At 38.5% G+C, this 72089-nt stretch overlaps 1 protein-coding gene across 2 annotated transcripts; it reads left to right on the top strand.

Moving 5' to 3' along the window:
- Positions 1 to 13396: 13396 nt before the first annotated feature.
- ITGB8 (integrin subunit beta 8) lies at positions 13397 to 60238 on the top strand. Of its 2 annotated transcripts, XM_061997168.1 has the most exons (14): positions 13397 to 13557; positions 27231 to 27316; positions 30056 to 30230; positions 32587 to 32833; positions 35420 to 35585; positions 39147 to 39305; positions 43174 to 43269; positions 43364 to 43453; positions 46048 to 46182; positions 49148 to 49553; positions 51902 to 52127; positions 53582 to 53685; positions 54783 to 54946; positions 55040 to 60238. In XM_061997168.1, exons 1-14 carry the CDS (start codon positions 13428 to 13430, stop codon positions 55160 to 55162), a joined length of 2307 nt encoding a protein of 768 aa, XP_061853152.1. In that variant the 5' UTR covers positions 13397 to 13427; the 3' UTR covers positions 55163 to 60238. The 2 variants fall into 2 exon arrangements, with proteins under 2 accessions (XP_061853152.1, XP_061853154.1); XM_061997170.1 differs by lacking the exon at positions 39147 to 39305.
- The last annotated feature ends 11851 nt before the right edge of the window (positions 60239 to 72089 follow it).

Below are 72089 nucleotides of genomic sequence, written 5' to 3'. Positions count from 1 at the left end.
TCAAAGCTTAGACACAAACCAGTAACAGGTTCTGCACAGAGGCAGATGTATTAGTCTTCATCCAGGTGTGTATTAAAACAGTTGTAAGTCCTCTGGAGAGACCCTTGCTTGTACCTGAAGATTCAGATCTACTAGAAATGGGGCTTACGCTTGTCCCCACTCATTCACACAAAACAGAGAATAGGAAAAGAAGAGGGAAACTAGAGGGAAAAAACCAGTCTTCTTCCCTTCAATAAATTGTCCAGGAGACTTGTAGAGGCATTACTGCACCAGAGAGGCAAGAGGACTGGACCCTATTACCCTTCTGTGATGAGCCACGAGGCAAAGGAGGTGCATGTATTTCCAACCTCCTCCCAGGTACAGACACACATTATCATTCATGGTATGAATATAGTGCAAAAGAACTATATTGAATGCCATTTTTATAACAAATTTATCAGTAGGAGTAAGATGTTAGGCTTTAGGGTGTGCTTTTAGAGTACTTTGAAGGAGGCAGAGAGCGACAGAAGAGCAGTAGACCACAGAGAGGCCTCCCAGGTGCATTCTTGTATATCCAAACATATCCAGTTTTTTAATAATTGTTTCACCTGTGTTAAATTTTTTCTGCATTTTGGTTGTTTGGGGTTTTTTTTTTGATAGATTAGAAATTCATTCTTCATTGTATCCTCTTTGTCACCCCAGAGACAACTGATCTAGGCATTCAAACTGTAGCCCTTGGCTGCCACCTAAAGGTTTCATATACTTCTTCAGAGAGATACCATCAGACAACATTCCTGTGTTTGGAATGGAAAAATGCTTCCCTACTATTGTTACAGGCAACCTCTACAGTTGCTATAACTGAAAGAGATTATATTGTTGGGGAAAAAAAAAAAGAAACCAAAAAACAAAGCAAGAAAACAAACCACATTAGTTCAATAGTGCTCCAGGAGGTATGATTTCTTCTCTATGCATGTATTTTGGATCTGAAAATCAATCTCAAAAATAGGTTAGGGGAAAAAAAAATGCATTACTTGGTTTTGGTAAAAGAAGAAAGCTAGAACAACGAAACAATATAAAAGAAATCATAAACTACAGAGTGATAGGTGATTCAAGAGCAAAAGGGAGTGATGTGTCCAGCCAGCATTTGTATAATGCAAAGGGGGGGGGCAACAGAGAAGTGGTTGAGGTCTTATTACACTTTCCACAGAACACGGATGGCTCTTTCACGGCACTCTTTAGAAACACAGGCTACTTGAAAATAGTAGGAGCTCAGATGGAAACCCCAGACAGTCTTCTTTTTGTAACATGCAGAATTCTGCCTCAACTTTCTCTTTAGCTAAAATTATATATAATTTCCATCAATTAACTTTAAATTATTTTTATTCATAGTGTCTGTACTAAGTGGGCAATATTGACTTGTTGCACCAATGTTTTGAACCTATTATTAAAAAAATTCATTTTCAGGTAAGTATCAATTTTGCAAAAGAAAATTATGCTGAGGAATATTTTTCTAACATTTATGTATCTATAATTCATATTATTATACAGTGACTATTGCGTTATGCTCCTTATATAAGTGCAATCTCAACAAAACTTTTTAGTAGGCTATAAAATACAGAGTGGGGATCTGAATAAGGAGAAAGAGGGCTCTGAAGGAATGTGGTCACATTGTATAAATGTAAAACTACCAGAGAACAAATCTGTAGTTTGAAATAAGAGTAATATTAATATATATTATTTTTATCATTTTTATGACAGCTCCATCCTGTATGTTATATACTGGAGTACAATGAGAATACTACAATAGGCTCAAAAAATTCTGAACAATAAAGAACAGTATTTCTGATTAATTTAGTTTTGAACTTTAATCCTTATTTACATAAACAACCAACTCCATTTTTACTCCACACAGGATCTGTTGTGTTTTAAGTTTATCCTCTCCTCCTATAGAAATGACACCTCTCATGTTCCTTTAGAGAAGTGGACTGACCAACTGACAATGATGCACTAAAAAATAAACTAAGAGTCTACAGAGAACTAGTGGTTTCCACCCACACATGAGAAGTAGCTTAGTGACAGAATCATTTTGGCCCCCATCGTAAAAATGAAAACCCACAAGTAATCAGTAAATTCATAACTGCGTTTTCAAGCTGCGATCATAGTGTATTTACAGTATTCCCTGGGAGACAGTTAACAGCTAAGAGGAAAAGATCTGATGATTCACTTCTATCCTTTTGAGAGGTCTATGCATCTATATCTTTAGAGGAATGGACAGTTGTATTTGAGATTGTTACCTTGATCATATCTATTAAGATCATAACCTTCCATGGCAGTTATTATTGTGATGATTTGTGTAGAGGTAAGGTATATGTCACGTATTTGTACGTGAGCACTTGCTTACGGTTCCAGCTGTTCTTTTACTTCAGTTTTGTACCTGTATTTTTCTGTTGAGCATCATGAAATTTTAGTTTGATTTCACATAATATAATCTTTTCTTGTTTCAGAGTCAGTCAGGACACATGTCCTGCAAATTAATATTTTGTGTTCTATTTTCTTCCAAGGCCAAGTCACACATTTTTGTTAATTACTTATAGAAGTGTGGAATCTTGGAAGATTTATAGAATTTAAATCAAGAAAGAATTATAATATTTTGTGACCTCTTGTGTTTTATAGGCTACACAACTTCACTTAACAATCTCTCCATTGACCTTAAAATTTCTGTTTGATCTGGGAGTCTGTCTCTTAACATGCTGAGTCTTGAATTAAAGACCAAGTGTGATGGAAAACAGTGCCAAAGAAGAAGCCTAATTACAAATACTTTTCTTCAAGCAGAGTTAGGCTTACTAGATTATTTTTCAACCTCTATTTCCCCTTACCATGTCATGTCCCCTGGGGATTATTTGCTGGAAAAGTATCACATTAACTGTATTCTAAAGGAATAAATTACTAGCCTGTCTGTAACCTAAATACATAAAATATTTTCCATTTGAGATAAATAGATAAGGCCTGACAAATTCTAAGGTAGCTGTGTGCTCTGATGCCAACAGCACATATTAGTATATGCTATTGATAACTGAGGACATTAATTTTTTAAGAGTTTACACTGGCTCTCGAAATAGTTAACAATTCAGTTACTCACAGACTGTCTCAACACGGACTAGAATTGCTTGTCCCTAACAAAACGGTATCTGTCCCTTCATAAACAATGAATCCAATAGTCCCTTTCATCCCTCAGCCTGACTTCAGTTAACAATTGGTACCAGGTGCTTTAGCAAAGGTAGAAACCATCTTTCAAGAACTATATCACTATATGGATGCTGGAGAAATTTTTCTGCAGCCTTGGGGCAGTGGTTGGTTCTTATGCTGAAGCATGAAAGCTTACCTCCATTATGCACTTTTATTCTGGCTAGCATAAAGGCACACAACATTCATATAAATATCTTATCTAGTTTTAAATCTTGCAAAGTTCCCATCTGGAGCCAACGAATTCCACAAGTAATTATGAATTATTTTAAAAGAACCTTAGCTTTATCATAGTGTGAAATAAAAACAGTAAAACCAATAACCACAGCTGTACTAGATCCTGAGATTGGACAAGACTTACCGATATGAACAAAAAATATTCAGAAGTAGGAATGCCTTTTAGAACTTGTGTGGGGTGCTGCCCAAAGTGCATACTCCTTGCCAAAGTGATAACAATCTAAGGATAAGCAGGTTGTGAGAGGTGAGAAGACATATATACAGACACATATTTGAATCAGTTACAAAAGTTAGTAAGTAATCAGGGTTTTTATCATTTCTAAATAATTCTTTCTCAATTTCACTATTATTTTAGATATCATGTTAGCAGGGAGTCTTCAGCTGCAATCTAGTGAGAGAGGGGAAGGAGTATGCAGATAAATACCTCACAGAGAGCATCCTGGCTGTAATATGTACAATGTATTTCAAGACTGAAGACAAGACCAGATGAAATCCTATCAGAGAGGCTCAAAACCTTTGGTAATTTTGGAAAAGCACACCCTCCCTGTCTCTGTTCCCCACCTCTCCCACTTGCCCCCTCTGCCACGCACACACAGTTTGCCTGTGGGATTTTTCCACTCACTGGCCACTGCTCAATGCACCAGATTAAGCAGCTTAGCTATGGACAGGAGAAATGATTTGCAGTCATCAATGACCCAGTTACAACCTTCTGCATTGTAACTATAGAAAACTTTTGAGCCTGATCTATAGAGGCTATACTGTGCTAAAAAATGAACTTAAATTTCTGTTAAACAATCATAGTGCTGTTTCTAAACAACAACTTAACTTTCCCTTTCAAACTCTTAACACTTAATTTCCTCAGTAGTTTCTCAGGAGGAACTTTAACATTTCAGAAGCCCCAAGAAATATTTCCTACTATTTTTCCAATATAGTCTACCTTTTTCTTTCTACCAGTTCCTTGTAAAAAATTACACAGGAAACCTCTGGGAAATACAAATGAGCTAATAGTGAGAGGGGTTTACCTGGGAATTTTCTCTGAAAACTTTCACAAATGTTGTCAAGCCTGCTGTATTATTATGGAATGTTTCATCTCTTCCTTCGGTAATGTCATAAATTCTAGGGACAGAAAAGAGGTCAAATCATCATAGACAGAGGATGAGGGAGAAACTGCAGTGTTGCTTGAGATAGCTGCTGTGGCAGCAGCAATCATGACCTTGAGACTCCATTAGGGAAGTGAGAGAAGCAGAGAGACGGTAGACAGGGTAAGTGAGAGGCCTGTAAAGTATCTGAGGATCCATTCAAAGTAATTGGGGAAAAAAGCCAAAGCAAATAGGAAATGAAAGAGTAAAAAAACTATTATTATTATTATTATTATTAAAACTATTTTAATGCAAGTGAGGAGAGAGGCAGAATGGGAGTAACAGTTTTCAATGTAAAAAAAAAAAAAAGAGGAAAACCTAAATTTTGAGGAAGAAAAAGAAAAAAGCTGAAGTGTAACTCAGATGGCACCTAAATTGACTCTCAGCAGTATGTGGAGATTACATACCTTTTTCAAGGACAAGAGAGAAAGGTAAGAGACTGGCAACATGAACAGAAGGAAATGGGTGGAGGTAACAGGAAAAAAATCGACATGGAGTGCCAGTGTACTGTAGATAGATTCATCTTGCAATAAGACACACCAAAAAAAAAATCTGATGTGTTTGACTGTTGCTGAACTTCACAATGGCTGTTGCTCCTCTGAAGAAAATAAAATGCCATTTGTTTATGTCACAAACTGCCCTTTGAAATATTTATTTTCAGAGTTCAGCAGCCTCAGTGTCTATGGATCTACATCTACATCTATTAAGAAACTTGTGCTTCACTTATCCTTTATGGAGCTGGAAAACCATATAGTTAGCACCAAAATTGTAATGAGTGGTTTTGGATGGACCACAGTCCTTCATGAATATATAAGTAATTAAAACTGTATGTTCTTCATTCTCTGTTACTCATTGAAGGAAAACAGGAAAATAGCAAAGATCAGATCTGATCTTCAGTCCTTCAGGCAAAAGTCACACTGAAATAAGGTTAATGAAATAACTTACCCAGATTGCTGCTCTTCTATCCTATTCCTTCCAGAAATCAAGCCACAGTGCCTGTAAATCTGTGATGTAGTTTCAGGAAAATATTAACGACAGCATTTAGAAAAACTCCAGGTTAAATGTTATAAAGACAGGCCACAGGGGAGCTCTTCTGTCTGAATTCAGAAAGGCTCTCAAAGCACACCACAAGTTTATTTATCAAAAGGAACAAAAACACTTCTATCTGAAATACCAGTTCCATCACATTAAAAAACCATAGTGGAAGTGCCGAAAATCTTAGTGTAACAGTGTTCTTTAAAACTCTGCATGTGACAACAATTAAAATGTTCTTCTTTCAGAATACATCTGTTCAACTGCTGGGATTTTTTACTGTAAATACTTCCAGAAAGAGACTATTAGAGCATTTCAATAAACAACCCTAAGCTTTAACCACTTGTTACAGTACATTTTTTTACGCTTTTGAACATCATAGTTGGACTTTATAGATTATTTTTTTTCTGCTTGCTTATTTCTGGAAAAAACATGCTACTCTTTCCTAAACAGAGGACAAGTGCACCTTCACTGAGGCCCTCCTCAATGTTAATTTACAGATCAGCTGTCTGTACTACAGATGTCCTATGAAATTAGTGCCTGTATAGAGCTTAAAACATTGGTTCTGACCTAGCAAACCCTAAACAGATCAATACTTTCTCCCCACAGAAGCCACTCCTGTCTCTGTCTCAACTGCATGTTGACCATTTCAGTTGAGAATCCATCTGCATTGCAACTGTTTTTCTTGAAACGCTGTAAAATATGTCGTTTATTGTCTTAACACACAGTTCTTCAGAGGGGCTTCTGGCAAGCACTGCAGCACATAAGATCAAGACCTGGGATTTCTAGAAGACTACAAACTCTGTTTTTAATATATAAATTTTAGAATTCAATAGGTTATATAAAAAACAAAGATAACTGCTGGGGTTTTGCGGAAAACCACAGGGGACGGAATATTGCTGGTACTTAGACCAGAAAAAATCAAAACATCTTAAAGTTATCCATACAAATAAATGATGAATAATAACCACAGACACATTATACACAAGTCACCAGGCTGAATGTATAGAAAATAGGTGTTATTGCACCTGTCTCTGCATGACATTGACCAAATTGTTACCATCAACAAGGTAAATGCAGAAAGATAATGCTTCAGATATTCATAGAATCACAGAATGGGAGGGATTCGAAAAGACCTTTAGAGATCATCTAGTTCAACTCCCTTGCAGAAGCAGGTTCACCTAGATCAGGTTGCATAGGAACCTGTTCAGGTGGGTTTTGAAGACCTCCAGAGAAGGAGGCTCCACACCCTCCCTGGGCAGCCTGTGCCAGGGCTCCCTCATTCTCACAGAAAAATAGTTTTTCCTTATGTTTAAATGGAACTTTCTGTGTTCCAGCTTGTTTCCATTACCCCTTGTCTTGTCACTAGATACAACAGTAAAAAGTGATGCCTCAGCTTCCTCACATACACCATTTAGATATTTATAAATATTGATCAGACTCCCTTGCAGTATTCTCTTACTCAGACTAAACAGCTCCAGTTCCCATAGTCTTTCCTCATAAGGAAGATGCTCCAGTCCCCTGATCATCTTGGTGGCCCTGGTCTTGATTCTATCCAGAAGTTCCCTGTCCCTCTTGAGCTGGGGAGCCCGGAAGCGGACACAGGACTACAGATGAAGCCTCACCAGGGCAGAGGAGAGGAGGACCACAACCTCTCTTGACCTGCTGGCCACACTCTTCTTGATGCATTCCAGGATGCCATTGGCCTTCTTGGCCATGAGGGCACATTGCTGGCTCATATTTAGTTTATTATCGATCAGGACTCCCAGGTCTCTCTCTGCAGAGCTGCTCTTCAGCAGGTCAATCCCCAGCCTGTACCGGTGCATGGGGTTGTTTCTTCCCAGATGCAGGACTCTGCACTTGTCCTTGTTGAACCTCAGGAGGTTCCTCTCTGTCCAATTCTCAAGCCAGTTGAGATCCCATTGAATGGCAGCACAGCCTTCTGGGGAATCAGCCAGTCCTCCCAGTTTGGTGTCATCAGCCAACTTGCTGAGGGTACACTCTGTCCCCTCATCCAAGTCATCGATGAAGATGTTGAACAAGACTGGCCCCAGAACCGATCCCTGTGGAAATCCACTGGTCACAGGCCTCCAAATCGATTCTGTGCCATTGATCACCACCCTCTGGGCTCTGTCATTCAGCCATCTCTCAATCCATCTCACTGTTCACTCATCCAAGCCACACTGCTTCAACTTTCTGATGAGGATGTTATGGGAGACAGTGTCAAAAGCCTTGTTGAAGTCAAGGTAGATGACATCCACTGCTCTCCCCTCATCTAGCCAGCCAGTTATGCACTCATAGAAGGCTATCAGGTTGGTCAAACTGGCTCTCCCCTTGGTGAATCCATGTTGACTTCCTCTGAAAACCATCTTCTCCTTCATATGTTTAGTGACTGCATTCAGGTTGCAGTCACAGTTCCATCATCTTTCCAGGAATGGAACTGAAGCTGACCAGCCTGTAGTTTTCTTGGTCATCCTTCTTGCTCTTTTTTAAGGCTGGAGTGACATCGGCCTTTCTCCAGTCCTCAGGTACCTCGCCTGTCCTCCAAAAATGACATAAAGCAGCTTAGCAACAAGATCAGCCAGCCCCCTCAGCACTCTTGGATGGATCCCATCATGTCCCATTGATTTATGAGCCTTAAGCTTGGCCAACAAGTCTTTAAACTCTTCCACCAAGGGCAAGTCCTTTCTTGTCCAGACCATTCTACTATCCTTGCTGGACTGGCCATCCCAAGGGCTGGCCTTGGCTGTAAAGACTGAAGCAAAGAAGGCATTCAGTAGTTCTGCCTTCTCTGCATCCTCGGTCACGAGAGCACCCTCTGTGTTCAGCAACAGGCCCACATTCTCCCTAATCTTCCTTTTGCTGCTGTTGTATCTGAAAAAACTCTTCTTACTTTCCTGGACAGGTTTAATTCTAAAAGGACTCTAGCCTTCCTGGTTGCACTCCTGCATGCTCTGGCAATGTTCCTATACTCTTCCCAAGTATCAGATTGTGTTATTGCCAGATTGTTTCACACAGACCTACTGAAGCCACTGAAGTTGGAAACCCAAGGAAGATGATTTGTAAGCCCACATGAAATGCTCATGTGAAATCAACTGAAACCTTCATGAAAAGCTCTAAATAGAGTATTGGCCATTTTGGGTTATTGCTTTTCATTAAAATCATAGAATTGTAGAATCACAGAATGGTAGGATTGGAAGGGACCTTCAGAGATCATCTACTCCAATCCCTCAGCAGAAGCAGGTCCACCTAGACCAGGTCGCATAGGACCATCAGGTCGAATAGTGTCCTTGCAGGTCTTGAAGATCTTCAAGGAAGGGGACTCCACACTCTCTGTGGGCAGCCTGTGCCAGTGTTCCCTCATCCTCACAGTGAAAATGCACCATTTTCTTTGTGCCATGTGCTCCAGGAAGTTTAGTAGTGTAGACTGGTAACTAAGGTAGGCATCAATGAAAAAAAAAAGAGAAAAATAGTATTTTGGGGAGTAAATGTTCTACTTTGAAAACTGTCATTACCAATTTTCACAGTGACAACTGAGTCTAGAAATGAGAAACATTGTGCATGGTTTTAATAGCTCATCTAGAAATGCATGACAACTTTGTAAAAATAACAAAAATACATTTTGTTAGAAATTTTGTGTATTGTTTAGGGCAATCAGAACTTTACACAGGTTTTTACTAGACACAAAAAACAGCATAGGTGGATTGATAATAGTCTGCACTGCTGTGGGACAGGTCTAAGACTTTGGCAATCTGTTTCTTGGGAATAGCTATTGAATTTGAATGGTTCCATCATTTTAAACTGATGGGTTATGAAAGATTTGCAAAATATACCGAGTTCTTTATATAAAACAGATGTAGTTTTGATTCAAATTTTATGGGGAAAAAAAAAAGAATCTGAGCTATAGAAAATGCAGTTAGATCTGACAGACAAACATATGATCCTTTTATTTAGTTATACAGCAAAGAAACATAATTTGCTTTTCAGTGGGACCAAGTGAAGCCACCAAATCCAAAACAATTGCTATACTCCAATAAGATTTTAAAATTATTAAAATAGGGAAGTTGGAAGAAACTGCATATAGTTTAAGTATACCAAAATGCTATCTATGGGGACTTTAACAATGTCTAAGATGCTACAATAATTTAAGAAATCATGTGACAGGCTAATGCATTTTTCAGTTTTATAAAGTTTTTATATTAGAAGTTGTAAAAACACCATTACTCTTCCCTTTGAAATCTTACTTTGGATTCTCCCCAATGAAATTGCTCATCAAAGATGGTTGGAAATATTCCACCAAAACAGGAAGGTGGGTTTTGTAAGAAATACTTTGGGGTTTTTGACCAGCTCTAGTTAACATTCACTGCAACATTTTCAAAACTATTTCCTGAAAGGAGAGGTTATCTGCCACCATTCCGATAGATAACTATATTTTGTTTTCAATAAAGCAAATGTAAATGCTGGAAAGAAAGCACAGTTATAACACTTCAAGAAATTTGGTGTACATGTAATACAAGAATGGAGAACTACACACTTCCCATCATAAAAATTCAAAGAATAACTTAGGTTGAAAAAAAACCCAGAGGCCCAAGCAGCCCTCTGCTCAAAACAGGTCCAATTAGATCAGGCTGCTCAGGGACTTGTTCAGCTGAGTTTCAAATAGCTCCAAAGACTGAGATCTCACAACTGCACTACTTTAAGCATTCATGGCCCTGTAGATAGGACAATGGGTTGACACTTTAGTTCCAGTAGTCTTGAGCTCCTCCTTAGAAGTCTCTTATGTGAATTCAGATGGATCAGTTCCTCCATTTGTAAAACTGTATTTATCATTCAAATTTCCTGAAAACTGTTCATTGAGATGTAGCTTTTATTATTGCTGTACAAACGCTGCCTAAATAACAAGTCTTTGGCTTCCACCATGGAAGAAATCAAGCTAAAGAAATAGGAAGAAGCTGCATAAACTATTGGTATACTTTGAACAGTTACAGTGGCCTCAACTATTGGCAACTTCAGTTCTTGGTTTCATTGTTACTGCTGATGCTGGTGACTTAACTGTTCAGGGTACATAGTTCTCATCCAATACCAGTATCCTTTTCCTCACTGTTTAAATTAATGAATAGTGTGTGTTCATTTTGATAACCTTATTATCAGATATTATATTCAGAATTATCCTTTATTTTTGCTTTCACATTAGACTGTAGGTATTATCTTTCTGCCCAGAATGCCCAGTCTTTGGACATTGTTCTCACAAGGAGTAGTACATGCAAGGATTCCATTTAATATTTCTATGAACAGTCTATTCATGAGCTAATTCATGCTTTTAAGAATGATATTTTCTTGATGATGCTGATGACAATTTAAATTCTGATCTGATAAATTCACACAGAATATATCTATATGGAGTACTAGTTGTATTCTTCCTCTCATCAATGCCATCTGGGCTCTGCAGGCAAAAATCCCAAAGTAGAGAGGTCTCAGTTTCAGCAACTTCTGCTTCTGCAGGGATTTTGTTTAAAGACACTTCCTTTACATCTCTTATGTCTTATCCTGGACTCAGAAACATTTGAGTCACAATGAACTTGCAACATTGTGACCCAGAAGTTAGGCATTACAGTGTCAAACAGGAATAAATTGAGTTTAGTTCACCTGTCACAAGTGCATCTCATTTCAAAGAGTAGCACCCAACTGAGCCCTCATGGGACACCACTCACCACTTGCATAGTTAGAAATAACAACCTCTGTAATCACAGAGCTTTTAGGTCAACAATGCCATGATATTTGAAGTAATGCAGATGCTACTCTTTTATGTTGCTATCGCTGCATATGGCTTTCTCACAACCCATATCTGCTCTTGGGCTGTGGCCACTCAGGAATAACAAATGTCTGAAACAGGATTTTTGCAAGATAAAGCAGAAAAATGGTAGAGTGCTTCAAAACTCTGAAGGTGGGGATTTGAGGACTGCTCCATTGCCATCAGTAACCTTGAACAAACTCAGTGTGCATTCAGCTTCTGACCTCTGACGTACAGATGATAAACATCCTTATCTCAGTGCTGTGAGGCTTAGTACAGGGTGTGAAAATGCTTCAGCAGTCTTTCACTCATGAAGACTGTGAAACAGCACAGTATTTATACTGGTTGCATTCGCATGACTTTTTAACATCACACGCTGCACAGGCAGGACTTGGACGCCGTGACGAGACACTGTTTTGGGATTCTGCACCTACTGACATCTGTTTGGTAGTAACAGAAACGAACGGATGACAGCGATAGCTATCGCTGGCGCTGCACGCAGCCCAGAGGCCCCGGGCCGAAAGCCGGCACTCCTAACCCCGCGGTGGGCGAAGGCCCGGCCACTGCTGTGTGACAGGACGAGGTGCCCAGGTGCCGGGAAAACGGCACCCGCCGCCTCCTCCAGTAGCGGAGCCTTCGGGGGGAAAACAACGCAATAAGGACGGGAGCAGCGCGGGGCCGAGCCGTGCGGGCGGGCAGGAGAACGCACCTAGGCCCGGCGGGGCTTTCCTGGCCCGCACGGCGAGGTACTTTCCGCCCAGCCCAGGGCACGTAACCTTTGCGTTACTCCCACTTCGCTCGGGGGTGGAAACTCCGAGCAGAAATTACTCGGGGCGGGCGTGAGGAGCGATAAAGGAGAGGAGGTATTTTTAGGTAATGTTAAGTAATCGGAGGCGGCGAGCAGTGAGGGGGTGCGCTGTGGGACGGCAGTTTGTCGGCCCGCAGGAGCAGCAGCGCGGCTGAGACGGCCCGGAGTGGAGGGGAGACGGGTCGGGACACGGGTTTTAATAAGGTTGGGGTCAGCGAGGAGGCAGGGGAGGGTCGCACCAGCGCACCCGGTGTCGGCGGCTGGTTCACACATAGAGGGGGCCACAGCAGCCGGCAGGGCAAGAGACAGCGACAGGGCCGTTTTCCGCCGCGTGGGGAGGCGAGGGGGAGCGGCGCAGCGTCGTGGCGCGTCGGCGGCCGCGCTGGGCACCGGCTAGAACAATAATGGGCGCCGCGAGCCGCCGCCGAACAAAGAAGCGCGGGCGCGTGCAGTGACTTCACCGCCGGGCCCGGCCCCGGCCCCGCCCCCGCCCCCGGAACCTGCCCCGCTGCCGTCTCCTAGCAACCAGGGGGACCCTCGGAGCCGGAGCGCACCGACCGCGGCGGGGTCCGACGGCTCGGCTTGAGCGGCAGTCGCGGCACCACCGGCCACGGTCCCGTGCTCCCACGCCCCGCCCGGCCCCGCGGCGCGGTGCGCAGAAGCTGCCCCGGCGGCGGCGGCGGCTCGGGACGGCAGCGGGCAGCGCCCACCTGGCGGCGCGGCGCCCCCGCGGGAGTGCGCGGCAGGGGCGGGCGGCTGGAGGCAGCTGGGTGGGGGGCGGGGACAGCCGCCGGGCCATTGCTTCCCCGAGAGAGGTGCGGAGCTGCCGGAGCTCCCCGCGCGGTGCCAGGTGCCTCCCCGCGGCCGGGCAGGGCGGGCGGCGCGGCGCCCCTTGCGCGCCGTGCTGGAGGCGGATGGAGGCAGGCGCTCTCCGCGCTCTGCCGGGGCCGCATCGCTGCCGCTGCCGCCGCAGGGCCGCCCCTCCCGGAGCGCGGGGGCGCGGCGGGCGCTGCCCCTGAGATGCGGCGGCCCGCGCCCGCCCCGCCGCGCACCCTACCTGTGCCGGGCTTGCCGCCGCCCCTCCCCCGGCCCCGCCGCCGTCGCCGCCGCCGCCCCCGCGGGGGCCGGGACTGAAGGCGCCGCGGCGCCGAAACGCGGCCCCGAGGAGAGGGCAAGGGAGCGGTGCCGGCCGCGGCGCATGATGTGGGTGCCGCTGCTGGCGTGCCTTACCGCGGGGATTGTCACCGTGCCCAAGTGCCAGCGCGGCCCCGGACCCCTCCTGGGGGCGGCCCGGCTTCTGGCGGCCGTGCCGGGACTCTGCCAGCGCCGTAAGTTGCCGAGCCCCTCGGGCTGCTCGCCGTGCTCCGTGGCTGGTTGGGGCCGGGGTTGGTTTTGGCGCGGGGGCCGTGCGTGCGCGGAGGGCATGCTCAGCAGCTGCCCTCGGGGCGCAGCCCCGGACATCTCGGCTGGCAGTCGGCGGCTACCTCCGGGGAGAGCCTGGACGGGTCACTGCCTCAAGAATGCTAATGAGAGCCCATGATTTACTCGCCCGTCCTGGGAACGTCCAGCCTTTACGGAGTCAAGGCAGCTCCCCGGTAGCGTGGGGAACCCACAGGGCGTGTGTCGCTCCAGGGTGCTGTGGGTACTGAAGTGCCCGGTCACCCTCTGCAAGCCTCCTGGGAGCGGCACACAGACAGCTCCGGGGCATCACGAACTGCGGATGAAAATACTTGTTTTTACAACGTTTATATGGCATTTAGTGACAGGATTTAAACTCGATAGAGTTACAGGGAAATTATCTTCCCTTTGCCTTGAGGTAATGTATATGCTGACAGTTCCCTGGTAGTTATGGAACGGATGGTGGCAAAGGCTCTGGTAAATGTGATTGACCCCTCAAATTCTGGAAGGGCTTCCCAAACCCCTTGGCATGAGTTTTGCTGTGTGCAGACTGAGAAATGTCTGTGCAACTGTACTTTACATCCTACAGCAGTTCCCAGACAGAGCTAACAGGTTAGTCAAGTATTTCACAAAGAATCTTCTTTAACTAGTAGTCAGAAAAGCAGATCAAATTTTCAATCACCTTTTCTGTTTTTCTTCCCCCTTCTGGAATAAATATTCCAAGTTTAAGCCTGGAGTTAATTTTAAATGTTAACGTGTAACCTCTTAAAAGTAAATTTTACAATGGGAACAATGTATTTTAAGTTCCTTAGTGCATATGTGACAAATTCATGCCTAGTTGAGTTGGATTTGCCCACTACTACTATAAGTGATGGATGAATTCATTGACTTTCATAACATAATTTATTTTGCTTTTTTGGCTTCATATTTTGAATTAAAAACCAAACTAAATGTCAATAGGAAGAATAAAATACAATATTATTAAATTTCTTAAGAAACATGACAACTTGTATTTAGTATCCCAGATTCATTCTTATGCAGTGTAATTTAATTGAAAGGCTAATTGAAACTTTATGGCAAGGATAGCTCTGTGCCTCAGTGCAGTATTGTGCCTGCTCATGACTGTAACTTCTGTGTACATTCTAGTGCAAATAATGCATCGGAACAGAATGCGACAGGGAAAGACTGCATGGGGCTTTTGTGCCAAAAGATGCTTTCTCGCTTTGTTGTGCTTCATGGGTTATGTGTTTATTGTGACAATAGCTCCCACATTGGGCAGACTGTAGCTCAGACCTTGTTTTTTCCTCTTCATTTGAAACCTCTACTAATTTGTGAAAGCTGAAAGTCACACTGAATTCTTTCCTTCATACATAATCACTTTACAGGCTAGAACCACAGTTGAAGCAAGAAGAGTGTTTTGATTTGTTTTTCTGTGAATGAACACATGAAATTTTTCGTTGTTATTGTGTGCTCTTTACTTTTGGTTGTGATAGCTCTATCAGCCAGCGCAGCACCACCTGGATTATTTGAACTTTTGCAGGCAGCTCTGAGGGAGACTGGCCAGCTGCTCCATGTACAGCTACTTGGCAGCCCAGCTTTATTGAAGCAGCCACTCCTCTTTGCTTCTGCCTTGACAGTGCTGTGCTTGAGCATCATGCTGTTCCCATGCCATGAGCAAGTTCAGTTTATATGTGTGCAGAGTTGTCTGAACCTGCATATCTGTAGAATATCCAGATCTAAAAGAAACTGCCATTAATATGAAATGTACCTGAAACTCAAGTTTATTAATTCTTTTTGGAGCATTTGTGACTTTTCTAATTGAAAGATGGGCAGTTTTATACTACCTGAGTTGTTAGTTCTGCAAACTACAGTTTCAATTGTGAGTTACTGCTTGGAGATAAGTAAAGGTAGAATTTGACCCCAGCATTGGAGTTATGAGGAGCATAAAAGGAAATCTCACAACACTGTAAAGTTGCAAGTCTCAAATTAAAGGTTCTGTAAGCTCAGATAAAAAGGTTAGTGTTGATGCTTTCTACAAAGGGTCACTTGTTCAGTAAGTCGCACCAAAGGAAATTTGCAGTTCACTAAGCCAACTGAAACAAATATCTGACATAAGAATGGAACAAGGTCCATAGCATTTTCTACAGATCCCAAAATTGTGTTTGAACACTGAAACCTGACAGACTCCTAAAGATGTAAACCAGTGAACTGAATAAAAACTGAATTCTCCAGTAAAAGCATGTGTATGCATTGTGTTAACCAGTTAAGTGCTCACTTTAGTGGAGAGAGTTTCCTTGCGTTGTTCAGAAACTTAAGCTGTTGAAACTTTTTTATGTGCTGTGTAAGCACATGGAATATATGAAGGACATAAATACTGAAGAATGGCAGATTGGTCAAGGATAACAGGGAACATTGATTCAAATTTCACCAGTGCCTCAAAAACCATTTTAATGTGTTTTAAAATTTGAAAACTAAGGTATTCGGTGCTTTCAGAACTACTTACATAGTCATTCCCGTATGAAGCTCAAGTAAACAGAGTTTTCTTCTTATGTGCACACAGGGATGGCATGGCCTAAAAAACTTTATCCCTAATTTAAGAGTTGGAGAACAATCACACAACAATTCTGATACATAGCAATGGATGACAAATTTTTTGGCCCTTTAAAAGTTGATACTTTCAGTCTTCTTTAGGGTATCATTCAGAAAGACCAGTTACATATTTTAGGAAAGCAGAGGATCTGTGATCATGGCAGGGGCAACTATTAATTGGTTTATTTCAATAGCATGACTTTGGCTGTCAAATAGATTCATTAATGTTCCCTCATCTGGATCTTTGGTGTTTTGCCCATCTTGTCACATCAGATTCTCAAGGGAGTTCTCTCTAATTGAAAAGTTTCATAGATCATTACTGTGTTACTTCTCAAAGGAATAGGAAAAGTCATTCAAACCACTCATGGAAGAACTGTTCTTGAAGAGAGTGGTCAGGAAATGTCCCTGCACACACACACACACAAGTCTGAAATAAATGATAGCTTGAACTAGTGCCTATTTGTTGATTTCTCTGCTGTGCTGACCCACTTCCTTCAGGGGCTCAGTGCAAGAAGATGTGTTGTATGGGGTACTCAGCACTGAGAGAGTTCTGCTTTTCCTAAGGCTTAAAACAATCCAAAAACCTGTTTTTAATTTCCTGAGTCTGCATGGGTGATCTGCTCCCTAGGGGTATTGTACCATCTTTGGAAAGCCAACCTGGGTGTTTGAGAAAGCTGTAGTTGCAGTTCTGAGGAGCAGTAAGGGGGAAGTTTGCTCATCTGCACATTGCCCAAGAAGCATAATGTGCCAATGGCATGCATAAATTTACTTTGCAAATTGTACATTTCTCATAGTCTGTTTCAATTTCATGTCTCTCCAAGCATTTTATGTGGTAGATTTTTTTTTAGTTTATGTTTTTTTGAAAGTTGAATGATAGTGATGGTCATATGTACAGGATTTACAATACAGATACTTGAGGTGGGCTGAGACTAGGAAAAAAAGAGAAGATGGGCAGTTCACTAACTAGAAGAGCAATAACCGTACTCTTGGTGCTCTGAGAAGGTTGCTCCTATGTCATTTAGGACATGCTGATAGAAGTTTTGACAGCAGCCTGAAGATTGTATGCAGCAGGAATACTCTGTATTTTGACAGCAGCCTGAAGATTGTATGCAGCAGGAATACTCTGTATAACAGTTTGAAGAAGCAGTAGCTTCTTTTCTGGTCCTTAAACTTTCAAGGACTAGAACTGCAACTGACAGTTGACATGGGCCGCTGATATTAATCAAGACTTTTTCAGATAGTTAGATTTATCATAATTATTTTGGGAAGTAAGTCCTTAGTTAGAAGCTAGGGATCTCACTTCTTCAGAATAGACTTGACATAAGAAATACTAGCCTTATTGTAAAAACACTACAGACATGATTTATTTTATCATTATCATCAGTGTGCATTTTTAAAACTGCATATAGCAAAACCACATTTTTCAGGATCAGGATAAGTGTGTCTTAGGCAGTGATATGGATTTAATGAGTTCTGTCAGGGTAAGAAGGACAAGTGAAATGGCTTTGTGTACTGAGCTTTAAAGTTTGCTCAGTGTTCTTAAAATACATTAATGACACTATAATCATATATTCTGTTTTCAAGAGTCATATATGTGAACTATCCTGTGGTTTTACTGTAACTAGTAGTACAGATGTCCTAGTACAAATCTGGCTTGTCAAGTTGAACATATTAAAAACAGAATTGGAAAACAGCACCTGTTCCTGGGTGTTAATAAACTTTTTGTGGTTTTTAAATCAATTTCTTAAGGCCTTGGTGTTTCTCTTTCTATGTACATCCTTGTCAGCAAAATCTGTCTTCAAAGCTCCTATGTGTCCATTACTAATTGCTAACTTCTTTCTAACCTGTGGAAAGATGTAATACTTCTTTCTGATCTGCATAAATAGACATAATTTATGATGGACAAAGTAGGATATGGTCTTTTATTCTTCAGTAGGCACTTAAACTTTATTAAAAGATTTTTTTTTTTTTTTTTTTACTTTGGCAGTTTACATAAATGGACTTGAGCTATTTAGCTTAGCTTTTGGGAAGGAAATAGGGCTCCAATGAATTAGTTCACTGTCCACTGCAATGCAACCTTTATTCAAGAAGAAAAGTAAGCTTCTAGCCAGCCATTCAAGATTCTCCCTTGTTCTGATGGCAGAACAAGAATAACCCCTTGAGCAAAATGTTTCAGGATGATCGGAATTTACAGCATTAGAAAGCTGCCAAAAAGGCAACTTCTGGCTGAGACTATATTTGCCTAAATTAAAAAGTTTGCAAAGCTCATAATTGACTTTTTTCTTCATACATTTCTATGCTTCCCATGACTTCATTGTCATATGCCTGCGGTGATTTCTGCCTGCTGTTACCCACAGTGGCTGCAATGAGTCTGAAGTACTTATTAAAAGATAATAAGACAGATTTTAACAATAATTATTAGGGGAGGAAATTTCTGTGGCTTCAGGCAGGTGAAAAGATGTTTCTGGATGCTGGATCTTTATTTTTCTTCAGACTCCTTCTCTGCCCACTGACTTGGGAGTTGTTAGCAGCAGTATTTCACTGGGTTCATATCTTGAAAGTGGAAGTATTTTTGGTATTTTACTATTGTTATAGCTGTGTTATGAATACAACTGCATGATGTATGGTGGCATCACAAAAGTAGGCCAAGTCTGATTAAACCAATAACTGCCCTTTCCAAAATAAATTCCGTTCCTTCTCGATGTTCAGGAGAATTATTGCATTTGTTCTACTGTACTTAAGAGTACAATTTATTTGCATTTCTCTTCTGCAAGGTGACAGAGGTTAGTACTGTGCTGAGGACAACTTGCTTTTCTCAGATGGACGCTTCTTGCTGGAAAGCTGAACTAAGATGCCATCTTGTAGAAATAGGGCTTCCAGGAAATAAGAAAAATTGAGACAACTTACACTCTGGCATGAATGATGTGGAATTACCTAGATAAAGCTAATAACATCAGCAAACATGCTCTTTCCATCTATACAAAACTGTTGAATTGCATTTTGCTGTCAAAAACGTAGCATTACTTCACAGCATTAAATAAACCACTACCTGTTTAAAAGTCTTGAGTTCGCGTGTTCAAAGATCGTTCCTTCCAGAGCATTTAAACTGTGCCTGCAGAGGATACACATATGTGAATACCTATTTGCAGAAGCTTGCATTTAAATAGTATGCGTGCACAGGTAGTTACAGTTAGTATGTGAGGAGTCTGCATATTTTATAGCTTGCAGCCATGTTTTGTGTAATCTTCACTCCAAATTATAAAAACCTATCAGGCTTATATAAACCTAAAATGGAGATTGGCCAGTGTCTGTTTCTAGTCAGGTATGGTTGGATTTTTGGTTTGTGAACAATGTATGTGTCTCCTATTTGAGAAACTTAGTTTCTTAGTATTCTCTTAGATCTTTGTGTTTATTTAATTTTTATTCAGCAAAAGCATTATATTTTAACTTACCTTTGAAGGACTTTGAATTCAACTGTTAATCATCAAACAGGATATAAAGATTATTTTGTGCTGTGTTATCACACAAAGTGTGACATCTAACTGTTTTTGCATTCAACGAGTATAAAAGTAACAAAAATAATTTAAAAGAAAATCAAAAAAAGATTTTACCACATTCCACTTGTCTCAGGGCAAGTAACTGTGTTTGCAGATTGAAAACCCGAATGAAAAGCAGATTACTGAAATGATAAATACCAAACGCTTTGTATTCCAGAAGGCAATACATTTTTTATATCATCCTGCTGAATAAAAGTTCCTCCCAAGGTTGTGCATTTTGTACTACAAGTCCTTAAGTCCTCTCTGATACCAGTCTTAGCTTTTATTTAATATTCTTGAGGTTTTTTCATTGTGAGTGCAAACTATGTATTATGTGTTTAACATTTCCTAATATGTCTTCCTAATGTATACATCTGCACAATTTTCATTCAGGGCTTTTGGGTTGTTTTGGGAAGCGCTTCTGTGGAAGTACAATCTGATTATCATTTTGTGTTCACAATTGACAGACTTGTTCTGTTAGTTTTTCAGCTTTGAGATTTACAGCCTGAAATGCAGAATAGGTTTGTTCCAATTCACAATGTATGCAGGTAAAGTAAGCAAATTGAGCTGTTTGCATTGCTATGGACTAAGAACCTGTGGGTCAGGTGGTCTGTGGTGACTTTCCGTGGGAAGAAATAGCTCTGAGCTGTTGTCCATCTTCTGCTCTGCTTCTGGGTTTGTGAATGAAGGTGCAGTGCCAGGAAAAGGTAGTGTTTTTACAGGGCAGAAAGCAACAATTTGGTGAAGACTAGATATGCAATAAGCTGGTAGATTAGGGAAGTGACTTAGGTTTGAGGGCCTGGTTTGAGGAAGGTGGACCTACAGAAGGTGGTGGAATAAACAGCTAGGGCTTGTCTTTTATTCAAGGTTGAATAACTTCTAGCAATGCTTACTATTACACAAGAATTACATTAGCAGTGAAATACAGCAGTAGCCATTCCAGGCTTCGCTTGAGCAGCATGACTGTATCCAAGCCAACCAACTCCAAGGGAGCTTCTAGGAGCTGGAAATTGCTAAAGTAGAATGATTCCTATGCCCATATTCCATTCTAGGAAACAAGGGAATTGACACAGCTCCACACATCCTGAAGTTCCCTTTAAATCAAGGGATTTAATAAAAAAAGGTTTAAGCTCTCTGGTTCCATATGCTTTGAATTTGTATTGGTGCAAAAGCTGTACCAACAGGACAATTAAACCTGTGCCATAAAAGCTAATGGCTGTGGGAAATTATTCTATTCTAATGATATAATCACAGTAAATTGTCCTGTATGTTTTTATTTGCAAGAGACTGAATTGGTTGATTTCTGAAGCCCAGTAGTCTTTCACTCATTCTTTGCAAGTATGAATTGCATCAACAAAATTTAACTGTCTCCCATAGAAGGAGGAAGTTTCATAGAAAGAGGAGGCTGCAAGTAAAGTTGACAGAGAAACAAAAATTGTGTTGTGAAAAATTTCAAGGTTGCATTGCTTGTTTTCATTCTGTATTGCAGCTTGAGAACAAAGTCAGTCTGGAGTAGTCAATAGATCTGTCACAGTCAAGGTCATGTTTGAGACTGTGGTTTGAATGCTGTGTTTGTGAGTCCTGACTGCTATACCAGTAGCTATTTTGGGTAGTACCTTTTCCAAAATGCTGCTATATGTATGCCTATGACAAAATAAAAAGATCCTCTAAATCAACACATGAAAAAAATTTGTTCATATGCATCTATGAGCCTTCTGTTAAGTTTTCCTCTTGAATGATGTGCAACATTCATCTAAATGATGGACCTTTTCAGAGAGGTGTGGCTAAGACAGACACATGTATTCCCAGAGAGGTGTCAGGAGTCCCTCCTTGAAGCCTGCTATCTCTGTCATTTCTCAATTATTGAAGTGTCCTTACACTGCTTGGGAACTCCATCTCCGTATGCCATTACGCAGCAGACGTGATACATTGTCTGACCTCCAGCATCCACTACAACTGTCCTTTTCTTCCAGAGCTTTCCTAATTCTGTGTCAATAGAAGATCTCCCCCTTTTCCTCTTCCCCATTTGCCTTCGCCTTGCTTGGCTGATATCTAGCAGTTCTCTTAAGTCATGTCACGCAGAGTTTGCACAATGTGCAAAGGACTATCTTGGTTGTTTTGCTGGACAGTTTTCAAAGGCATGAATTCTCATAAAATCGAAGAATCACAGAATCATTTAGGTTGGGAAAGACCTTTAAGATCACCAAGTCCAACCATTAACCTAGCACTCTCATATCCACTACTAAACCACGTCCCTAAGCACTACATCTACGTGTCTTTTAACGTTCCTTCAGGGATGGTGACAGTGAGGCAAACTGCTGCATTACATTGCATTTTGATGGCCTTTAGTATCATTCATGTCACTGTCAGTAATGTCCCTTATATTCACAGGCTACTGTGTGCATATGCTCATTTGGAAACCCCCAAAGTCTCAAGAGGATGTTGGCAGAGTTGGGAATGGGAGCTTATATCAGTCATCAAGACTTGGTTGCTAGTGATACTTTTCACTTTGTTTATCCCAATATGCATGTGTACTTTTTATATATGCCTTATATCTTTTATCTTCTCTATAACCACATTATGCTTTATCTCTTTCAGTATACTCCGTTTTTCTTTTTAGGAACACTTTAACATTTGACTTTGTAAATATTTCTTTTTAATAATTATTTTTACTCAGTTGCCATGTTTACATAAGTTTTTTTCTCAGGTTCAGGATTTAACAATACCAGTCATGGTTTTGCACCTTTCTTTTACATGTCATTTTTCTTAGCAAACACATGTCTCTCTTACTTGCTGAGCTTCAGTTTACTGCTATTTCTCTTGGTGGTAAAGGATATTTTAAAATCAGCATGCAGTTTAGCCTTTGTCTGAATAGTGAAACTAAAGCGGGCAACTATTAATAGAGAAGTGAAACCAATTAACAAATCCAATATGTAATAGAAAAAAAAGGAAAGAGAGGAAAAGCTGTCTGTTATTTTTTTCCTCAAGTAATCCTAGGAATTTATTATAAGGCATAATAGGTGTACAGTTTTCAAGTTGAAATCTCCTTTTCTGGGCAGGGGTGAGAACCTCTTAAAGCTGATTCTGAGGTGCACCTTGTAACCCTTTTGATAAAAATGACAAAGTGCATCTTTAAAAGCATGGCATTGTACACAAAGGGTCAAGAGACTTATTGCTTGTTTGGAAAAGGGGGAGGCAAGGATGACAGGACCGTAATTCCAGGATTAGGTTTTAGGATTGGCAGTTAAAGTACAGGCACTCATTTTTAACTTGTAATCTGAGCAAGTAAGCATCAGAGACAATAATCATGGGGAAAAATCCATCTCTAACATTTTTACAATGCTTTTCATTGTATCTGCACATTCAGCCAAAGTGAATTGAGCTGTTACTGCCTGTGACCTCTGCAGGAGTCATGTGTAGCTCCTGAAGGGACACAAAAAGGTGAAGATAGCTGCAATACACTGCATAAAAGCTGCAACTTTCAAGTAATGTTACACAGAAGTTGTTGGAGGCCACATTATCTGTGGAAATGAACAGCCTTGGGTGATTGCTGCTCTAGAACAAGACTGGTTACAGAATTTAAGGAGGAAAGTTCTGTAGAGGCTAGATAAGTTCATATATTCTTGCCTTAAGTAGTGTTCAACAATCTGAGGACCATGATCAGGGAACATAAGCTGCTAGTTATATTTTGGCTTTCTCATTTAAGAAAGCAAATGGTACACCCTCCTAAAACAGCACAAACATGTACCAACAGTGGAGTTGTTATAAATCTGAATTCTTGGCTGTACTTGAACAAAGTGCTGTCTGTTTAACATCTTCTCTCAAATGCCAGTGTACATTATTGTTATTCCATCTCTGAGATAAATACCGTGATCATGGTGAAGTTATTTTCATAATAGGGAGGCCAGATATGATTATAGCATAAATTATATTTGTCTTGCCTTGATCCTTCTCGTTGCTGAGAGTTTAGGCTTGCCATACTTGTAATCACTGAAAATAGCTGCAGTTGTTGGAGCATGGTTATGTTTTGTGAAGCAGGATGGAAAAGTGCAGTTTAACCTGCTGCACTCACTTTTTATTATGTGCATATGCCTGTTCAGTTCCCGGCACAAAATTTGGCCCTTGTTGAAAATACCTTTTGGCATACATCAGTTAGAACTAAGCCAGTAGAAACTTGCCCTTAGCTTTGGCTGAACAGTAACTCAGTCTTGTCTGGACTCTGTTTTTGGTGAAGTGGCAGGAAAAATCTCAGTTCTTTTTTTCAGCCAACTCATTACAAAATGTTTCTTGCTTTAGCATATGACTTCTAGAAGAAACTGAGAGGTTTATACTAAATCAGTTATGGCTTTAGAGTAGGCTTATAACTAAATAATAAATATTTGGTGAATGAAAGCATGTACATAAATGTTACTGCAGTAAGGGGCTATGTACTTGGGAACTACAGTAGTGGCATAGCCAGAATATGTCTCAGTCATTAATAAGCCTTCTTCAAGTTTCTCTTTAGTCAAAAAAAATCGTCTTTTTGAGCCAATGGTACCAAGGTTGTCAATTGCCAATCCATGACTTCATGTTGTGAAAATGGGGCTCTTGAAACTGGACAGTTATCAGCAAGAAGATATGCATCCAGGAACACTGTATATCTCATTTGTTAAAGCATTTGGTCTGCCACGATCACACTGAAAACACAAAGTGCATTTTAAGATCTTTTCTTGTGCCTTAGCAGTTTAGAAAGACACACTCTTCCCCCCCACCTCTCCACCATTATTTTACCACATAAGTTGTATTAATAAACGAAATCAAGCATCAGTAGGTTCAGTACCTAAACTAACCATACCAAAAAAAAAAGAAAAAGGACAATTAATTTTCAGTCAGTTTTTTGGTGCATCTGGAAATATGGTACAGTTGTTCCAGACATAGGTACGTGCTATTGGGGGGTTTTTTTTCAGTGCACATTACAGCAAGGCATTAATTTTTTATTACATGGTCAATGGCATTTAGTTTTGGGAAATGTGTGTTATGCAGGTAGGATTATGCATTTTAAGAAGGGAGACTCAGAAATTACTGCAGGAAATTAATTAGGCCAAATCTATAGTTTGATTTACTTTGATTTAATGATTATGATGACCAGGAATTAGTTTGGTTTATTCCTTATCTGTGTAATTAGATACACAGGTCTCTTGTTTCTTCCTGTCAGCTATTTATTTTTACCAGAACATCTCTGTCTCTTATGGTAGATGTTACATGACTGGTAACTTCAAAGTTCAGCTCCTCCTTGATTTGTCCCATGGTGATATTAACACAGTTATGTTGCACATCAGGAATTCTTATCTTTCCTTGTCCTTTGACACTTTTACTGAATCCATCACTTTACTCTCTTTTTGCTTGTAATGCCTTTCATCTCTGCTGTCTTTGGTATCCAGCTGAATATAGGAGTGATGTTTCTGTGCCAAAATAAATTACTTCCTTTACTCCTTCAACAACTTTTCATTGTGTGTCTTTCTGCTTTATCAATACTGTCTAGAAAGGCATCTGTGGCAAGCTCTATAACCCTGTGCATGTTGGCACCTACCTAGAATCCTCATACTCTCCTGCAGTTGTTGGTAGCTTTTACTGTGGCCTCCAGGTCGGCTTTTTCAGTCTGCAGAACATAAAGTGATGTTCTTCTTATAAATGCTAAGAAATTTTATGGTGTCAATGCTGATTGAACTTACTGCCATTTCACATCCAAGTCAAACTTGCTGTATTTGTTTTTATAACAAACAAATAGAAATCTTTTGTATTTCATCTTGTTCTTTTCTCTCACTTTGGTGACTCCTCCTTTATTTTTCCCTGCACACATCTCCTACTCTTTAATCAGTTTTCCCTCTGTTTTAGCACCTTATTGGACTACTTTTCAGCTTAGTGTTCCTGTCATATCTATAAGAGTTTCTCTCCCTTTTGTATACGTTTCTTTTCTAACGTTGCCTGCCTTAAAAATATTGTCAGCAGCAGCTTATTTGAAATAGAAATATAGGTCTGAGCATTGAAATTAATGAAATTGCCACTATCCTATATGTTATCAGTATAATGCTGCCATTGCGCTATATTAGGCTTTTGTATCGTGTTAATACTGATAACGGTATATATGTTGTTGAGACTAGTAAGTCTCAAACTATGATTAGTTCCTTGGAGCATCAGTTACTCAAAGTGACCTATTGAGGACTAGCTGGTCATATGATACAGGATCTCATCTTTGTATCCATAGCTGAAATCAGTTAAATAAAAAAAAAAAAAAAGAAAAAATCTTTTAGTACATGTTTTACTAATACAGATTTTCACTGTGAGAAGTTACTTTCATCACTCTGAAAAGAGAGATGGTTTGCATTATTGCAGGTTGGAAAGAAATCACCTGAGAGACAGTATAGGTACTCAAAACTTTTGATGAAACACAAACCTTTCTTCAAACTATTTTGTTAAGATGATACGTAATTATCACAATGGACCAATTAAGACATGTAGCCTTTCCAACATGAAGTAATTAATTTTATTTTGTTTCCAGTATATTTTTCTAATATCCTATGCTGAATATGCCACCAAGCAGTGTTGTTAAACAGCACTACTATTGTGCTGTGCACTGAGGAGTCACGTGCCTTCCTCATAGCTCTTGGCAGGTGAGTTCTGTCTCGTGTAGAGGCACACTGGTCTGAGCCTTGTGCTGAAAGTTCTGAAAGGGTACGCTAATGCTGACATTCAAGTTCAGCTGACCAAGTCCCTTGAAAAAGCTGTCTCTTCTTCTCAATTCCAACTGCTAATGTTTCCTAGCAGAGAGCACTAACTTAAGCAGTGACCTTTATAATAAAGCTGTGACAGGGATATAAAGGGCTTTCCAGGTAAACCTATTCGCAGGTACAATTTTTGCAGTTGTTAGTGCAGAATTATGTGTCTTCAATCTCTGACATAGGTAATGTTGAAAAAATTTTATTCGCTTCTGAAAGAAAAAAAGGATCTGCCTCTTCTGGGAAACTGTTCATTCCATAAAATGCCAAGGGGAAATATTTATAGAAAGTGAGAAAATATTTTGGGTTCCATGCAGAGTGAATAATGAATAATTCAGTCAATTGTAAATGATTTAAAAGGAAAATGCCTATGAGAGATAAGGTACCTGGTAGATATTTTCTGTTAGGCACTAAAACAGCAAGGTACATGCCAAAGATAAGCTTTCACTTCAGTATTATTCTAAATTGGAATTCTAAAAGTTTGGCCTTGAGTATGGAGTTTAGTCAATCTGTACATATAGTTCTAGACTGTAGATTAAAAAAAAATGCTGCAAGTATTCCCTCATGGGATTGCCTTTATTCTGTTTTACTTCTGTTTGGATACATTGTCATCACTCTTAATCTGGTGAAGTAATTTCTGAAATCTTGTTTTAAAATTAGATATTTTACAATTCCCACATATCATCATAAATCATGGATGTTTGGTTTTATGTTTCATTGCAGCGGAAAACAGATGTGCCACTTCAAATGCAGTGACATGTACAAAGTGTCTTGCTTTGGGTCCAGAGTGTGGTTGGTGTGCTCAAGAGGTATGGCGTTCTGCTTATTTACGTTTTACTTTATATTTTAGCTGCTTCTGATCTTTATAAAGATAAAAGACTCTTAAACTGTAAAAAATGGCAAGAAAATCTTTAAATGTTCCCTGGAGACAGAATCTGAGAAATCATGTGAAATAAATTTTGTTTCCAAAGGAGAAAATATGATATTTTATTTGGAAAAATGCAGTCATTTAAAATAAAGTGAGAACTTCTTAATGTATTCCATCTGCTTTGTAGACAACTTTGGCAGACTTATAGTAGCTTTGAGAGTTCAACAGCTTTTGGCTTCAAAAGGAAAATTACTTATCAGTTATTTATATGAAGTCCTCGTATATCAGACCAAATCTATATACATATGTACCTATTGCACTTAACAAAAGATTTTACTAACAGTGACGTTAAATTTAACTTCACAATATATTGTGACCCTGTCACAAATGGTAAAAGGGATATTTTTTCTTATTTTGAAATCTGAAACTATCAGTTCTGAGTCGTATGAAAGAAGATAGCTCTTAGGTAGCAAGAATTATTCTGAGATTGTTATTGCATGTGAACTGTAAGAATATGGCAATTTCTGACTTTGGCAGAAAAAAAAAATTACAGGATTTTGGTTGAGACTGGACCATTTTAAACAGTTCAGAGACGCAAGTTATTTAAAGGTATCACTGGCAATTACGAATTCGTATGCTTTTCAAGGTCACATGCTAATTATCTGTAGTAGCTTTCATTAGCAGAGAAGAAAGATAAATTCCTATGGTATGCCTGGAAAAAGAGATCAGGAATGTAAGGCACTTGTGTAACTTTGTCTGATATTCAGTGTCTTGGAATGATTAACTTAGTCTGAAACAAGTATAACAGAATCATAGACTCATAGAATGGTAGGGTTGGAAGGGACCTTTAGAAATCATCTAGTCCAACGCCCTTGCAGAAGCAGGTCGGCCTAGATCAGGTCTCATAGGAATGTGTCCAGGTGGGTCTTGAAGACCTCCAAGGAAGGAGACTCCACACTCTCCCTAGGCAGCCTGTGCCAGTGCTCCGTCACCCTCACAGTAAAATATTTTTTTCTTATATGTAATGCAGTAAAGGCACAGAGGACTCATTTTCCAAGAGGAGCCTTAGGGCATATGTAGATGACCTTATGTCCTGTCTTACAAAGGGCACAGTTTTATCCAGTTACACCTGTATTTATCACAGCATAGCACTTAGCTTTCCGGTGCTATGGAGGTGCAGTAGGTCTCCTTCTAACTAGACACTCAGATCTGACCAGATTTCACTTCTGCTCTGTTCCTCTTGCTTTAATTTCACATGCCGATCCTGACAGTTGTTCATGGAAGCCAGGAGTATGTCAAGCTCTCCTAGACCAAGTTTTGATAGCTGGTTCATCTATGTACCTGAACGTGGTTTTGGAATGGTAAAACCCATGTTGGTGCCGATAGAAATGTTACAGAGGAAAGTTAGGGAGCAGTTTTCAGCTTACCATGCCTACTTTATATAAACAATGTTTTTAATGAGAAAATCATTCCTGTGAAACACTTGAGGTGCCTTGACTTTGTATCCCCACACAGTGAACTTCAGGAAATGCTACATATCTATCAGTTGTTGCTGATAACAATAAAAGTAGGCAAGTTCTTTGTACATTTAAAAAAATCTCCAAAAGACTGTATAATAAATAGCAGTAATATAAAAAATTTATCTTTGTTCTCTATGTTAAAGAAGGTTATGGAAAAAATAGATCAGAGGTAGGAAAACAAGATACACGACAGTTGAGTCTCATTTTTCAGGGGCTTTCTCTGGTCTTTTCACGGTCTGTATAACTACTCTGTAATACACGATTGTAAGCACTTTTTGATTGGTTATTTTCCCCATCTGCCTCTGGAATATCAGAGATTTTCCATTGTTTGATCTCTAGCTGTGGCTAGGATGGGCCAATATTTTAAAAGAGTACAAAGGATGTTGCATTTTTTTTTCCTTGCATGATCAGGATGATGTTAATCATCAGATTTGTGGTCAGGGAGGAACTTTGCATTGGATTGTGTTAGCATATTTTTTGCAATTTTACCCTTTCACTACGACAAAGAATGTGCTGTTTCTGAGATCATCCTACTGCTAGTGACTTTTGTATTTTTACAGGGGCTTTTTATGTTGGCAACATCTTAAACTGTCCAGTCTTGTACCTATGTAACTTCCTCTTTCTGGAGATTGAGATGACGTAGTCCAGCTGATATTTGGATTTTTTGTTGGACATTGGGTAAAACTTAAATATCTGTGATGATAGACAAATTCAAGTTAGAAAAATCTAAAGCTGACTACTGCTGCTGCTTTATTGATATTAGCCTGAGTAACATTACCAGTAGATTTCTCTGAAAACTAACCTGGTTTGATGTCATATGAATGACACTTTATTGCTGTAACTAAGTCATATCATAGCACAGAACTTTTTTGTAGTGACTTCTCCAAAGTTTGTGCAAGATCTTTCTCATATAGAAGTTTTGCCCTTTGTAGAAAAAAAGTCATTGTGCCAATTAGGTTTAGCTTCTAATTTAAATATTTTGTCATTGCCATTGTTAAAAACATATGGCTTCCATGAACTTTTTCTACAATTTGTGGAATTACAGTAGCCTATTTTGTTGTTTCAAAGACTGCTATTTTGGTTTCCTCCTTCCTTTGAAGATTTTACATTTGTTTTTTTCAACTCAGATTGTTTTGTACATTTTGTCTCTTATAAAACAGGATTTCATGGCCGATGCAACACAGAAGGGACGCTGTGACACTGTTTTCAACTTAATGAAAAGAGGCTGTCAATCAGATTTCGTAGAAAATCCCACAGTTCATGTCACAATACCCAGTGACCATGAAACAAATACACAAGTGACACCAGGAAAAGTTTCAGTCCAACTGCGACCAGGTTGGGTTGTCTCTAACATATTGATATTATAAGTGATTTAAACTAAATACAATACTACTAAATACAGATATTTTGTGAAGAAGCTATAACATTGTATTGTAGGACTATGAGGGTGTTGCTTCCATATTCAAGTACAGTCTTCAGAAAGTAATGTCTCTGTCAAACACAGATGAAGGTCAGAATAATGCTAGTGAAATAAGAAGAAGCGGAAAAGGGATTTTAGTTAGTCTTTTCTGTTTTCTGTTGTGGTTTCTTGATTCTTTTTCTTTAGCCACTTACACAAATAGTTTTCCTTTACAGGTATGTAAACTATATTCCTTTCTGAAGGTACATTGAGTTAGAATTCCTGAATTCATCATTTGATAAGTTTCTTTATTATTTGGTTACTTTTAAGTGCATTGGCTAGACATCTATGAGGACACCAAAGCCATTATAAAAGAAAGGATTGGATTCCTAAAGAAGACTTAAGTATTCACTACCTATCATTTCATTTATAAATACGTGAGACAACTGGCCCTAATAAAATCTGCAAGTCTTTTTGTGGATCTGAGATTTTCTAGTATATCTGTTTGCCTTCAACTGAACTCAAGTTAAATCAATGTATGTTCTATGTCTCTAAAATTGCTGTACCAAATAGCAGAGGTGGAAGGTGATATAAAAGGATGCAGGGTATATTTCAAATCACAACTTTTTTTTTTCTTTGCAAACTATAGTTGGAGAAAGAAATGCCATTTAAGAGGGATCAGTCTTTGTTAGAAAGACATTAAGTGAACAGGAAAAGTATCTTACTGGTCTTCACTATATAAAAGATAATTTTCTATCAGTTACAAGGTAAAAGAGGGGATCTGCGTGAGTGTAAAACACAAAGATACTCTAATTTTCCATGTTTATAATAATAAAACTGAGAAAGTAACATGAGCATTTCCTCTCCTTTCTCCATTTCTTCCAAAGAAATTACTGATACCTTGCTTTGTACTCAGAAGGATCTCAGGAACTGAGATAGCTCTAGAAGCATCTGTAATCACGTTTATTTCCAAAGGCATACCAGATTCATGGAGTAAATTTAGCTTTCTAAACTTTGGTTTAATTAACATTTTTCCAGTAAACAGTGAAATTGAGTTTGATGTTGCACATGTATTGTGGAAGTTCTTGCATCAGGGAGGCGGAAGACTGAACTTCTGAGGACTCCAGAATAATTTTTTGTATATAGACATCCTGCCCATGTTTTAGTCCCTGTGGAAATACAGATATACAGCTATAGTTGTGCCTCAAAACAGAAATGTTATACATTATAATCATACAGGGATGTTTTTGTTTCAATACCGGGGGTTTTGTCATTGTTTACATATACCCATCCAAGTACCAGGATTTACGTGGGAAAACATAAAAGCTACACTCAGCAACTCAGTGTGTGCAAACTAAACATGTTTAGATAGCTTTTATTGCAAACCTGCATAATTCTTCTAAAATGTCTCACATCCTCCTGTCTTTTGCTACATCTTCATTGCATAATATGGAATTACATTCTACACTTATCATGCAAAGATCCTATTCTCTCATTTCTTCTGCGAAGTCACACTTTGGGTGATACAAATAAATGTATTATTGTAGCTATGCTGCCCATACTGCAGTCACTTCACTCTTTTTGTTGGCACTACTAAATATTAGGTGAACAAAAATGCAAGGACTATTTTTAGTGGCTTCCAAAGCACTAACATTTTAATTACATATGAATACATGTTATGGTTCTGCAGGAAAGACAGATATTTGGCATCCTGAAATAAGGGTTTTGGTTTCTACATGCCAAAAGATAGAGGGGGGTTTTTTGGACATCAAAATGTTTTTTTAAGAAAAAAAAAAATCTTGTACTGAGATTTGTCATCAAATCTTTGGAATTTACTTGAGTTTTTCAGGTTGTTCTGCCTTTATGGTACACAGGTAGTTTTAGATTCATATGGCAAACTATTTACAGGAGACACCTACATACATAGAAGTGTCAACCTTGAAGTGACTGACCAGAACTTGTATGCAGATTTATGTCCTTTGTAAGTCATAATTGCTTTTTGGTATAATGCCAAAGGGACTACATAACCAGGAATTTAAAAGAAAATAGGGAGAAGTTATATTTTTATAATAAATTGCACAGTGCTCCTACAAGGAAAAAAACCAAGATGTTGTACAAAGAGCTGCTTTATGGCTTATTTTTGAACAATGCTTCAAGGTTTCATTTACTCTTGGGAGCTTTTCACGTTTGTTTTTCTGTTTACTGACACAAATAACTTTGTGCTGAGTTTGCTGCTTTTAAGAGTGACTATTCAAAAATAGTAAATAAACTTATTTGTTTCCTTTGAATCAGGAAATGAAGCAAACTTTATGTTAAAAGTTCAGCCTCTAGAGAAATACCCTGTGGATCTTTATTATTTAGTTGATGTCTCAGCCTCTATGCACAACAATATAGAAAAACTAAATTCCGTTGGATTTGCTTTATCTAAAAAGATGGCGAATATTTCTCTTGATTTTCGACTTGGATTTGGATCCTATGTGGATAAAACTGTGTCACCCTATATTAGCATTCATCCAGGTAGAATCCATAACCAATGCAGGTATGTAGCTTTTGCATATTTACTGTACTGTTGATTTAATTACACAAATATACATACTTATTTTTAAAGCTCTTCAGAATCTGTTATTGTTTCATTATACTTTGATTGTCTAGCAAAGTTCCTATGAAAATGCTAAAAATTATTATGAAGTATCTGGTGATTGATTTCAGTAAGACTGTTGCTGTACCAGAAGAATATGTGCAGTATTTTCTTTAGCAAAGTAAGCCAAACAATGTTACTTTTGTAGATTTGAATATGCTTTGGATATAATTTTATAATCAACTGTTTTATTACTTTGCATATCTGTAGGCTAGAGTCATCATGAAGTTTTGTACTTTCTGACCTAGGAATTTTCTGCTTTTGTTGCTGTGATGCAGTTTGTTTCAGTTCATTCACTGAACAAAAGCAATCCTCTGACCTAATTCTACAGTTGTAAAAGGAATGAACTCCTATTTTAAATAAGAAAGGTGTTCTAGTTTGCATTTTTTTTTTCCATGCCATGTCTTTTATATCCTGCAAGGCTTACATGAAGAGAGGGACTACTTCCATTATCTCCTGAAGAGCATTATACATAAATTCAGGTCTGCAGAAACTGCAGTACTTGGAAAAATCAATTTTAACTATTCATACCTTCTTGGTCACAGAGTCATAAGGGTTGAAAGAGACCTTGAAAGATCATCTATGAAAGATCATCTCTGAAATCTAGTCCAACCCCCTTGCCAGAGCAGGACCACCTAGAGTAGGTCACACAGGAACTCGTCCAAGTGGGTTTTAAATACCTCCAGAGAAAGAGATTACACAACCCATCTGGGCAGCCTGTGCCAGTGCTCCCTCACCCTCATGGTGAAGGAATTTTTCCTTGTGTTTCTTTGGAACCTCTTATATTCCAGCTTGTACCCATTGCCTCTTGTCCTGTCATTGGACATAATTGAGAAAAGCCCGACTCCATCCTCCTGACACCTCTCCTTTACGTATTTGTAAACATTAATGAGGTTACCTCTCAGTCTCCTCTAAGCTAAAGAGCCCCATCTCCCTCAGCCCTTCATCATAAGAGAGATGCTTCACTCCCTATATCATTTTTGTGGCCCTGCACTGAACTCTTTCCAGCAGCTCCTTGTCCTTAAACTGAGGGGTCCAGAACTGGACACAATATTCGAGATGTGGTCTCACAAGGGCAGAGTAGAGGGGGAGGAGAACCTCTCTTGAACTACTGCCCAGAGCCCTTCTAATACACCCCAGGATGCCATTGTCCTTCTTGGCCATGAGGGCACATTGCTGGCTCATGGTCATCCTGCTGTCCACCAAGACCCCCAGGTTCCTTTCACCAGCACTACTCTGAGAGTTCATTCTCCAACCTGTACTGATACATGGGGTTATTCTTTCCCAGGTGCAAGACTCTATACTTGCCCTTGTTGAATTTCATTAGATTTCTCCCCACACCAGTGTGTCAGCCACTCTCCCGAGTTTAATATCATCAGCAAACTTGCTGACAGTGCCCTCTGTTCCCTCATCAAGGTTGTTAGTGAATCTATCGAACAATATTGGTCCCAGCACCAACCCATGGAAAGAGGTGAGCTAAAGTTCTGTGAAGTCCATAAGTATCTTTTTTGACTTCAGTGATTTTTTAATTGAGCACTAGTAGTGTAACAGATATCAATCTCTGTGTCTGAAGTAGTCAGAGGAGATCAATTAGAATGGTCAAGACATAATTCATTTCGCCTAAACGTAAACATCTGCAAAAATATTAATCCTTACAGTATCAGTTTCTGTTCATTGACTGTAAATTGAGTTGGGGCAGACAGGTTATAGTCCAGATGCCAGTATGCAACAGAGATGTGAGATGAAACCTGCTTAGCATCTCTGAATCAAATGAGCACCTCAATATCTGCTATAATTTTCACTGCCCTAAATGTGTAACAGAGCAATGAACTGTGTAGTGCTGTGTCATTAACTTACTTATGTCAAACTTCATCCTTTCTCACCTTATATGTAATTTCAGAAAGGATCATTTACAACTAAGATGATACAGTAAATGTATATATCCATACATTTAATAAAGTTACTGTCACTAATCTCAACATTAGTTCTATATACATTTACTTACTAATAGTGGACATAGGAACTTAAATGTTATTTTAGTCTTGATCCAGCAGCCCAAACATTCAGCCTTTAAAGGGTCTTAATGCTGCAGTGTTATAGCCTTTTCATAGGATAATAAAAAGCAAAACTGTACTGCTCCATAACATTCGAAAAGGGGTCATATACTCCGTGAGATCATAGCATTGCTTATGTCGTGTTTCTTCACATTCTGTACAGAAATGCTACATATGCGTCATTAATATGTGAAGTAAATTATATTGTATACATTTCCATAAAGTACAAAACCCTCTCTGTTCATGGTAAGTTTGAGCTAATTCCCACTGAACTTGATCTCACCTGAAGTTATTTTCCAAAGTATTGTTTTTCCTGTGCATATAAACGTCTTCATTAGTCAGGATTTTATACACTGATAGGAAATATTTACATCTCCTTCAAATGGAAAATACGGACTGTCATAGACTTCTGTTTTGTTTTGTTTTTGTACAGTGATTATAATTTAGATTGTATGCCTCCTCATGGTTATATTCATGTGCTATCCCTGACTGACAATATAGCCGAATTCAGAAATGCAGTGAATAAACAAAAAATTTCAGGAAATATTGATACACCTGAAGGGGGTTTTGATGCAATGCTCCAAGCAGCTGTGTGCCAGGTAAGGAACTTATCAACAAAAGACTAAATATTAGTTCAGACATGGATATACATGTATGTGTGTGTATATATATATATATATATATATATGGTTTGATATGACAGTGGTCAGTGTACTGAATTCAAAATATCAGTTCTAGGACTGATAACAGTAAGATTTCTTCCTCCCTTTCCATTATATCTCCTTTAGCTATACATTTCTATTTCCCATTTGAATTGATAAAGGAGAGTATAAAGAAATATTTTTAAGAACTGGTTAAAGATGTTCTTCAAAGTCTGACTTTAACCAGCCTACCCAACACAGGAGGGGCAATGGAAGCAACTGCCTCTTGCTTGAACAGGGACATGTATTAATTTAAGCCAATTATAAAAATCATTAAAGCCTTCCTTGTTTTCCTGAGTGAGGACATGCCATCTGATGTTTCTTCTACTTAAGAATGCGTTGGAAAAATGAAGGATCAGTTACATACCTACTCATGTAGATAAGGAAGACAAATTAACTTCAGTGTTATCTCAGCTTTTGAAGAACTCATATTTAAAAACAATATAAATCAATTAAAAATCAAATTTTGAATACTAAGAAAATCACATTACCACCCCTGCCATACAGAAAGGGATGAAAAAGATCTCCATCAGTTTTTCCCAGGCTATAAGATATTAAATACTAAGAATTTGTTTGTTCTAAAGGGTTCTTTAGCATGCTGCTTTTCTTCAATATCTAATAGTACAAAAGAAATTCTGAAAGTTGACTGATTTATACGTTTGCCAATGCTCTATAAGATACTCTTTCTGATCCTCTTAAAGAAAGTAATTAAAGTCCTGTTGAAATCACAGGCCTTTGGCGTGTTCCTCATCTCTTGAGATGATGTCAGGACAATTATCTTATCTGTCGAAACATTCTGGTTTTTTTGAGCAATAAAATGAGTCAAGGCCAAAAAGTGATCCAAATCATGCTAAAAATTAATAGTTTGGTCACACTTTTATTTACAGATTTTGATCAGCTGTAAAACAGGTAAATAAAAGCCACTCTTCATAGACACTGTGATCACAGCTCTTATAAAAAATATTCTTAAGCTTTGAAAAATTTCTTAAAATTCAGTGTTTCTCATTGAACACATTCCACACTTATGACATGTGAGCTCTATAATAATAAATGCTTCCAAAAACAATAGAAGGCATGAGGAGGTTTTCCAGTTAACTGCATTGTGAACGAAATTGAATGAGAACAATGTGCAATTCCTAAGGACATAATAAACTATACTTTATATCAGTGTGCACTCATTTTACCTACAGTAGAGCCTTATAACTTGCTCCATCTTGCTTTAACCAATGCATCCTGTTGTAAGAGGTAGCACATAAGGACATGAAGCTACATTAAAATTTTTGTTGCTGTGAGGTATGCAGTCTTAGGTGACAAAGTGAAATGATGAGGTCTTGGGAGCAAGAAGTATCTACAGTGCTGAAGGAGAATTTGGGATTATTTAAAATATAACCTGTTGATAAATAAAACTTGAAATAGCCCTCCTTTAGGAGAATGCTCTCAAGGATTGTAAGAAGGAGGCTGGTGCCTAATATGTAAGCTGGAAAAGATACCCATCCTTCTATACTTATTATCTGTACTGTATGATATACTTAATCCCAATTCAGAGCTAGCAGGCAGTGAGCCTGAGAAGGGAGCTAAATCCCTCCCTGCAAAACAAAGAAAGGAAGGTAGAGAATAAGTCACAGAATCTGGCCAAATATGTGAACTATAATGCAGATACACATTTCACATGAGAAGAAAGAGACTCGGCAGTGTTAAGGATAATGGTAGAGGCAAGACAGCATTGTAGGAAGGAGGAAAAAGGCAGGAGGGAAAAGGAGGAAAATGGATTTAGTGAAGAAGACGACAGATAAAATAGGAGGGACAATAATGTAAATGAATATGAGGTGATTTATGTGTGCCTCTAAATTTTATTTAAAGCAGCTTTTTATTACTTGCCAGAAAATAAATTATATGGAAATACAAACTGGCACCCAACACAACTTAGATATGAATCCCATGTGATTGAATTCCTCAAACACTTTAAATTCACCTTTGCAGATCATAGAATCAGAATGGTAGGAGTTGGAAGGGAACTTTAGAGATGATCTGGTCCAACTCTCCTACTCAAGCAGGTCCACCTAGGTCAGGTCGCGTAGGAACATGTCCAGGTGGGTTTTGAAGACCTCCAGAGAGGGAGACTCCACACCCTCCCTGGGCAGCCTATGCCAGGACTCCCTCATTTGAACAGTGAAATAGTTTTTTCTTGTGTTTAAATGGAACTTCTTATGTTCGAGCTTCATCCCATTACCCCTTGTTCTGTTGCTAGCTGCCATAGAAAAAAGTGATGGCCCAACCTCCTGACACCCACCCTTTAGATATTTGTAAATATTAATGAGTTCCCCCCTCAGTCTCCTCTTCTCTAGACTAAACAGCCCCAGTTCCCGCAGCCTTTCCTCATATGAATGATGTTCCAATCACCTGGTCATCTTGGTGGCCCTGCACTGGACTCTCTCCAGAGGTTCTCTGATCCTTTTGAGCTGAGGAGCCCAGAACTTGGCACAGTATTCCAGATGAGGCCCCACCAGGGCAGAGTAGAGGGGGGACAACTTCCCTCGACCTGCTGGCCACACTCTTCTTGATGCATCCCAGGATGCCATTGACCTTCTTGACCACAAGGGCACATTGCTGGCTCATGGTTAGTTTATTATCAGTCAGGACTCCCAGGTCTCTCTCTGCAGAGCTGCCCTTTAGCAGGTCAATCCCCAGCCTGTACTGGTGCATGGGGTTGTTCCTTCCCAGATGCAGGACTCTGCACTTTCCCTTGTTGAACCTCATGAGGTTCCTCTCTGCCCAGCTCTCAAGCCAGTCAATGTCCCACTGAATGGCAGCACAGCCTTCTGGGGAATCAGATACCACTTTGATATTAATCCTTTAAGATGACGGATAGATATAGTATTTTACTGCACAATAAGGAATCTCTGAATTTACAGGTGCATGCAGACACTCAGACTTCAGTGTATTGATTTGTTGATCAAATGCCAATGTCCTTCCTGGAAAGCTGTGTAAGAAAAGAAGGTTATAGAATTATGAGAATATCAAGTAAATAAGTATAAAGTAAAAATAGAAGAGAGCACCAAGTGATAATATAAATTAATGTATATTTATTGGTTGAAATGCTTTTTGGATACCAGAGAATTATACAATTTTTATGCACTTTCATTTGTGTATAATAGTGACACACACAATGTGGCAGCTCTTACCCAAGCCCACTATGTAATACACAACTTGAATATATTGAAAGAGGTCTTTCTTTAAAAATCAAAGGAAGTAGGAAAGTGGGTCTCTAACTTACAGTGGTAGTTTTCAGATGCATTTCCACAAAAAATGCTTTAAATAGCATGGTTTAAACTCAGCATTGGTAAACTATGTAATATTTGAAAGTGGACTTCAACATTTATTTTTAATTTTGTTATTTTTTTTTTTTCTAAATAAAAGGTAGGCACTGCTTTCTTATACTTAATTTTATTTTCTTTGTAGAGCCATATTGGGTGGCGTAAAGAAGCAAAACGACTGCTTCTTGTGATGACAGATCAAACTTCCCATCTGGCCCTTGATAGTAAATTAGCAGGGATTGTAATTCCACATGATGGCAACTGTCATTTGAAAGATAATGTGTACATCAAAGCCACGAGTATGGTAAGGTATATGTCATAGATTCTACCTGCAGAGAAACATTGTAATACAACATAAAGAAGGACTTTTTAGATTGTTGTCAAAGTGTTTCTTTTATTTCAGTTATTAGAATAGCATTTTTTCAGATATGCAAGTTGTGAAGTATCAATCATTTTTTTGTCTGGGATAAAGTATATTGGAGTCTGAGACTACAGTACACAGCAGAGGAGAGATTACTGTGTTTGGTATAGGTTTTTATTACCATCTCATAAAAACCACACATTTGTATTAAATTTAAGTAGGAAGTGCCTGGTGTAATATTTTTCACAAGAAGCAGCGGGTAATATGCAAGAATTGCACAATCCTGCTAATAAGGCAAAGGTAGTGGTCGTGATTTCTGGTCAGAAGATGCATAGTTGCATTGATTGAAAAGGCTTGCTAAGAGTAAAACATAGACATACAACAGCAATTAGCTAATTCAACTATGATGCACAAGAAAGTATTGTTGTGCCACAAAGCTTTGCTGTGGTAGCGTAGCGTCAAATACATTGGAATCTCACAGTATAAAGCCAATGTGGGGTAATACTGGTGCGAAGAGTTGCATCAAATCCACTGTAGCAAAATAATCACCTTCAACAGATACTTTTAGCTTTTAAATGAATTTATTCAAGAATGTATCAAGTGAGGGAATAAAGGAATTTTTTTTCTAAGATTTGTAGGTTTTAATTACTTTGACTATTTCTTTAAATAAATATGAATCATTTCTTTAAGAGATATGAATCACTACTTAATAGCCATGTAATTGCCAGAAATCAGGCATACAAACTGTGGTATCATTAAAGCATGTTAACAGTTTTACTCTCAGTGCTAGCTGCACTTAGTTCAAGTGTATAGCCAGTGTTCATCCCAAGCCAGCAATGTGAAGTCAGTGAGGACTACCTGTAAGTTAGGCTAGACCTGAATTTATTGCTAACAACTGCTGTTTACAAGGATGATGGGGCAGCAGGGAACGGCTGCTGTATGGTGTGTGATCATGAAATAGAGGAGGTTTCTGGGAATCGGTGGGTGTTGGGAACTTAGCTGTGCGGAGGAGGGAGCTGAGCGTGTGCTAACAGGAAGGTTGTTTGGATTTCCGATTATCTATAAAGTTCTTGCTTTTATATACTCCCTCTGTCACCTCTTGAGTATTTCCTTGCAGATGTCAGTATTATTTCTTTCCCCCTAGCCAGTGTGTTCAGTTTCAATATTTATGCAGTGTCTCTGGGATAAAAACAATCCTCTCCTTTATTCTACTTAGAGCAAATATTCCCAAAATTTTCTTTTCCCAGAGCAGAGCATAGCTACAAATCTTCTGGTGTTCAGGATTCCTTTGGTAATAGAAATATTGTCTCAGAAAAAAACCCAAAAAAACCCACTATATTTTCTGTTCAACTTGAGACATTAGTTTCTGTTGCAACTGGAAAACCTCACCAATATCAAGTTAATGAATCTCTTTCTAAGCAACTGTGATATATTGATGGCAGTCTGAGAAAAGTGTGCTGATACTGTGGTTTCTGCTCTGAAAGATCATGATTTTACTGTCCTGTATAGAATAAGAAATCTCCATGATTATTGCTAATGATGCTGTTTATGAAATCGATTAGACTTTTTAAGCGCTCAAATGAAATCACTTTGCAAGGTGCTTAGGCACAATTTGGCCCATATTTTTTCTAGCTGCTATCCCATATCTTGTTTTCAGCCAGGGCATAATACTTTTATGTGCACATCTAACAGTCGGCATGCACTTAGTAATAGAGAAGGGGTAGAATGGAAATCTTCCTCAGTATAACATATTTTCTGGAGCAGATTTGACACATTAACACAGTAGTATCTAAAAGGATAGATGTACTGGTTTCCTGCGTTTTTTTTCTTCTCGGTATATGTGTTTATTTTAGTTATAGAGACTCATAAAGAAGCTTCAAATGAACAAGTAAAATCGGAGAGGAAAAAAAAGGCTATTTGATATTTGAATGAAACATCATGAAGGGCGGTCAGCTTTTTAAAAAATACATTATTTGAAACATATTTTTGCTTTTTCTTCTTACCAATACAATTTTATTATGCTGTACTGGATTAAAGAGACACTGTAATCACGTTGTTCTACTTTGATTCTTAGCTCCTGGTAGTCTTGAGAAGGTTGGATTTTGATATAATTTCCTTCTTGTGCCAGCTCAGGGGATTTTGCTTTATCTGTTTATATAAGCTTAACCTTTACATCAGAAATACATACATTCCTCACTTTTTTCCCTGTTTCTTTCTAACTTTTTCTAGGCAGTCACACAGAGGTCAGTAAAAAAATACTAAGGAAAGAAATCTAATTAATTTTAATTAGATCTGTGCGTGATTAACTCCGTTTCTGGAATACTTAACATGTGTATTAGTTATTTTCTCAGCTTAGTGTAGTAGGTTAAAATAATAATGTGAATGATGCAATTGGAACAAGAAAGATGATTTACAATGAAAGCACATTCCCCTGAGCAGTAGTGGGAAGAGATAAGATAAATTACATGAAGTACAGCAAGGCTTTCACAGCAAGCAAAGTGAGGCTTCATGAGTGACCAGCAGTTCCTTAGGTTATCTCTTTATATGCTTAAAATCAAATAGATAGTGTGAATCTGTTGGTGCTTTTTAAAAGAACTCCCTTCTTATCAAAATAATTTTTTTAATTCTAACCTGAAGTGCGACTTTAATGTACTACTAACCAAACTGCACACTCGAGTGAGTTAGAGCTGACAAGTAAATGACAGTTCAGCTTTACGTGTAAGCAGACTAGGTAGTTTGGAGATCCAGTCCTTGGAACCCTTGCAAATCTATGCATGTGATCTCTTGACTTCAGTAAGTGCTATCTGAATAAGTTTTTGTTTCATGAAGGCCTGGAAATCCATTTCTGATACCACCGATGCCAGAGTTCTGCTATTAGTTGCAAAGATGTTGAAAGGCCACTCTGCTGAAATTAAGCCATGTCTAGTGTCACATGTTGAGCAGGAAGACTGACTTATTTGACCACTGTCTCATGATCCTTCAATACTGTCCCTGTCATTTGCACATTTACAGTGCAGGAAATATTTGCAGAACGTCTGGCTTCACTTGCCCGTGTCCTAAGACCACTTAGTGTGCCTATGATCTGCCATCCAGTTGTGTGTGGCATGTAGGGTTGTGCTGCACAATGGAGGCTCTGCAATGGACTGCTCTGCAGTCATGAAGAAGGAAGACTTCATGCTGTGTTGTATGCTACTAAAAATGGTAACAAAGCCACTGCTGCTGCAGTTGTCCCACAACTGCTGTGTGGCGTGATCACTGGACCCTCATGTATAGCACATTCCTCACCTGGAGTTGAAAGAAGGCCTATTTATTATTGTGTTACCTACCTTTCATCATTTACCTTAAGGAATATAATCTCTTACCAAAGAGCAGAAAAGTTGAGAGAGGCATGAACCCTGGATAAGATTAAACTACAGCAAGAAAGTCCTTTGTTCTTTCCATACAAGGCTCTTTATAATCACAGAATCTTAAGGGTTGGAAGGGACCTCAAAAGACCATCTAGTCCAACCCCGCTGCCAGAGCAGGACCTCCTAGATTAGGTCACACAGGAACTTGTCCAGGTGGGTTTTGAATATCTCCAGAGAAGGAGACGCAACAACCCATTTGGGCAGCCTGTTCCAGTGCTCCATCAACCTCACAGTGAAGAAATTCTGTAATATGATGGAAAATGGATTTTGCCTCCTTGTATAACTTTTTCTCAGCTGTCTTGGCATTCAAATTACTGTTAAGAGAGGAGTTGACTTACAGGGTGTGAAATATAAGGTTTTTCCCTACTAATCTGCATTGTTATCTTTTCTGTTGCATTTTGCAGGAACATCCATCTGTTGGTCAGCTCTCTGAAAAATTGATTGACAATAACATCAATGTTATTTTTGCAGTTCAAGGAAGCCAGTTTCATTGGTATAAAGTAGGTTAGAAGCCTGATTTCTTTTTCCAATATTGAAAGCACAGTATTTATATTAAAATTCAAAACTATGCATAAATTATTTTATTTTTCATAGGATCTGTTACCTCTGTTGCCTGGTACTGTTGCAAGACAGATAGAATCACAAGCAGCAAATCTCAATGACTTGGTGGTAGAAGCCTATCAGGTATGATGAGAGTGATGATGTTATATGCTGTAATTGCACAAAGATTTTTTTGACTTTCATAGCCTAAAGTTGGAATTTCCCAGACCTTGGCTTCTATCTGAAATCCACAAGAATAAGTTCCCTACTTTTCTGAATGTCCAGGTTGGTGGCTGATGGTATACTGTGGTAGCTCTCAAATTCCAAGTTTGGTGGGATCTCAAGGTCATGAGATAGCACTTTTTCTTTTCTAAAGATGCTGCTAAATATGCTATTTGAATCTCTACAGCTGTTGCTATGTAACTTGAAAAGAAATTTCTGACTTATTTGAATTGTGGCACCTCAGATCTCCAATTACAGACCAGACACCACTGTCTAGCCATCATAGAAATTCAGAGCAGAACTATAGTGCAATATCTATAAGGTTTTACGGCACAGTTCTTAGAAAATGGACAACAGCTGGGAATTTACAAGGAGCTACTTTCACAACGTTGTTTATTGTGGAAAGCAGAATTTTATTTACTCTGCACAAAGCAATGAAATGACTTGAGGTGTGTCAGTGAAGAAGAGTTTTGATAGGATTTTGGGAGAAAACAATGGGAATGACTTTGTAAACTTTCACATGGAGTTCTTAGCTGAAAATAATAGTATGGGAAAGAGAAAGTGATAGTATGAGGAAGAGCATGAAGTCATTTTCCACAAAGAATGGACTGGAAATGGCAATTTGAAAGTGGAAATTGGCATCCTAATAGTGAATGAAAGATAGCTTAGTAAGAGGGGGCATAATCAGCTTTGGAAATGAAGCAAGTAATACACATTTCAGGTACTAGACCACAGAGCCCATATTACAGCAACAAAATGAACACAATGGGTTAGTAAAATGTTGTTAAGATGTGCAAACTGCACAAACATGTAAGTTCCAGAAGTTGAAAAATCAGTTACAAAACTATTTATCAATGTTTACCATGATTTTTTTTTTTTTTTAGTTTGATATAGGAAGCTGAAATTATCAAATGTGCTAGGTTAACCACCTAAATCAGGCTATGTAGTTTCAGCAACAGGCTTTAATGAAGAGCCATGTCTCATGTCTATTCCTAGTCAATAGTGTGGGTTGGTGCACAGTGTTCTCACTGTTATGTTGGAAGCATTGTACAGAAGGCCAATACATTGAAAAGCAGACAAGATTAGATGTAATGAAATTGCAGAGAGATTCTTACTGATAATGTGCTTTCTCTTATAAAATTGAGAATCTCATTTTGAGTACAAAGGTTTGCAGGAAATTGCTAGCAAACAATTTTGAAGATCGCAGTCCATCTGTATGCCACTTTTACACTGTGCATCCTAAATTGTATCCCAGTTTTTAGAGCACAATGCAGGGCAAACATTCAGGGAGAGGAAACAAAAATTTACAAAATAATTATTTAGTTCAATGGAAGATTCTGTGCCACTTTCCCACTCCAGCCACTCCCAGTTTTCTTTTGCTTTGTTTTCATTTTCTAAGCAGTGTCTTCTTTCTCATCTTAAACTTCATTCGATTTGATACTTTGAGATTTGTATAATAGCTTTAGGGGTCTTTAATTTACAAACACACTGTAAACAGGGCTTGAATGTTTTGCTTTCATGAAAGCAAAATTGCTCTGTTAAGAAAATAAATATAGTGTTGGTGTTCATGACAGTGGGCCTCTTGCACTCTTGTTCTAGGCAGGGAAACCTTAGACTTAGTTGTGGAAAACCCTGGCAGAAAATCCCTGGCTAAAAAGCCAAAGATGAGTCAATAATTTTCAAAAAGCTAGGATAAACATGTGTTCAGATTCATTTAATTAAATTTTCATTTGTAACAGTAAAAATATCCCACTAAACTAATTTTTTTTAATAGTGATATGCCAAGAATTTTAATAATCTCTTTGTGTAATTTTCATCTCGTAGCTTTGTACAGAGCTTTAGTGAATTTTTTAGAAGTAAAGAATCAATACTCCTTCTTGGAAGGAAGTCAGATTTAAGAGCATGCAATAAAGATAAGATACAAAGTAGGTGGCTTTTTCATTATTTTATGTTACAAAAAACCTTAATGGGAATCAACCAGTTGTTGATTTATATAGTCCTAGCTGATGCAAATAAAGCAGTAAGAATAATGCCAATAGCTTTTAGCCTTTAGATCACCCTAAGGTTTGTTCAGAGAAAACTTTGGAAAGACAGATGTAGTTATTACAAAGTGTCAAGTCAGTTAGGAACCTTTTCTGCTGGATAACAATAGTTGTATATGTGTTTACTGGTTTACTTTAATTATGTGGCTAAAAGGCATTATAAGCAGTTTTTGTTGTTCACAGTTGTTACAACAGATTTTCAAATTGCAAAAAATACAACCTCAAAATCATTTTAGAAATACTGGAAACATTTTTATCTGGAAAGTGTAATCCTCTTCATAAGAATTACCAGTTCACTGATTGTGAATATTTGGAATGTAACGGGGTCTTTATATGGGAAACAATGCTTTCATTCATTCCTTTATTCACACAGAGAAGCTTTCTTCATTTTTAGTCAGACGTACTTGATGTTACTTGCTAATGCACATTATATGTTGAGATGCAATGCAACTAAAATTTGCTTTCTGGTTACAGAAACTAATCTCTGAAGTGAAAATTCAAGTGGATAACCAGATCCAAGGTCTTCATTTCAATATCACTGCAATCTGTCCTGATGGAAGTAAAAAAACGGGCATGGAAGGATGTAAAAACGTGGGCTATAATGAAGAAGTATGTTGGTAGTTTTCATTCTTGAAGAAATTAGAATACTTTTTTTTCTCTGTTTGGTTGGGTTTCAATGGTGTGAAATCTTCTAGGGTTTTATCTAAAATGTGAACGGATTTATGTGATTAGTGATCACAGACTCTCTATTATTCTGGTTTTGTTTTTCCTGAATCTTATTTTAACTTGCACTAATCTCAAGCTCAAAGCTTCCCCTGAAAGCTAACATCCGTTAAAACTCTCCTCCTTTGTCCTCCACTGCACAGAATGGCCATGGTCATTGTGGTGAAATCTGTACGTAATTGAAAACGAGAACTGGACGTAATTGAAATGAGATTGAAAGATAATCACCCAGAGGAAAATAATCACTGGAGTTTGTGTTCCTTGCATCTGTACTAGATGCCAACTTTCCCTCTCCTTGCTTTAGTAGTCTTCATGTGCAATCAGGTTGTGGATAATTAGTTTATTTTATAAATCAAATTAATAAAATTATTTGTGCCCATTTGGATCAGTGCTGCTTACTGAAGGAAATGGATTGTAAAATTGGAGCAACAAGCACAGTGAAAATGTGGGGGAAGATGTCTGGTTAATATAAAGAACATGGTTTTCTTTCCGGAACAACTTTTCTGTGCCTTGATTGCTTGGACTAGTAGAGGAGTTTATTTAGCTTGCCAGGAAGAGTTCTGTGTTTCTGGAGAGCAGGGTCAAGGAGTTCTTTCCTTTTTGATATGTACAGACGTATGAGCTTGTGTGGTTTTACTTGTCTGTGTGTAGAAACAGCAAAATAAATCAGCAGATTAAATGTGAGAATTTTAAATATGTTAATTTAGAAGTATTTTATCCTCTTCTAAATTTTATCTGCAGGAATTGCTGCTGATTAGCTTCTGCAGTTTAAGGAAGATTTGATATGGTTTTCTTATTAACTCATCTTTTCTGCAGTGTAGTTTCCTATCATAAGAAGTGGAGATGGAATTTGTTCTGTTTAATGAAAAGGAAAATATTTATATCTGTTTCTTTTTAATAAAGAGCCAAGCCAGTTGATTGTAAAAAAAATGCCTGTGGTCCTAAACCTCTGCTGCTGTTGAAAATGAGCCATCCTCACGAGATTAATTGGTTTTAACCGTAAATCCTCTTTTCAGTATTTGTTTACAAGCAAAATGCTTGTCCTTAACTCTCACATTCCTTTCATTGTCTAATCCTTCTTCCTTTCTTTTCTTACCAAACACAAACTGTATTATATTCAGACAGAATCCTACAGCCTCTTCAGGGTGCAAAACTAAGTTGGCTATTGGCAAGCGGCAGTATTCATGTCTTCTAATAATTTAGTCACAATATTGTTAATTTTCATCTGCTATGTTCAGACCCATCAAATTTCACAAGTCATCTGTGATATGCAAGACATTATTTACTCTTCCTTCTCATCTCCCTGCTATTCCTCCAGTTCTGTGTTCTACACAAAGATTATGTTTTCTGTCAGGGCTCTGTGTTGAATAAAAAGCAGATTATCTAGCTGCAGCCTGTCCTCCCCATGTGATACACACCTGCCATGTAAACTAATTACTGAATAGCCACACTTTTGCCCCATAACTGAAGGGAGGAAGTGTCATGCAGCAGCAGTGTCATGTCAGACCATTGACAACTGAGGGGTTACATGTGCAGTGGCATATTTGATAAAGAAGAAAACCAAGGCATGTGGCAAAGCCTATGTACCCCCTTGGTATAGCATTAAGAGCATGCTTCTGCACTGCATTATTCTCCTGTCTGGGTAGGCAGCCGCAGCCCTGGTTGCCACAAAGCCACTGTTGTACCCAAGGGCTGAGCTGTCCATGTGTTGGTTTGTAGCAGGAGAGGGAGACAGTGATGAGAGATGAATGGCCTTAGTCTTTGTGGGTAGTTTCAACCTCATGTGTCATCAGCTTCTTAGGTTTTCTTTGTTTTGTTTGAACATCTTTGTTCTTTGGTGGTAAAGAGTAAAGGTATTTGCTTCTCTTGGACTTCTTTCTCACATTTTCCTCTTAGTTATAAGAGGAAGCATGGAAGTATTGTTATCTCTCAGCAGGCAAAATAGTCTTAATGAGAAAACTTTCCTCTTAGAAGCATACTGATCAAAAAACCTCAAAAAACCTATAATGAAATACAAAATTCCTATCCAGTGAAATTCTCACACATTTCAGAGCTGTCAAAGAGTTTTGATAATGATTGATGCAAATTCTGTGGCAGTCACCTAACTAGCAAAATAAGCCAAGGTTCTGTGCCAGACTCTAGAAAGCCATGGGGGCCACTGCTGCAGTGGACACAACTGAGGTGAGGACCTGGGGCAGGGACATGACACAACCAGGAACTAGACACTGGTTCTATTTTAAAGCAGCCCTTGGTCTGTCCAGTATCATAGCAAGAGCAGCAAGACTCTCTTGCTCCATCCCCATTGAAGGAATTGGGAAAAATAAACTGGTACTAAGACATGAGCCATTTCTGTGTTTTCATATAGTAAACAGAGCCATCCAAAAACCTGTGTGGTTTCTATTTGCTCAGACTATTTCTGCAGCAAGAACGTTCATTATAGGATCTTTTTATGAGGAATATCTCTGTTTGTGTATTGTCTTGCTCAATCTAGACCCAATTCTTATTTGAGTATTTCCATAATATAATAGAATGTACACATGAAATACTAACAGGAGGATGACAATGGTAATTCTATCACTATTACACTTGTATTAGACTTGTCTTTTGTAACTATGCTTTCTTTATGAAAAGTAGACTTCTGTCAATCTTCTATTGTTAGGAGTGTAACTGTATTTGTAATGCCTGCCATTACTAATGTGTTTGACAAATGGCCATTGTGTAGATTGTTATTCTTGGCTAATGCATGTTCATATACAGTGTAAAATTCTACTTTATTTAGATGTTAAAAAAAAAAATGAAGCAAATAATGGGAAATAATAATGATGTGAAATCTTTCTTTATTTCTTCTTAGGTACTTTTCAATGTATCAGTTACAATGAAAGGCTGTGATGCAACTGGAGTAAGAAAATATGCAATACTTAAGCCTATTGGTTTCAATGAAACTGCCATTGTTCATGTGCAGAAAAGCTGTGCATGTCAGTATGGAGACAGTGCAAGACACAAAAGAGTATGGGCTGATGAAAGTTCTTCTGATGGCAAACAGTCCTATTGCAATGACAGTAATTGTAGCTCTAATAGAGATAAGTTTTCTTCGGAGAGGTGCAGACAGCACCAGGACCAGCCCATCTGCAGTGGTCAAGGAAATTGCATAGATGGAAAATGTTTCTGCTACAAAAACAAGTTAGGCAAAGTATATGGCAAGTACTGTGAAATGGATGATTTTTCCTGCCCTTATCACCAGGGAAACTTGTGTTCTGGTAAGCTGCAGAGTTAATGTCTCTATTTCAGTTTTGGTGGTTTTGTTTTGTTTTGTTTTCTGAAGCTTATACGCATGATGCAACAGAAAATAATGATATAAAGCTATCAAGTAAAAGAATTGTTTGTGCAGAATTAGTGTGCGAAATGTCCTGAAGAGTCTGGTAGGAATTCATGCTCCTAGGCTTTCTTCACCTCAGAGGTATGCAATGTCTTCTAAACTTCAGAACTGCTTTTTAGAGAGTTTATTGAGTTTTTCTAAGTTTTAACTACTTAAAGATTTAAATCTCAAACTTCATCAGAAGTAATAATACTGATATCTCAGATAAAACAGTAATGTTACTCCAGAAAGTAAGTTGATACATATCAGTGTAATGGGAATGTGAGGTACTAAGAGATTAGAAGAAATCTTAACTTCCACATGAGATTCTGATTTTCTAACATGCTAAACCAGTCTTGTGAGAGATGCAGTAATACTTGACTTCAAACAGTCCCATTGATGAAACTTCTGGTGGCAAACATACCCATTGCAGTGACAATAGCTGTAGCTTTAATAGAGATACATTTTCTTCTGAGAGGTGCGGACAGCACCAGGACCTTCAATTTGATTTTGAATGTCACTGAGATATGCTAACAGTGTTTGGTACACGTGCTCCTAAAAGGAAAGTGTAAGTGAAATGTAAACAAGGAGAGTTGATAAAAATTCTTATTCATTTTGTGGCTTACTCATGTTTTTTAAAGAAAGTATGTAAATGAAAATTGCATATGCATTAAATACAACTCATGTAATTTAAGTTAGTGTTATTAAGGAAAAATGAGATTGAATCAGTGTCTGTACTGCATCTCTAACTGAATTGGGGTTTTCCCCTCAAAAATAGTTATATATTTTAAAATCCATAGTGCAATCCTGCATCCTTTCATATCACTATATACTGACCAATGGGTGAATTGAGGGACTGATATTTTTTTACTGCATTTGGACAGAGTAGCACTGTAGACTTTATTGAAGCTATTTTGATGTTGCTTAGCTGGTGACTTTACATAAATGAAGATAAATCATGTTACCTAATCCTTTAAGTACTTCGTTCCAACACAAGTTACAATTTATCTTCTCACTCTTCTTCTTTACTCACTTTGTATTTTACTATTTCTTAACTATAAACAGAGCTTTCAAATTTATAAGCATTTAAAGCCTGAGATTTGGTACCCTGGTTGGCAGAGACAGGGACATAGATCTTTGTTTAAGAGGTGTTGGAGACTGTCACCTGTGATGGAGTCCTGCCCTAGGATACTTAATGCCCAGCGCTATGGGTGAGCAGTGTGGGATATTTTCTCGTGCAGAGCCTTGCTCTGATATATGTTACGATTCTCTTCCCACCTCCATTTCGCCCAGCCCAGACAAGAAAAGAGGCAGACTATACCTTTGCTTCACTTCCATTTAGGGAATCCTGTCTTTTAGATGAGACTTTCTCCCTACAGCTGCTCTGCGGATCTGTGGAGCAGAAGAAGGGCCATTATAGTTTGCCTGAACTTAGTAACTGCTGAGGAATAGCTGAGGATACCTCATGAGATTTGCTAGGCCTGTCTGTGCTTTATGTGGTCTCTGTATTTCCTAAAGGTGCTCTCACACACTGTAAAAAAGGTGACTAAACATTATCAGCATGTCAGTTGTACACCTGCCTAAGTGCTAGAACATGGAAAACATATGGATTTTGCCCTAAGGCTCCCATTGTTTTGCCTGGAAAATTGTAAAGGCCACCAGAGGTTCTTTATAGCAATTGAATCCTTGAGGCTGTGCATTTTCAGTTCTTGTCAAACTACCTACAGTTCATAACCACAGCATAGCCACCTGTCCAGCTCAGTCATCTCTCCTTCAGAAAGGCAGAAAAGCAGTGCTGTGCTTCTGAAGAGAAAGGGAGAGAAAAGAAAGCAACCAGGCATATGCACATGAACTTGATACTACTCTATTCCCTGAGTTGTGCTGTTTATTTCAACTGAATGCTTTCTTGATAAAAAGAAATTTTTTTGACTTGGCTGAAGACTGTTTTCCTGACCATTGTGTAATTTTTAATCCTTATTGCTTTGATCCAAGCCAACAGGAAAAATTCTAGCTAAAGGTTTTAGGATGACATCAAGGTAGCATCTTTTGCTCAACAACAAACACTAGCCATAAGTATGTATCATGGTGCTAATTTCAACTCAAATTACAAACTTTAAAACAAATTAGCAAGCCAAGGTCTGAATTAGTTCTGGTTAATGTAAAACAACTGCAATTCAAATGAATGTATATAAAAATTTACTTCCTATATGTTCATAAAAGCATACGACTCAAGACTATCTGATGTTGTAGGTAATGGTGAATGTGAAGCTGGTAAATGCAAATGCTTTGCTGGCTGGGAAGGTGACCGTTGCCAGTGCTCATTACAATCAGCAAAGCACTGCCTGAATTCAAAGGGCCAGATTTGCAGTGGAAGAGGAAAATGTGTATGTGGAAGGTGTGAGTGCTCAGATCCAAGAAGCTTTGGCCGTTTGTGTGAATATTGCCCTACTTGTAACAAAGCCTGTGAAGAAAACTGGTATGTTTTTTGTGCTAGACTTGACTTCTTAACTCTGTAGTGTTCAAACAAGAAAAAATATTTCTGCTTGACTAGATGTGTGATATATTTCTTAGATGTTTTAACGGTAGGAAATTGAAACAATTCATACTTGAGACTTTATGTAGCTGAGGAGTTCACACTGGCAATTAAGAGAATTATATGTCCATATCTGTGTTCACCAGTCTATGTCCAGATTTCAGCTTTCTGAAGTCAAAGGAGATGTGTTCCACAAGAATTGTTTTTTCATACATTTATTAAAAGATGATCCTTCATATTAAATCTTCTGGGTAGGAAAAATAAATTTTGAGCTTTAAAAATGGACAATAGATCCTAATCTTGAATGCCACCAAGTCATAGTGTTCTCCAAATTTGTTTTTTTCACATTTCTTGTTCTTCTCAGCTGAAAGAAGGAAGTGGGGAACAAGAGTGGTACTTGTGCATTATCATTGCCATTGGTCAGCAGAGCAGAGCTGATCTTACCCAGAGAACAACATTCTCTAATACTCAGTTTTAAACCACTTATTTAAACTTATTAGTTTTTGCCATGCTAGTTTTAAGGTGCATAATTTTTCTGTACCCATGTGAAAGAAGAGACAGTGTGGAGGTCAAAAGCAGCCCAAGGAAGAGAGAAGCTAGACCAAGCTCCCAGTGGCACACTGAGTGGTGCTGGTTAAAGAGTCAATGAAGCTCTGTCTTTGGGCAGAGCTCTTCTGTACTCTCCTATCAGTACACGTAAGGTTCTGCATCATTTAGTGGCCAAGAGGGTAAGAGATCAGCCTTCTTTTGAAAAGCAAATAGTGACCAAAACAGAATTGTTGTTAGTTTGTATTCACTTGAATTACAGCTCATCTGGTGAATATGCTGGAGAGCCAAGCTGGGCCATGTCTGAAAAGCTGACTGCTAACACTTTACTAGATAAAATGCAGTCAGCTTTGCTGGCTTAACAGTTGTTCAAAGTCACTGTGAAGTGTGTGCCTTCAATAAATTCAGAAGACTGCATAGCCACTGGTCAGGACCGCATTCCTTCACCTACCTCTACTCTTCAGTTTCAGCATGCATCTCAGTGAGATTGGTAGATAAGGAAAGACTGGGACTGAACTGGAGTCTGACAGCTGAAGAAATGATACCAGATCCTTAACTACTTCCCCTGAAAAACTCCCATCACAAAATGCAGAGCTGGGGCCAGATGAAGGTGGCTTGAAGCCAAAGACGTGTTTTACTTTATGACTTCTGACTAGTTGGTTCTTCTAAGAAGCGTAACAGGGATAAAATGCTGAGAGAGGCATTACATTTCAGGAAAAAAAAATGTCGCAATGTTTTTACTAACAACAGGAAAACATTGTGTGTAAGCAATACGTCAGCCTGTTGATACTATCTGCTTAAGGGAAGTGCAGAGAAAAAGATAGGGTTTTAATTACATTTTTATTTTACAGGAATTGTGTTCAGTGCCATCATTCTAGCAATGCATCTCAAGTAAAACTTGACCAATGCACAAACTCATGTGCTTATCTGCTGCATTATACTGACCAAATTTCAGGTATGTGACATTTTCTAGGTAATTTTAATAAGAGATCAAAATCTATTTGGATTAATTGAATTCATCGCTGTTACAATGTCTTTCAAAAGTATGTCATATTATTACAATAATGAAGAAAGAAAGCAGGAAAAAGAGAAAAAATCACTTGTAGCTTCAGAGAAAGTAAAAGATGAATAACAATGGGAAATATGATTGGCAAGCATTGCTAAATCAGATTTCCCAAGTCCTTGAGAAGTCTCATGTAGTAATAATGAATCCTGCCTGAGCAATGCTTAAAGAAATATTTACAAGAATCTGTTATGGCATTTGTATGTTTTATTACATTGAGTATGCTTACTTTATTTGACAGCACCAGAAACAAGCAAGAATGAAGTAGAATGCTTACCTCACATCCCATAATGTTTAAGTATTCCTTTCAAGTATAAAAACTTGCACAGTTCTGAGGGTTGTGGAGGAATGATTTTTTCCTTTAATAAAACCTCATAAAACCTAATCAGCCAATGCTGCAGTAAAAATGGTTACCTTTTGTCACTTCATGTTTTTGCATGACTTTTTATCTTACAGTTCATGCATGAGGAAATTAACTGTGATTACTCTTCTCATATCTTTAGTATTAATTAAGGAAGGTGTATTGTGTGAGAGAGGTCTACTGATAAGGAGAGCACTGGACAAGGATTCAATAAACCACATTTTCTTTCATATTTTGCCAATAATCTGCACTGTAATTTTGTCAAGATTACACCAGCTTAGCCCCATACATCTCTAACACTTGATCTCTATTTCACCTATAAACTTCCTGGCTTACAGAGAATTTGTGGTGGCCAACACGACGAAGCCTGAGTCTTAGTTCTGTAGATTAAAGGGATGATAATGTCACTATTTTTCTACAGAATTGCCTTTCTTGATACGCCCCACTTCAAAAGCTTATGTATGGCAACATTTCCCCTTAACTTCCCTGAAGTTTTTTTCCCTTAACTTTTTTCAGGTTTGTGTTATATTTGTGCAACATTACTATGAAGTGGTGGATACACCTGTGTTTTGAGGGATGCTCCTACCCCTTCATTAGTCTTTACACTTGTGTTTTCCTTTTGTTGCAGAATGTTTCTCTGGACGAAGCTACTTTAGAGTCTTTTGCATAATCTTTATAGTTACCTTTCTGATCGGGTTGCTTATTGTCCTTATCATCAGGCAGATAATTCTGCAGGGAAGTAGCAATAAAGTTAAATCGTCAGCTGATTACAGAATATCTGCAACAAAGAAGGTAATTGATTTCAGAGCCATCATATTCAGTAATCTTTTTCTTGTATATAAAAGTTAGCTAATTGTTGATAAAAATTGTATCTTCTCCTTCAAGGATAAGATGTTTCTGCCTACTGTTTGTACAAGAACAGTAACATACAGACGTGACAAACCAGAGGAGATAAATATCGACATCAGCAAGTTACGATTAAATGAAACTTTCAAGTGTGATTTCTGAAGACAGTGTGTTTTCTGCAAATGTCTATTTCCATCCTGCTCGACTTTTTAACAGTTACCTTTTTTGCTCTGTTGGAGTCTTGACTGTTGCTGTATGGTTTTGCATTGTATATTTCGTTGAATACTGTAACAAAGTGACCTGTAAGCATATTCAGGTTAATGTGACTATGTTTGAAACTATAGCTGCTGTTTTTGTGTTTGGGGTTTGGTTTGATTTTTTTTTTTTTTTTTTTGAAAGAGAAATGTGCGTTACTACTGTTCAGGAACGTTAGTGTTGATGTAGCACTTTAGCATATTCTAATTTATTTAGGTATGGCCTAGAATGTAGATATGAACTGGTCCGACAAAGCACTGATCTCACTCTACATGTAGCTGGTCCTGGTGTGCTCTGTGGGAATGGACAAAAACTGTGACTGAAATATTAACGTTGCTGTATATTATAGCGATAGATGAAACTATTAAAACACTCTTAAATAGAGTAAATGGTACTTTTATAGTTTTTTCAGTTGACAAATTCCACTGATTTGTCTGCTTTAGCCTCTTAGCTTTTCCTCATTACTTCTTAAAAATGACTGGATTAAATGAGGGTTTAGTTACTGGTGTGGGTATATAGTTGTGTGTATATACACACACATGCATGAGCACACACAAAGGTAAATTATGTGTATAGTTTTTATATGTATGATGTCACTTAAAGGTAACTTATATATGATAAAGAGTAATTTTTAGCTTTTTTTGTTTCAACATAAATACATTCATAGAAATGTTATGGTATTTGGAAACTGTGTGACTACAGAAAATGAGAGTTCCTCTGTCAAACAGCATAGTCTACGCAATGATCACTGCCAGCTGACTTCACCTTTGGAGTCAGTAACATCAACTCAATTGTGAGTAGATAAATTACACCACAGCTCTGTTGGGTTTGCTAGCTACATGTCAGTGTTTTGCCAAATAAGGGCTTTGTTCATTGTCTACAAGGTCAGATACAAGTCTGATTTTACACAGATGCTCTTTTTTCTATATAAGTTAGTTGATGGGATTATTTTTTGTGAATTCTTACATAACCACTTCAATTTTTGTGACTGTACCTTGAGAAATCTGTCCAGTGTGATGTGAAAAAGAACCAGCAATTTGTAAGATGGTGAGAAATTTTCTCAAGGGAACATATTCATTTACTTCATAAATGTAGGATCGAATTCTGCCTTCAGAAATGGGCAAAACTCTTCTAAACACGATGGGACCAATGTAAGCTCATCTGAGAGCAGAATTTGAGCTATAAGGTCATGCAGAGGCATTTTCTTACCCCTGAAACCAGCTGTACAGATAGAAAATGTTTTATGTGCTAATTGGGAGAGTCATCCAATAATCTGATTTACTAACTTTATGCTGCTGAAACCCTATGAAAATCTGATCAACCTTTAATGCACTATGCTGGCAAAGAGAAATATGATCTCAGAAGACAGTATGCGGTATATCATTTTAGCAACAGCAATTAAAAATACTAAGTATTGGTCTGTATCTGTCATAGATAAGAGCTACAGAAACAAAACAAGACCTCTTTATGTGCAGTTTTTAGAAATTAGTATATATTCACATGTCCTATTCGTATTGTTTTTGCAAAGTTCCACTGAAATATGAGGGTTATACATGTGAAAGGAAGTCAGGATGCAGAACAAATGGTAAGTGTTATGTCAATGCTTGTAGTTTCTTGGGTCATGGATCAAGTCAAGCTGAGAAAAATAATGTGGAGACACAGGACACTCCATGAAATTGTCATAAAAGCTTTAGATTTTAGGGTTTCTTTTTCTAAAAATGTAAACTAGACTATTTAATGTGTCTAAAGCAGTCTTCAAAGTTGTCTCTGAGCTTTCTACCATACAGATAAAAATGTTTCATTTAAAGAAAAGTAGTTTCCTTCCACTGATCTTAATTTTAGTGATATCCTAATTGTAATATCTTAATTATGGATTCATTCCCTGTAATCTATCAAGTGTACCTTAAACTTCTAAAACACATACGACTATTTTTGTCCAGTGTAAATTAACAGATTCCAAACTATTGCTTTCAATGGGATAAAGAGAAAATATTGATATTTTTAAATATGTGGGAATCAAAAACCAAAAATGTTGTAAGCTCAGCAGAGAATATCTGAGTATATTACAAAAGATGCAACTATGTTTCATAAAAAGTGTGATTTCTTTTTTTTCAAAAAAAAAGATTCCTCAGAATGTATTTCCCATAATGGCCTTTAAAGCATTTACCAAAGTGTTAGTTAATCTTTTTTATTTTCTTTGGAAATTACTTTTCACTGCTAGAGGAAGTTAAATTATGTGGGTAAGGGACAGTGGAACTGGGTTCTTTGTGGAAGAAAGATTTGAGCTGTAACACCTATCTTCAGACACATTGCACTGTCTCTACTTTCCTTCTGTAGCACTTAGTTGGCATTGCAGTGCTGCTTGTGAAGGGGCATGGCCAATATTTCCTTATCAGACATCTGCCAGAATCTTTAAAATGCTGTGATCAATAGAGCAAGCTCACAGGACGAATTGCTTCTTGCTGTCCTGGGTGGGGGGGAAAGGATCTTAAAAAAAAAAAAAAAAAGTTTATAATAAAAAAGCTTTTGTTGCATCTCCCTCATCGCTTTGCTCTATTGTGAAGGAGGCTAGTGAAAAAGAATAAGCTGCTGCTAATGTGACAGGTCAAGGCTTTTAGAAGGCCCATGGGGAGCTTATACAGAGCAGAATCCTTGGGAGGAGGCTTTGTTTCTAAGGATGGAATCTATCCATGAGAAACTCTGGCTTTGCTTGGTACTTGTTTCCCTCTGCCTTTGACCATGTTTTTCAGAAGAGCTGCTGCAGGAGATGAATAGCCCAACAAAAGCCTTACTATTTGGGGAGCTGTGTTCCCTCAGCACATGACCTTAAATGAGAAAGCAGCCTGTAATTCACAAGGAATTTCCTCAGCAATTGCAGGAGTCTGCTTCCTATAGTGCTTAATATGGGAGATATTAAAGAAGAATCAGTTCATATTAGTTTTCAATATATTATGTGTCAAGATACTTGAAACAAAAGGGGAAGAAATATCTAGCCACATAATAGAATGTTACAAAGTTCTTAAATAAAACATCTTATACTGTGCTTCTTCAAAAAAAAGGAAAAAAAGTCAAATAATTTGACTGCATGCCTATACCTCAAAATATACCAGCAGATTCTGTTGCGTGTCTTCATTGGGTTTTGGAATTTTTTTTCAGATTCATGCCTACAAAAAGAGCTTGTGCGTGACTTTTCACGGAAGGTTTCTGATTGTTAGAATCCATCTGTATAATTTTCAAATTCTAATCCCACTTTTTTTTGCTTTTAACTGTTATTTGTCTAACATTTTAGAAATTACATATTTATGCAGTCAAAGAATGTGCATTTTACTTCAAATTTTTTTAGAGACCCTTAAAATGAGGAAATAATGTTAATTTATCATTTCCAAGCATCATGAGCACGTTAATAACATTGTTACAGGAGTGTGTGGGAAAACTGCTGTTTCATCCAGCAAACGTGCACATGGTATGTGAGGAATTTTCATTGTGCCCAGAAGAAATTCACAAGGAATGTCGAAAGTGAACCTCAAAAAGGAAGGACGTTTGTATAGGCATAGTTTACATTTTATTCATTATTTTCAACTGGAGTTATCTTTTCCTCTCTATGGTGTCATGAAAACCTGCTATGTAAAGTATTATTCAGACTGCAGTGGAAAAAATATTTTCCCAGTCTGATCCGATATTTGTTTCCTGCTTAGTGTGCACACCTAAATGTACATGTGTTGCAAACCATGGGAGGGAACGTGTGAAGCAGCTTCAAGCAAGCCTCAGCCCTAAAGTAGCAATAAGGGCTGGTGATGCCCAAGGCAGAGAGATACGAGGGCACCACTGGGACTCAAAGCAGGACGGCATCCTCAGCAGGTGTGATGTGTCCTATAGTTCCTCACAGCTCTCCTACAGAGATGGTGCTCTGAGACCACGCTTCCCCATTTGTCAGAACAGGAAACTTTTTCAAAGTAGATTGGCTTGGCAGAAATGGTACAGCTTGTGTCCTAGGTGCATGGCCATACATTGGAATGGCACCATGCACAATCCACAACCCTCAGTGCTGCAGGCACCTGTATGCATCAGAAAGTGCTTGCATGTAGCATAGCAAGGGACCGCCCGTAGTACTGTGAACCTCTGTGAAATCTACCCATTGGTTTCCCACCAGCCCCAGGTTTGCCACTAGCTGCCCTCAAGGAATGTGAGCTGTAGCTGGGAAAGGGTGCTTCTCATGGAGGCATTTGTGCTGAGTCAGTGCCGAGTGACGCTTACTCTGCTCTTGACTGTGGTTAAAGCAGAGTGCCAGTGTTCTGCCTGCCCATTTGCAAGATTTATTCGCTAAGCAGAATGGAGCAGTGGCAAAGAAGAACACTACTTTTTAATGATCATCTTGACAGTACTCTGATGCACAGATGTCTCGTGGATCTTACAGACAATAGAAATTTCTGGAGAGGGAGAAAAGGTTAAAATTAGCCTGCATGAATACATTTCTACAGTGAGCCAAATCAGTGGGGTTTCACTGAGTGCAAGCCAGCTCAGAGTGCTTGGCCTTTCAGGGAGGAGAAAGGAAAAAGAAAAAAACTAAAATTAGTAGATTCTTAAGCTTTAGAATTGCTGGTCTGGTTTGCATGTTCTCTTTGTTTCCTTTTCTGCTCACACTCTTAAAAAAAGGTACCTACTTATTTAAAAATAAAATAAATGTCAGGCAATTGTTAAAATAATGGTTTCTACTCAAATCCTACAATTTCATCCTGATATCTGTATTGTGGGGGGGCTGTTTCGGTTGTATTTTGAAGGGAAATGTTGAAAGATTCTTTTGAGAAGGCATTAGTGTTGGATGAATTCACTGTGCTAACATCTTCACTTTTACCTACTACTACTACTTCAAAAAAAAAGCTACTTTAAAGCATCTTACTTAGCAATGGTATGACAGCTAGTAATAATACTTCCATTTTTACCTTTCTATTTAACATATACTACCTTTTTTAAAAAAAGTATAGACAGATAACTGATTTTTCTGTAGATTTTATACATAGAGAATGTTAGTAAGGGAAGAGGTTTTAAATAAATTTGTTACTATTCTTACTGTTCATTTTACATTTTAAATGATAGTTTAAAATCACTACTTTTGTCTGGAAATATATTGAATATTTTATTATTTAAAATAGTATACTTTTATAGCTGTTTATTAATTTCAGTTGACTACTAACTTCTATTTTGGTATTTATTAATGAGTTGATACTGTAGTATATTGAGATGTTTATTTTTCTATCAGAGCTGTAACAACTATGACATAGCATTATTTTAATGCAACATCATTGTACTTGCTCTCTAAAAAATAAAATCAATATTTAATCTATACGGATTTTTCATATGTTTAATGTTTAATATGTCTGTGGTAAGTTAAGGAAAAGATGCTCACCTCCTTTTAAAAATATCAAGCATTTTCATGAAGATATACAAAGATCTGCAAAGGGAAGCATATGATTGCAGTCATTTTTAAATGGAATAATATTGTATCAGGAAATAAAATACAAGGAATATCGTGTTTATCAGATGTAGGCAGACAGATGAATGCATATTCAGGATGAACTTTGAGAAGGTGAGAAGGAACACACTAGTAGTTAGCAGTTTAAAGGTGCAGCTGGTTTACCTTGCACAACCCGACTGAACCGTGAATGCACCAAGAGGTGTTAGCACTTTGTGGGGTACGAGGATGTATTTGTAGAAATGTAATCTATAGGTTGAGGTGGTTACAGTAGCCTTGCTTCTGCTTTGCTCTCTTGGCTGTTGGAGGAGATGCCTTTCTGGCAATGGGTAAATCTGTCCACAGATGCCTCATCAGTGCCACTCACTGCAGGGTTAGGTTGCTTCTTGAGTACTGGTGAAACCTCATCACTAGATTAGGAGGTTAACGTACATTCTGTTCTTGAGCAGAATCAAGAATAACATTTGCTTTGCACAATGCCATGAAATTCCTCATGAAAAGGACAACAGACATGTTGTGTGTAAGAACATTGAAAATTTGTGCTATAAGAACATGAGATAGCTGTGGCACTAAGACCCCTGACAGACATCACTGGGGAAACTAGCTGTTCATGCTTCTAACATGATCTGGTTTTCACTCTAGGGTTGAGAGAGAAAGTTAAAATCAAGAGACAACTGATATATGCCCTGTTATCACATCACTTTGTATCCAGGACTTTACAATAGAAAGAAATGGGAAAACGTGCAAAACAAAACTAGAAAGAAAAATAAGCAGACATCACATGGGCAATCTGTTCATCTGTATTGCTGAATCTATAAATGCAAGAATTATAATCTCAATACATGCCTCATGAGACTGAAGCTGTGAAATGTCCTTTCACAAAGGCAAGAGACGTGAGTCTTCACTGTCACACAGAGCAATCACACGGAATCTGCCCTACAAACTGAGAAATACACATTTTCCTTGAAAGCTCTTTATTGATGGAATATTAATGTCACTGATTCAGAGTAAATCTAAACCTAGATCTGAATTTCAGATGTATAATTTAACCATATAACTTGAGGTACAGACATAGGCCTTCTTTTTGCTTTTGATAGTAATCTTGAAACTAAGGTTAGTGTTAACACTGAAGCATCCTATAGACAGTGATCCTGGCACCAAGCTGTGTTGAATACCCTGTATGTTTTGGAATGATGGTAAGTGATCTATATAAAGTCAGTCTTTCTTCCTATTTGCTGAAATACAGCAATTAAGTCATGCCTGTATACCGTAAAATGTCCAGATAATAACAGATAGGGCTTTGACACTAGTGGCATTGTATTTAGCCTTTTTTTTTTTCTGCATCCACAAGTTGTCAGTGAGGGCACAACAATGCCATAATTTGGCTCTAACGTAACACAACTGCTATTTTGTTACAGATACCATTGACAAGAAAAAACCTTGCTACTCAGTCTCTTCAAAGAGAAAAGAAAACTAAGTTACAGCCTCTAAAGCTGGAGGAGGAAAAAGACCCTGATTTCAGCCATTTTTTTGACACCGGTCATGTAGGTGCATGCTGTTACAGAATTTCTTTCACTGCATAATTCCCTTTGTGGTAGGTGCAGAATTCCATCCAATATACAGAGAGGATGGCATTAGGGATAGTTGTTTTCAGTGAAGATCTGAATATGCATGATGACAACCAGAAGGCAATGATTAGAAGAAGAATTAAAACTTTGTTAACAGACTACATTTAAGTAGTAAGGAGTTAATCTGAAAAGTGGGTGATTTCTTCTGCTTTCAGGTCTACAACAAAGACAAGAATCTTGGAAATACACTTCCGGTACTCTGGGTTTAAATAGTTTAAGTGTATTTTATGAATTAAATAAAAGGTGTAATTTTACAGAAAAACAAGTGGTCCGTGTGTTTGGAGCACGAGTGCTGTAACTGTGTTACAGGTGCTTCTTGGCTGCTCTTCTGCTTAGGAGTCTTGAGGTGGTCGAAGTTGGGTTAGAATGTACAGAATCCATGTTACCTAAGCATAAGCTGCTGGTCTGGTTTATTAGCACTAAAGAGGCCCCAACATTTCTATCTTCTGACCTGTCACCCCTGGGAAACAGTGGACGGTGCCAGAAAGCAGTGTCTTCCTTTTTACAAACCATTCTATCATCTACTCAGCCCAGAGCATAAAGTGGTCTCTGATTATTTTCTTGACCTTGAGCTGCATGATTCATGAAGGATAGTTACTGTTTAATAAAGATCATGTGTATGCAAGCTGATTAAATGATTAAACACAAAAGCATATTGACAAATTATGTCACATATGGGTATTGAAATCAGTGCATGTGATGCATTTCTTTCAGCTTTGCAGCTTGTCAAGTCCGCCTTTTGGGGCCCTAAGCCTCATCTTGTTTGTGCCTCAGCAATCTAGAGAGCCCAGGACACATTCCTGGGTGGGGTTCCTCCACTCTCAGAGCTGCTCTCAGGAGGAGCCCCTCTCACCGGCTCCCTTCTGACTCTTTAGTCTTTGACTATAGTCTTAATACATCCATTTGGAAAGCATCACTGAGGCAGTAAGGTACATGACTGAACCACTGAAGACAGGGGACGTGTCAGTGGATAGGTTTTCCACAGAGTCTTTAGACATGCATTTACTTTGCTTTAGACAAAGCATAAATTTTAAAGACTTATACAGCTTAGGTGTGGTGCTTTCTACAGTCTTCAGGGCTGTTTAAAGTGTAAGGCTTGTGGTTTGACTTCTGTCCTTGAATCATTCTGCAGCTGTGCCCAGGCTCCTGTGCAAAACAGAAAAAGAGGGAAAAAAAAAAAAAAAAAAAAAGAGCCAGCTAAATAGATACTTCTTGTCTTTCTCAGCTTCTTGTGCATCTCTCCATATCTAAATTGGGCTATCTCAGAAAATTTTCCTCATGTGTCTTCTTGAAAAGTTGCAGACACTGAATCAAAAGGCTTCATCAGTGAACAGCTGATGAAGGGAGCTTCTTTATTTTAGGGGCAGACAGGAACAAGTCTGTAGTGTCAAGCTAAACAAAGCACCTCCAAACCTGGTCAGATGCAGTCACATTCTTCTGCTCCTTTCCCGTGTCAAGGAGTCGGGGCTATTTCTTAGTGAACTAGCCAGTCCTCAGATACCTGCAGGGATTCTTCTGCTGTAAACTTTAAATCTGACACCCTCACAATTTCTGAACCCTGAGACACATTTTCTTCTCAGTACTATCATTCTGAGGACAATTTTATTATCTGTAAATATTTCTCCATGCATACCTTCATGAGTGTGTGTCTGCATATTTCATCCAAATTCTTTTCTTCAGCATCAAGCAGTCCATCTTTGATTGCTAAACATATACCTTTTTTGTACATATTTAAAGTGGGATTTCTCTCCTAATTTCTCTTGCACATCAGGATCTTTTAAAATTCTTATGCATGTCCCGGTCTCTGTAAATTGCTGGTCTGCAATCATTTTGAAACCACTACTTGAAGTGTTCTTTAGTGTTCATCTCCTTTAGTCTTTGTACTTCTACCTTTTTTGACTGATGCCTTGCACATTAAACAAAAATCATGGAGGAAAGACACAGCACTTTACAGGAGGATTCCTCATTTACATATAGGTCCTAATCATTATGTTAAAAAATAATAAATTAATATTTCTTTAGCCAATTTATTCCTCATGCCTTTGAAAGTGAGATCTTGCTTTTTAAAAAGGAGAGAATCATTAGGTCAAAAGAAAGAAAAATGTATCAGATCATTTTGCAAACCAAAAGAAGTGACATTCTCAGAAGCAGAATTTGTTGTCATATAGCAGTCTGAGTGTTTCATGCTGCCTAAAATGAAAACCAAGTAGGTTCATTTCCATACAAAACAAATAAACAAACAAACAATACCATAAAGATAACACTGGTTTCAATAATTTTGTCCAAAGTTCAATTCTGTGACATTTCTGGCTCTTTGCAATTCAACTGAAGACCATATGAGAAGTGAACATGCTGAACATCTTTGAATAATCAAGTCTATAAGGTCTCCTTTGAGATTAGATCTATAACAGACTAGGAATGTTATTGTAACGTGTTATATTCCTCCTTTGAAAAAAGCCAGTATCTTACAGGACCTATTTGGCAAGCCAAAACATCAGAAGCTTTATTTATTGCTTAGCTGATATTCCCTCTTGGGTCACAAAAAATTTATGCAAGCAACTGTTGTAGAGTATTCTTATATTTTCTGTTTACTCTCTTTTCACTCAATGAAAAAAATACCTGATGAAAAAAACTACCTGAAAATAATGGAATGTATAATTCACTGTTAATTATTGTACCATCCAGGAAAACAAATGGCCATCAACAACTCAAAATGTCTTGAAAGAAAATGTCTTGAACGAAAGTGTGTTACTGAGTTTAATTGTTATCATTTAACAATTTTTATTATTTATTTGATACATTTAATGAACTAGTTCAAGAGCTTTTACCCTAACAAATTTTATTCCCTACTCAATCAGTGCCTAGTTACTGCTGCTTCTCTAGGCCAGTGCAGGTGCTTGCCAACACAGTGAAGCGTGCAGTGTCCTTTGAACCAGTGAGGTAAGGGCATTTTTATTCTTGAGAAAGCTTTGACAAGGAAGACAGTATTATAATTTTGCTATGATTACAACACCTAGGCTATTGCAATTTTTTGGGGTATAAAATTTGTAGTCAATTTATCCACAGCTGCCACTAAGTCATCAGTATAGCATACCCAAAATCTTTTGAAGTCTAACTTTTTTTGAGATATCACTTGGAATGATATTTTTTCAGATACTTCACTTCTCCAGAGTGCCTTGCTGCAAGATATTAAAACAAGATTTAATTTACAGTATTCACAAGGACAGTTAGTGGCACTGTGCTCTCCTTACCTTAGGGATACAGAAGAGATGAGTGCTCTCACAGCACCAGAGTCATTTCTGACAAAAGTACTTTCTTTTTATACTCAGCTCTTGTGAGAATAGACAGATTTTTTTCAGTACCTAGAGTCCGTCTAGCCCAGTGTAGCTGTCTCCAACAGTGGAGGAGCTGCCATGGGAAGCATAAGCATACTTCAAATGTATGTTACTTCTCTGAGTTTCCCCAGCCTCCAACCTTTTTTCAGCTTAGCCAATTTCCTACGTCTGATTAGTCTGTTTAATTAATAACTCTCTCTTTCAGGTATGTGCCATTAACCTTGCTTAAAAAAAAAAAAGATCTATCAACGTTGGAATTGTTGCTTGAAAAACTATTTCCTTTTGTTTTGAACACAGTGCTTTGCCTGGTGCCCCATAGTACCTGCATTCAAACAGAAAACATTGAGCCTCAGCCACTCCCTTCTGTAGAACTTGTCACAGCTCCCCAGGTCACCTTTCCCAGACTGCAGAGTCCAAGCATGTACAGTCATTCTTTATACCAAAGACTTTCCTGCAGATTTGTAAGAGGAAATTGTAAACAATTTCAGGAGATTATAAGATTTACAACTGAAGGGATTGCAATACTTTCAATTTTCTTGTAACAGAAGTAAGTTCTTTAGCTCCTAGCTCAGCCTAATACTTCAGCTTTTCTACCTACTAACCAGTCCACGAACTCCCACAAAGGGGAAAGTACCTATAACTTCGGAAGTGCTCAGCAAATCTGCCACCTCCTGGCTAAATTTCTCTGTTCGTTAGTCATGCTTCATAGCACAACTTCAGTGTCTAAGCCTGGTTTCCTGTGCATTGTTTCAGCATCCTTTGGGATCTATTGCTCCCTATCTTCAGAACTTCTGCAAAACTAATTTTAGGGGAGGATGGAGGGAGGAAACAAAAAAAGGATCCTTAATCTGTGGTTGGGTAACTTGGATTCAAACTTGGTAGATCTTAGAAAAAAGGTCTAGAAACATTAAGAGGTTTCAAGGTTTGAGGGCAAGAATTAAAGGGTTATGTCTGTATCACATAAATGATGAAGTTTTTATATACAGACCCTAGACTGTCCTGCTGTAAATGATATCATCTGATAACCAAGTCATTTGATAAAAGAAGATCCCTGAATTATAAGATGAATTTTTGGACACAACTATGACAATGGGAAGGTTTGTAACATGAAAATTAAGATGAGATGGAAACAAGGATGCATCTGAAAACAAGGATTATCATGTCCTCTACTGTAGTGACTACTATCTTTAAAATCACCTTTTGTTGGTGCAAAATCATTATTTCACTCCTAGACTTTGTTATAAGCCTAAACTTATAACATTCTGAACTTAAAAACTTTGGCAGAGATTCCTCCAACTTTTGGCACAGTACATGTCCAAATGCACTCCTACATTTGTTGAATCCCAAGAAGTGGAAAATTTAAAAAAATGAGAAAAGACTACTAGGATAACTCTGACAGTAAGAGTCAACATGGCAGAAATCTGTTAACATACTTTCCATAGTATGACCCTCAAAGGTTTTTCCATATGGGGTGAATGTTTGGATTAAGGCAGACATCTTGACAAGCTGGAGGAATGGTCCAACAGAAGCCTTGTGAAATTCAGTGTGGGCCAATGCCAAGTCCTGCACCTGGGACAGACTAACTCCTTTCACCAATCCAGGCCGGGGTCTGCCTGAATGGGGAGCAGCTCTGCTGGAAAGGATCTGGGAATCCTGGTGGACACAAACTGAATGTGAGATAGCAGGGATCCCTGGCACCAAAGCAAGTCAACAAGCAGTCTGGCCTGTATTAACAGGAGCATAGCAAGTAAAATGGTAGAAGCGATGTATATATTGAATATAACAAAAACTATTCATTCTGAGAGTAATTAAGCATTGGAAGAAGTTGATCAGAAAAGCTGTGGGTATCTGTCCCTCAGAGTACAAAACCTAGCTGGACAAAGTCCTGAGCAAAGTGGGCCAATGCAGTACTGACTCTCCTTTGAGCAAGAGGTTTGATTAGAGACCTCATTAAGGTCCCTTTCGACCTGAACAGGTCTGTAATGAATATGGAGTCTGGTTAACTGCCAAGAAGACGTTGTTATTCCCTTGCATATTGCTTGCAATTACTTCAAGAGGCTTACTGTATGTAAGTGGTGAGCAATACAGATAGCAACAGCTCACCAAGAATCTCCTGTGAAGGAAAAGCTGCCATTTTCAAACTCTTTTATAAAGTAGACAGATCTTCTTTGAAGAAATAGCTATATAAGGACACTCAATATGGTGAAATTTATAGCATATGTTGAGTTCATTCATATTTCTCATCTGGCCTTGAAAGAATTTTGTCACCTAAAGCAAGGGATCAATATTCTGCTCTGAGGCCTATACAAATCCCCTTAGCTTCATGGGAATAACATATACATAGCTGAGGGCGTGGTTTGGCCCATGGTTGATAGTTCCCTACAAGCTTTTACCCTACATCTTTTTTTTTCTTCTAGTATACATCTTTTTCCTTTCCAAAGGTTCTGATATCATCCCTGTTGCTGCAGTTATAGAGTTCATTTTAGTGGGAACATCTTTGAAGTCTAATCAGATTTCTTGAGAAAGACCATGGGTAATCTGAAAATTCACAAGATCGCTTCAGGCTGAAAGTGTCATACAGCAATACTAGACCAAATATTATGCAATTGTTGTGTAATTCAGACTGTCTTCCCACTCATGAGTTGAATTTGAAAAACTTGTGGAATATATATGACAAACCAGAGAAGTACCAAATGTTCCTCATATAACCCATTCTCACATTTCCTGTGGAAAATGCACTTTCTCACAATCTGTGTCTTCCCATTTTAAGCTAAAGTTTTCTTGTTACACCAATATAATGTTATCCATGTCCATGAAGTTGCAAAGCATGACTATGACTTTGAAGCACTGTGACGAGTATTGATAATTTATAGGGAATTTAAGTGCAATTTACTGCCCATGTATAAGAAGCATTCACAAGAGAATGACACCCACCATGTGTCAGCAAGTCTGAGTACCAGCATGTAAAATTTTCTATGCTATATCAGCATGGACTAGAAGTAGAGACTGCCACAAGGCTTAAGAAAATAATAACATAGGACAAAATGCTCTCAGGCCTTATCTCGCCAGGGCAGACTCCATGAACAGAATGGCTCCTATTATTTCCTCAAGGAAAGCCTTGTATATAGCCAGTATATAACTGCAGTGTCCAAGGCCAGATGTAGACTCCATCCATAGAGCTAGCAAGATAAAATATTATAAAATAAACAAAGCTGGCATCTATGCCTTTTTTCTAGACATGCATAAGTGATTATGCAGAATTATCCACATAGCACTGTAAAAATTTGAAAACTGAACCTTGCAGCCATTCTGAACCAGTCCTGGCCTTGTCTGTCTGCTATGGTGTTTGTGATGGGTGTGAAACCAAATCTGACTTGCCTTTGGAGGCAGGATGGGAGAAGGGGATGAGATACATGTGCTTACTCAAGTAGCCCTTCATCAGGTGCACTGGGAAGTGATGGGGAGCAGGGAGAGACCTTGTATCCCACCTTCTAGCATCTCATCACTTCCCTCATGCTCAACAAGCAAGTGCAGTACAGACTGTTTGTACTCTATAACAATATCTTTTACAACCACAACATTTTCAGCCCAAAGATCCTGCAGTGTATTTACAAACTTTGTTAAAATTTACTCTTAGTAACTTACTGTTAAGCAACATTCTGTCTTCAGTTGACTAGCAACAGCTACGCTTGTGCCAGGCTTGTCCCAAGATGTGACTCTTGTTATGATCTAAGTTCAGCCATATTCACCTTGAAGTACCAGAGCCACCTAATGCACTCTGCTGTGCAGGACAGGAGAGTGCTATAGAGAAAGGCTCTCCTAGCTGAAATGCTGTAAGAGTGTAACTAGTGACATTGCAATGCCATGATATGATATACCAGCTTTGCCCAGAAGCCGAGCAGAGATCGAGGCACTTCTATGCTGGTGGCAAGTTCATGTTGTCTCTGCACTGTACACACTGCCCTGCCAGGGACAGGGACCCTAAACCACCTCAACCCAAACCCTCAGTATCCCTGGAGATTTCTCATTGAAGCACTGTGGTGGTTTGGCCAGGTGTCCATCAAGTCATAAAATCACTCCCTCTCCTAAACTAGACAGGAGAGAGATTGAAAAACAATAAGTGGTTTGTGAGTTGAGATAAGGATGGAGAAATCACTCAGCAATTAGCATCACGGGCAAAGCAGACTCAACTTGGAGAGAAAGAGGTTTGATTTATTAAGGAACAATAAGAACAGGGAGATGAGAAATAAAACTGCATCTTAAAACACCTCCCCCCACCCCTCCTTTTCCTGGGACTCCCCTTCCTTCTTCCTCAAGCAGCACAGGGGGTGGGAGATGGGGGTTGCAATCAGTTCATTACTGATTCTTTTGTTCATTTGCTTCTTCTTAGGGGGAGGCCTCCTCACATTTCCCACTGCTACGCTGTGGGGTCCCTCCCCACGGGAGACAGTTCTTCATGAACTACTCCAATGTGGGTCCTTCCTATGGGCTGCAGCTCCTCACAAACTGCTCCAGCATGGGGCCTCCCACGGGGGCAGCTCCTCACACCCTGCCCCAACGAGGGTCATCCACAGACAGAACAGTCCTTCAGAGACAGACTGCTCCAGCCTGGGTCCCTCACAGGATCACAAGTCCTGACAGCAAACTTGCTCTGGCATGGGCTTCTCTTTTCCCACAGACTTCCAGGTTCTACCAGGAACTTGCTCCAGAGTGAGCTTCCCATGGAGTCACAGCCTCCTTCAGGCATCCACCCACTCCAGCGCGGGGTCCTCCACAAGCTGTGAGTGGATCCCTGCTCCCCGGTGGCCTCCATGGACTGCAGGGGCACAGCTGCCTCACCATGGTCCTCACCACAGGTCACAGGGGAGTATTTCTTTCAGGGCCGGAGCACCTCTTTCTCTCCTTCTCCGCTGACCTTGGTGTCTGTGGAGATGTTTTCCACATTCTCACTCCCTGTTGCTGCTGCAGTTTAGCAACTACACAACAACTTCTTCTCCCAGTTATTGACAGAGGCATTGCCTCCATCTATAATTGGCCAGACCTGAGTCAACTGTGAGGTCCATCTTAGAATTGACTGGCCCCAGCCCTATCAGCTACAGGGGAAGCTGGAAGCTCTTTGTTTAAAGAAGCAACTCCTGTAGCTACAGAAAACCTGACCCAAGCAAAACTGCTACAAGCACTAAGCATGTGACCCTGTTAAAACAGTAGGAGATTGTCACCCATGGTTGTATGGCCACAGATATTTCTAATGCACACTGAACAGACTGGGAAAAAACAGTTGCGTTTTCCATGTTAAAACCTTGAACCAATACAATAGAAATCATAAAATCAGCATGCATATTGCTCGAGGTAATAGTGAAATGTGTTTTCTTTTTTGTTTATTTGAGTTTTTTCCCCTCTGCGCATCTATAATATTGCCTGAACTATTAAGATGCAGCAGTAATATTTTTCTTAATGAATTGGCATCCTAAGAGGAATAAATTTCTGAGGTGACCTCAACTACAGGGATGGCTATACCTGAAGGAGAGACTTCAGTCCTTAACCAGTGACTGATAGTTTATTAAAAAAATTAAGTTTGACAGGGAAGAGTATGATTAGGAGAAAAGTTAATCCACTGTCAAATATTTTCTTGTATTTCAGAATCAGATTGTAGAGGAATGTAATTGAGATTCTATATACAAGGTAAAATGTAATGCCACTCATGATAACATTAGGAAGGCATTAGGAAGGCTCTCTAATACTGCAGCAGTAACGGCAGATTGATTTCACAGGGGAAAAGACACTAGATATAAATATATTTTTATAAATTGTTTTCTTGTCCTGTCAAAAATTGGACTGATTGACAGTCAAATATGAAACTGCAGTAATCTTGATATCTCAAAGGAAAAAAAAAAAAAGACTCCTCAGTGTGGTATTAATTTCTCATTTTATACAATAAAAGAATGTCAAGATTGAGGCTAAAGAAAAGCAATATTGAGTTTAACTTTTGCATCTGTGCCTTCTCTGATGTTTTGAGATTGTTTTTTCACCTGTTTAACAAACAAGGAGAAAGGTAGCAGTCCTAGTTTAAGACAAAAAATGAACATTTTCTAAAAACACACATAGTAACTTAATTTGTTAAGGATATACTTCTATAGCTCCAATAAAATATTCTTTAAAAGAAATTCTAAAACAGTGCATATTCCTTTAATCTTCCTTGAAAGTCACTATATACTTGTAGGAATTGAAACTAACAAAAAATAGAGTTGCAATTAACTTTGCAATGTTTAAATTTAAAATAAGCTAGACTTGCTTTCAGTTACTTTATAGGGTATATATTTATAGAAACACGTCATCAACTTATTCTTATATTTTCCCACACTTTCACGCATGAATGCAACAGTGACATTTGACAAAACTTG

This window comes from Colius striatus, chromosome 5 (genome assembly GCF_028858725.1).
Source record: "Colius striatus isolate bColStr4 chromosome 5, bColStr4.1.hap1, whole genome shotgun sequence".
NCBI classification, from domain to species: domain Eukaryota; kingdom Metazoa; phylum Chordata; class Aves; order Coliiformes; family Coliidae; genus Colius; species Colius striatus.
This window is presented reverse-complemented; position numbering and strand designations above follow the sequence as displayed.

Bases quoted from the DNA above. Each gene is read 5' to 3' on its own strand.
- ITGB8 (XM_061997168.1), top strand. From the start codon at position 13,428: ATGATGTGGGTGCCGCTGCTGGCGTGCCTTACCGCGGGGATTGTCACC. The intron at 32,834-35,419 runs GTATGTAGCTTT...GTTTTTGTACAG, and splicing joins AGAATCCATAACCAATGCAG to TGATTATAATTTAGATTGTA. The intron at 53,686-54,782 runs GTATGTGACATT...CTTTTGTTGCAG, and splicing joins TTATACTGACCAAATTTCAG to AATGTTTCTCTGGACGAAGC.